At 39.0% G+C, this 60,948-nt stretch overlaps 4 protein-coding genes across 8 annotated transcripts in view; 1 reads left to right on the top strand and 3 right to left on the bottom strand.

Moving 5' to 3' along the window:
* Positions 1-8,034, bottom strand: part of LOC133539920 (zinc finger protein 776-like) — an 11,213-nt gene extending 3,179 nt beyond the window's left edge. The window contains exons 1-3 of one of the 3 annotated variants that reach the window (XM_061882264.1): positions 7,792-8,034; positions 4,794-4,886; positions 1-162 (exon numbers count right to left, since the gene is read on the bottom strand). The exon at positions 1-162 is cut by the window's left edge and continues 3,179 nt beyond it. In XM_061882264.1, coding sequence (XP_061738248.1) covers positions 1-162; positions 4,794-4,800 — 169 coding nt within the window. In that variant the 5' untranslated portion in view covers positions 4,801-4,886; positions 7,792-8,034. The remainder of the gene's footprint in view (positions 163-4,793; positions 4,887-7,791) is intronic. The other 2 variants (XM_061882263.1, XM_061882261.1) reach the window with 2 other exon arrangements.
* A 9,047-nt stretch (positions 8,035-17,081) lies between these two features.
* LOC133539915 (zinc finger protein OZF-like) lies at positions 17,082-25,624 on the bottom strand. 2 transcript variants are annotated; one of them, XM_061882249.1, is made up of 2 exons: positions 25,526-25,624; positions 17,082-19,094 (listed from the first exon to the last, which is right to left on the bottom strand). In XM_061882249.1, the coding sequence occupies exon 2, from the start codon at positions 19,045-19,047 to the stop codon at positions 17,662-17,664; it is 1,386 nt and encodes a 461-aa protein (XP_061738233.1). In that variant the 5' UTR covers positions 19,048-19,094; positions 25,526-25,624; the 3' UTR covers positions 17,082-17,661. The 2 variants fall into 2 exon arrangements, with proteins under 2 accessions (XP_061738233.1, XP_061738232.1); XM_061882248.1 differs by having other exon boundaries at positions 25,483-25,615.
* A 5,162-nt stretch (positions 25,625-30,786) lies between these two features.
* On the bottom strand, positions 30,787-39,704 carry LOC133539921 (zinc finger protein 239-like). The gene is made up of 2 exons (XM_061882265.1): positions 39,248-39,704; positions 30,787-33,453 (listed from the first exon to the last, which is right to left on the bottom strand). Exons 1-2 carry the CDS (start codon positions 39,369-39,371, stop codon positions 32,645-32,647), a joined length of 933 nt encoding a protein of 310 aa, XP_061738249.1. The 5' UTR covers positions 39,372-39,704; the 3' UTR covers positions 30,787-32,644.
* Positions 39,705-39,722: 18 nt separating this feature from the next.
* On the top strand, positions 39,723-51,378 carry LOC133539908 (zinc finger protein 391-like). 2 transcript variants are annotated; one of them, XM_061882236.1, is made up of 4 exons: positions 39,724-39,843; positions 41,341-41,444; positions 43,799-44,042; positions 48,523-51,378. In XM_061882236.1, exons 2-4 carry the CDS (start codon positions 41,343-41,345, stop codon positions 49,770-49,772), a joined length of 1,596 nt encoding a protein of 531 aa, XP_061738220.1. In that variant the 5' UTR covers positions 39,724-39,843; positions 41,341-41,342; the 3' UTR covers positions 49,773-51,378. The 2 variants fall into 2 exon arrangements, with proteins under 2 accessions (XP_061738221.1, XP_061738220.1); XM_061882237.1 differs by lacking the exon at positions 41,341-41,444 and having other exon boundaries at positions 39,723-39,843.
* The last annotated feature ends 9,570 nt before the right edge of the window (positions 51,379-60,948 follow it).

Below are 60,948 nucleotides of genomic sequence, written 5' to 3' on the forward strand. Positions count from 1 at the left end.
CCTCATCTTCCTTTTTAAAGTAGAGGTTCAATGGGTCCCCCACTTCCTTTTTAAGGTGAGGAGTCTGGTCTTCTTCTTTGATGTCGTAGGGTTGTGGCTCTTCCTGCTCCATCCTAAAGCGCCACTTCTGTTGTTTAGGGAGAAGATGTTCTTCACAGACGTCTGCAGACCACAAGAAGACAAACATGTTTTAGAAAAGTCAGATTTGCTCAGTCAAATTAGACATTGCCCTGCACCAGCGGAGGTTCCGATATTCAAGATGTCATAACCATACTATTGTCACGCCCATTGGATCGGTTTTGTTTTTGTCATGTTTGGTTTTATTTTTTGGACGCTCGGTTCCTGTTCCTGCACTTCCTTGTTTTCTTTGTTACCATGCCAACTCATTGATTTTCACCTTGCCCTCATGTCACGCCCCTGTCCTCAGTTCTCACACCTGCTTGTAATTATCACTAGTATTATTTAAACATGTAGTTGCCATGTGTTCAGCCTAGCAACTTTTTATATTGCACACCTCCATTCATGCCTAACCATGCTGTTTCCCTCATGCTCATGCCAAGCAAGTTTTTGGTTTTGTTATGTCACAGTTGTTTAGTTTTGTTTTTGTCTATAGTCATGCCATTGTGCTGGTTTTGTTTTCAGTAGTCAAGTTTGTTCTCTGCCCTCGTGCGCGCCTTTTGTTTGCTTCCTTTGTTTGTAATTTGTTAGTTTAAATAAATATGTACTCACATTCGCATCTCGCTCGTGACAATTTTCCTTTGCGTTAGAAAAACAAACTATCCCATAGTCCAAGTCCTGACAACTATACATGAGGGAATAACAGAAGCAAGGTTTTATTTACCATACGTCACATCGGCTCGTTAACTATGCAAGCTTCGTAGTGTTGGGTCAGCGAGCGTCTTTTGTCATTGGCTGTATTTTGCCTTTCTTGAAAGAAAAATGCCTTATGCTTGTGTAGTTTTAGGCTGTTGGATCCGTTCAAAACACAAAAGAGATAAACATTTCTTCAGAGTTTCTTGAGAGGTAACCAAGAAGGGTGAAAGAGTGTGATATTTGACGAAAATACAAGGAAAACGGCACGCACACCAGTCGAAGAAGGCAGAGTCAAAGAATGCACAAGTTTGCAGTGATCACTTTACTAAAGGTTTTGTTTGATACAGTTGTGCTTACAAGTTTAGATACCTTGGGAGAATGTAAAAAATGTATACCTTGGGAAAAAATGTAAACTTACTTTTCAAAATCCAGAATCCTGGCTAGCATGTGTTTGTAATAGTGATATATAGTAACTTAATAAGGGTAGTAACTTATGAAAATGACTCAGCAGGCAGTTTCTAGTTTTGTTTTCTCATTCTTTTCTTCTCTGCATGTTTGCAAATACACATCTTGCACATCTTTGTGTATTTGTGGCTGCTTTTCCTTTTTCAAAATACATATTTGGTATATTGTGTATATCTATATTTTATCTTCATTCTATCCTTTTATATTTTGAATATAACTTTTAGAAAAAAACATGTTTTACAGTTAGCTTACACCGTGATTTAGAGAGGGACATTTTTTATTTCCCTGCATGTTCAGCGCATGTTGAAAATGAAAAATAAAGATGACTTTGACTCAAACTAGAGTAACTATTAGAGTTTCTTTTGAGCAGCGAGAGATGTTGAAGAAGGAAAGGATTTAAAATCAGATGTTTTGTTGGTTAGCATGATTCTTGCATGTATGTGAACTTCATCTGGGTTGGTTCTTCATGTGTTGCCTACTTGTAGTACTAGCAATTACAGTACTGTCCAAACCTTTACTTCGGACATGTGCTTGAAAAGTCTTTATGGAAAGCTGTGTCCCAACTGAGCAAGTTTTGGGTGATTGTGTCTGGCAGCCTGGATCAGTTAATGTCTGCTGACTTGTTGTATCTCTCTGTGGAAATATTCAACTATGCACTTTGTGAGTAATACTGTGCTCCAATATCATTCACACACAAGCATTACTGCAACTGTTGGCTTACTAAATCAATGGCAAATAGAATGGAACAATGACATTTGGTAGCTAATCACTGAGCAGAAAAGTGTAAATGCACATTAGGTCTATGCCGTTATTCGATAAGTCAATTAACCGACAATAAATGAAAATGACGCAAAGTTTCCCACGTGCATGCATGTTAATGGGGTTCAAGAGAAGGATTTGGGTTTCAGCAGCTGCGCGCGATTGGGCATGGAGCTCTTTAAAAAATGTGTGGAAATGGTAAAAAAGAGGTGAAAAATGTTTTTTGTTGTAATATAGTTTGTGTAGGAGGACAAACACGACACACACTTTCCAAATTGTTAGAAAATCCCACTGTTTATATTAAACATGCTTCACTTATGAGAGTATTTGTTGAGCGCCATTTTGTCCCACTGGCCGTTGAACTCACCATTGTGTGAACTGTGACTCAACCGTTTGTTTTCATGTATACACAGAAAGACGTGTTTTATGCTACTCCTTTGTCTCATTTTGTCCATCAAACGTTTTATGCTGTGCGTGAATGCACAAAAGTGAGCTTTGTTGATGTCATTAATTTGTTGGAGTGCTAATCAGGCATATTTGGTCACTGCAAGATAATTGATACTATGTATGTCTATATTGCATCATTATGCCTCGTTTGTTGGTATATTTGAGCTCATTTAATTTCCTTTACTTATGTCCTCTTTGTATTTAATTTGCATGACACATTATCTGTATGTAATATTGGCTGCATTTCAGATAGTTGTTTGTGTGCCATGTTGTTCCAGACCACAGCAAACATTACCTAGCTTGCTGAAGATTGTAATAAAACTATTAAAAGAAGACAGCCGGCCGTGTCCTTTTAACGTGGACACACACATCTATACTGGCTTTTAACGGCCAAAGGTAATTTCCAGGAGTTATGTCGCCTTCTGAGTAGCCTCCGATTTACTAATGGTTTCTAATGTTGTAAAAATGTGTGTGTGGGATGTTTTTGATGAGCACGCTATGGCGTAAACTTTAAGAATTGAGCAAACACGCCTTGTCTGCATCTTCTATAACTAGACAAGACAACACATATATTTGCAACGCCATTTTCAAGAAGGATATTTAAAGACAAACTCCATCTTGTGAGACAATGTCGGCAAACCCCGGAAGCTCGAATGGGTTCTACTAATTGTGAGTTCAGGTATTTTATTTTATTAATATGTTTTTTTCAGTTTTAATTTTGACAGTACCACATAAGATATGTTTTAATTGCTGATGTGGGTTTAGTGATTTTTAAATGCCCCAGAAAAAAACCCGTCATGTACACTGTTGGTCGTGATTCAATGCCCAGTAGTGCGTAAATGGGTTCCTGTGTAGTATTTTTCCAGCAATGGTCATAAGGTGACATTAATTGTGGTATTTTGAGAGGTAACCATTGAAGTGGACATCTCTGAAGGCCTAGGTGGGAAATGCATGGCCCGCCACTGAAAGAACCAATTACCACAGCATTAGTGTGGGAAAATATTTCAGTTCAAACCTTTGGAACAAGGTGATATTATCAAGACCAAGGAGCCAGTTTGCAGGATGCGCTCGAATACGACAAACCAACACGCCTACAAGGAGAGTCCAAACAAAACAGCGCAAATTATTACATTCCGAGTCAGCAGTCTAAACTCCTGGTCTATCCTGGGTCCTGTAAAGATAAGATTTTGGTCCATACACAAATGTAATCGAGGACTCCTGGCTCAGTAAAGTATGATGATGGGAGAACAAAACACCATCAACCAGAGTGGGATTTGAATCCAGTACCTCTCATTCCGAGTTAGCAGTCTTAACCGCTGGTCTATCCTGGGCATATGGAACCAATTGTGTTCCATACACAAATGTAATCGAGAACTCCTGGCTCAGTAAAGTATGTTAGAGATGGAGCAAATTACAAATTACTGTCAGGATAGTGAGCCTAAGAGACACAGGATAGCTCAATGGTTAAGACTGCTGTCTCTTGTGCGGTACTACTGGGATCAAATCCATAACTTAGAAGGGCTTGTTTTTTGTTTTGGCATGATCATAGTTCACTGATTACATTTGTATACGAGCAAAAAAACAACCTTAACGGGACCCAGGATAGCTCAATGGTCAACACTGTGGGCTCTTAATTCAGGGGTACTGAGTTCAAATCCCGTATAAGGAATCAGTAATTTGGCTTTATGGCATCAAAACGACATACATTGTGGGGTGTTTCTTCTCCCCCACACAGAGTAATGCTATGTGCTAGTTGTATGACTAACATATAGTTGAAAAATTAAGTAAATACTAAAAATAATGATAATCAAAAATAAATTGTCAAATAGTCAATGATGACACCTCAGGGGTTACCTGTGAGTGAGTGAGTGAGTGTGTGTGTGAGAATGATTGAGTGTGTGCGAGTGAGTGTAATTCCTGAGGTGGGTGGGAATATGAGTATAAAGTTAAGAATAAAGAGCGTTGTCCAATGAGCTCTCCTGGGTACAATTAAAATAAAATAGGTTAATTGCAATTGGATTTAAAAAAATCATTAAATAATTATTTTAACTTTAGATGAGAGAGGTGACACTGTCACAATATATGTTAACATGATGTCTCCAGATAGTGTAAATTACATGTCAACCCAACCAGGATTCAAACCCAGCACCCTTCAACCTGAGTCAACAGCCTTAACCACTGGGCTATCCTGGGTCTTGTGCAGAGAATTTTTTTTTTCATACATAAATGTAATCGAGGACTCCTAGCTCAGTAAAGTATAATGAGGTAGAAAAAAATACCCCAACCACAGTAAGGTTTGAACCCAGTACCTCTCATTCCGAGTCAGCAGTCTTAACCGCTGGTCGATCCTGGTTCTTGAGCAGCCTTGATTTTGTTCCATACACAAATGTAATCGAGGACTCCTGGCTCAGTTAAGTAAGATGAGAAGGAAGAAAATACTAACAGTTAGAGCTGGGTTTGAACCCAGTAACATTAATCACAAGGTAGCAGTCTTAACCCCTGGTCTATCCTGGAATTTGTGAAGCCAAGATTGTGTTCCATACGCAATTATAGGGGACTCCCGGTTCATAAAAGTATGAAGAGTTTGAACAATTTACTGTCAAAACCTAATTGCAACAAGACACAGGATAGCTCATCGGTTAAGACTGCTGCCTCTCACCCAGTACTACTAGGTTCAAATCCATAACTACATTGATCTTGTTTTTTGTTTCTCCTTGATTATAGTTATAAATAAATAAATGGGTTGTACTTGTATAGCGCTTTTCTACCTTCAAGGTACTCAAAGCGCTTTGACACTACTTCCACATTTACCCATTCACACACACATTCACAGACTGATGGAGGGAGCTGCCATGCAAGGCGCCAACCAGCACCCATCAGGAGCAAGGGTGAAGTGTCTTGCTCAGGACACAACGGACGTGACGAGGTTGGTTCTAGGTGGGATTTGAACCAGTGACCCTCGGGTTGCGCACGGCCACTCTCCCACTGCGCCACGCCGTCCCTGATTACATTTGTATATGAGTGAAAAACCAATCTGGATGGGACCCAGGATAGCTCAATGGTGAACACTGTGGGCTCTTAAATCAGCGGTACTGAGTTCAAATCCCATAAATGGAATAAGTATTGTGGCTGTATGGCGTCAAAACGACATACATTGTGGGGTGTTTCTTCTCCCCCACACAGAGTAATGTTATGTGCTAGTTGTATGACTAACATATAGTTGAAAAATTAAGTAAATAATAAAAAAATAAAGATAATCAAAAATAAATTGTCAAATAGTCAATGATAACACCTCAGGGGTTACCTGTGTGTGTGTGTGAATGATTGAGTGTGTGCGAGTGAGTGTAATTCCTGAGGTGGGTGGGAATAGGAGTATAAAGTTAAGAATAAAGAGCGTTGTCCAATGAGCTCTCCTGGGTACAATTAAAATAAAATAGGTTAATTGCAATTGGAATAAAAAAAATCATTAAATAATTATTTTAACTTTAGATGACGGACGTGACACTGTCACAATATATGTCCGCTTGATGCCTCCAGACAGTGTAAATTACATGTCAACCCAAACAGGATTCGAACCCAGCACCCTTCAACCTGAGTCAACAGCCTTAACCACTGGGCTATCCTGGGTCTTATGCAGAAATATTTTTTTTCATACATAAATGTAATTGAGGACTCCTAGCTCAGTAAAGTATAATGAGGTAGAAGAAAATACCCCAAACACAGCAAGGTTTGAACCCAGTACCTCTCATTCCGGATCAGCAGTCTTAACCCCTGGTCTATCCTGGTTCTTGCACAACTTTGATTTTGTTCCATACACAAATGTAATCGAGGACTACTGGCTCAGTTAAGTAAGATGAGAAGGAAGAAAATACTATCAGTTAGAGCTGGGTTTGAACCCAGTACCATTAATCTCAAGGTAGCAGTCTTAACCACTGGACTATCCTCTGTCTTGTGTTGAGATAATTTATTTCCATACACAAATACAGTCGCCTTCCCCTGGCTCAATAAAGTATGATGAGGTGGAACAAGATTCTGTCAACTAGATTGGGATTCTAACCCAAGACCTCTCATTCCAAGTCAGCAGTCATAACCACTGGGTTATCCTTGTTTTTGTGAAGAGAATATATCTTTCCATACACAAATGTTATGTACTACCCCTGGCTCTCTAAAGTATGATGAGCTACAACAAAAAACTGCCAGCCGGAGTGGGATTCGAACCCAGTACCTTTCATTGTAATACAACAGCCTTAACCACTGGGCTATCCTCAGTATTGTGGAGCTCAGACTTTAGTCCATACACGAATGTAATTGAGTACTGCTGGCTCAATCAAGTAAGATGAGAAGGAAGAAATACTATCAGTTAGAGCTGGGTATGAACCCAGTACCATTAATCACAAGGGAGTAGTCTTAACCCCTGGTCTATCCTGGAATTTGTGAAGCAAAGATTGTGTTCCATACACAATTATAGGGGACTCCTGGTTCATAAAAGTATGAAGAGGTTGAACAATTTACTGTCCAAACCTAAATGCAACAAGACACAGGATAGCTCATTGGTTAAGACTGCTGCCTCTCACCCAGTACTACTAGGTTCAAATCCATGTCTACATTGCACTTGTTTTTTGTTTCGCCTTGATTATAGTTCACTGATTACATTTGTATATGAGTGAAAAACCAATCTGGATGGGACCCAGGGTAGCCCAATGGTCAACACTGTGGGCCCTTAAATCAAGGGTACTGAGTTCAAATCCCATACATGGAAACAGAAATGTGGCTGTATGGCGTCAAAACGACATACATTGTGGGGTGTTTCTTCTCCCCCACACAGAGTAATGTTATGTGCTAGTTGTATGACTAACATATAGTTGAAAAATTAAGTAAATACTAAAAATAATGTTAATCAAAAATAAATTGTTAAACAGTCAATGATGACACCTCAGGGGTTACCTGTGAGTGTAATTCCTGAGGTGGGTGGGAATAGGAGTATAAAGTTAATAATATAGAGTGTTGACCAATGACCTCTCCTGGGTACAATTAAATAAAAATACTTTAATTGTAGTTGCATAAAAAAAGTTTATTGAATAATTATTTTGACATCACATGGGAGAAGTGACACAGTCACAATATATGTCATCTTGCAACCTCCAGACAAGTTTTGTAAATTACATGTCAAACCAACCAGGATTCAAACCCAGCGATCTGAGCTGCCACTTATATTTCTAGAACATCAACGGGCTCATAGTGATGTTACTCGTAGCTGACTGGGAGGTGTTTATTATAATTTGGGAGAGTCGGCTGCATTATGCTTACCTGCTAAACCCCTTTCTGCTAACCCCCATAGTCTCTCCTCTCTGTCTGCCTCTGCCTTGAGCGCTGACTCCATGTGCCGTGAATACGCACTGCTGATTGGCTGTTACATGCGCTCTGAAAACGCACTGCTGATTGGCTGTTACATGCGCTCTGAATACACACTGCTGATTGGCTGTTACCGCTCTGCGTGTCACCAATCAGATGGCTCCGTGGGTGGGACAATGCTGGGTGCTGGAGAGACATACTGACAGAGATCGAGGCAGCACGAGGCATAGCAGCTTGTTAAGACTTTAGATTAGCACCAAATGATAATATAAATACATATAATAAAGTCAAATACAAATAAGGCAACAGGAGAAGTATCCCATACTTCTCTTTTGTAAAGTAAATCTGAGCAGCCAATATTGGGCATCTTCATCAACTATATGATTTGCCTGAGAAGTTGCACAGGACAAAAAAAAAAAAGACTTTAGGCAGTGGCTCTTTGTTGTTAAGGCGGCCGCCTAAACAACAAAGCGCTGCAGGAAACCCTGCATTTGATTATTTACAATCCGGGGAGGTGGGATGTGGTGCAGGGAGGGTGTTAAGTCTTGGGTTGTAGTTGCCTGGAGGTGTTCTTTTAGTGCGGTTTTGAAGGAGGATAGAGATGCACTTTCTTTTACACCTGTTGGGAGTGCATTCCACATTGATGTGGCATAGAAGGAGAATGACTCAAGACCTTTGTTAGATCGTAATGTAGGTTTAAGGTGGTTTGTGGAGCTACCCCTGATGTTGTGTTTATGGCGGTCATATATGTTATTTTATAGACTAAGGCAGTGGTTCTCAAACTTTTTTCAGTGATGTACCCCCTGTGAACATTTTTTTTATTCAAGTACCCCCTAATCAGAGCAAAGCATTTTTGGTTGAAATAATGAGATAAATGAGTAAAATACAGCACTATGTCATCAGTTTATGATTTATTAAATGGTACAACAGTGCAAAATATTGCTCATTTGTAGTGGCCTTTCTTGAACTATTTCCCTAAAAAAATAGGGAAAAAATAAGCAAGTGATTTAAATAAATATTTCTACACATAGAAGTAATCATCAACTTAAAGTGCCCTCTTTGGGGATTGTAGTAGAGATCCATCTGCATTCATGAACTTCGTTCCAAACATTTCTTCACAAAAAAAAGAAATCTTTAACATCAATATTTATGGAACATGTCCACAAAAAAAATCTAGCTGTCAACACTGAATATTGCATTGTTGCATTTATTTTCCCAGTTAATGAACTTACATTCATATTTTGTTGAAGTAGTATTCAATAAATATATTTATAAAGGATTTTTGAATTGTTGCTATTTTTAGAATATTAAAAAAAAATCTCACGTACCCCTTGGCATACCTTCAAGTACCCCCAGGGGTACACGTACCCCCATTTGAGAACCACTGGACTAAGGCTCAGTGCAAGTGGTTTTACTCTGTCCTCCACCCTGAGCCAGACCACTTTGGAGAAGTGGGTCGGAGTGAGGTGTGATCTGGGGTGGATGTGTAGAAGTAACCTGACGGGCTTGTTTTGGGATGTTTGGAGTCTAGATTCGAGGGTTTTGGAAGTGCTGGGGTACCAGGAGGTGCATGCATAATCGAAAAAGGGTTGGTTAGAATCTTCATGGTGCTTTTGTTGACCAGAGAGGAGATTCTACACTACAAATCGTGCAAACATTGCTAAGATATCATTCACACATTTCTAACCTACTGGTGTTACTTGCCGTTTCATTGTCTCCTCCATTGCCAAAAAATAGGTACCGACCCAAAGTAGTTGTTCGGAAAATCCATCTTTATATTGGCGCAGGTTTGAGAAGCAGGAATCTTCGACGTGGTTTTGCACAAAGCAGGATCAGATACTTCTTCGCGGTTGAAAGCACGTCGCCACAAAAGCTAGCCAGGCACTTCTTACTTTTTCAGATGAGGCTGAAATGTGGTGACTTGTTCTGGTTAAAGCAGCCGACAACGGAACGTTTTCGCCCATTTCGGCTTCATCGTCGACATCACAGAGCTAGCAAGCTAAGCTAACTAGCAACCGAAGCTAGCCCGGGAAGCTTCAAAGATCCCTTAAGACAACCAAGCGTCGATTTTTACACGATATAATAATTATTACTAAAATGAAAATGAAGGCATTAATGCCGATTAAAATAGCACACTGCCGTGTGACGTCACTGGGAGTGTCCAAACACGGGCCATACTATGCAGCTGACCTCTTCTTCTTCTTCTTCTTCTTTGTGTTTTACGGCGGTTGACATCTACTTTAATAGTGCACTACCGCCACCTTCTGTTCCGGAGTGTGAGTCAGACAGTTGTTGTCAATCTAAATCAGGGGTCACCAACGCGGTGCCCACGGGCACCAGGTCACCCGTAAGGACTAGATGAGTCGCCCGCTGGCCTGTTCTAAAAATGGCTCAAATAGGAGCACTTACCAGTGAGCTGCCTCTATTTTTTCTCAATTGTATTTATTTACTAGCAAGCTGGTCTCGCTTTGCTCGACATTTTTAATTCTAAGAGAGACAAAACTCATATAGAATTTGAAAATCCAAGAAAATATTTTAAAGACTTAGTGTTCACTTGTTTAAATAAATTCTTTTTTTTTTTTAACTTTGCTTCTTATAACTTTCAGAAAGACGATTTTAGAGAAAAAATACAACCTTAAAAAAGATTTTAGGATTTTTAAACACATATGCCTTTTTACCTTTTAAATTCCTTCCTCTTCTTTCATGACAATTTAAATCAATGTTCAAGTATTGTTTTTTTTTTTATTGTAAAGAATAATAAATACGTTTTAATTTAATTCTTCATTTTAGCTTCTGTTTTTTCGACGAAGAATGTTTGTGAAATATTTCTTCAAACTTATGATTAAAACTCCAAAAAAATATATTCTAGAAAATCTAGAAAATCTGTAGAATCAAATTTAAATATTATTTCAAAGTGGATTTTGACCCACTTAATCTCAATCAGGAAAAATTCTTAATGATGTTCCATAAATTATTTTTTTAATTTTTTCAAAAAGATTCGAATTAGCAAGTTTTTCTCTTCCTTTTTTTCGGTAGAATTTAGAATTTTAAAGAGTCGAAATTGAAGATAAGCTATGTTTCAAAATTTAATTTTCATTTATTTTTTTCGTGTTTTCTCCTCTTTTAAACCATTCAATTAAGTGTTTTTTTTTTCATAATTTATTTTCTACAAAAAACCTTCCGTAAAAGAAAAAAAAAATGTACGACGGAATGACAGACAGAAATACCCATTTATATATACATATATACATATATATATATATATATATATATATATATATATATATATATATTAAAGGTAAATTGAGCACATTGGCTATTTCTGGCAATTTATTTAAGTGTGTATCAAACTGGTAGCCCTTTGCATTAAACAGGACCCAAGAAGTAGCTCTTGGTTTCAAAAAGGTTGGTGACCCCTGATCTAAATCCTCATTTCACAAAAAAAACTTGAAACAAACAAAAAATAAATTAAATACCTATTCAATGGCTACAGCTACATGACATGGGATCTCAACCGATGATGTCGTTGTGGCTTGTGCAGCCCTTTGAGACACTCGTGATTTAGGGCTATACAAATAAACATGTATTAATTGATTGATGATTGGCATTTAAAGGCCTACTGAAACCCACTACTACCAACCACGCAGTCTGATAGTTTATATATCAATGATGAAATATTAACATTGCAACACATGCCATTACGGCCTTTTTAGTTTACTAAACTGCAATTTTTAAATTTTCCTGTTGAAAACGTCGCGGAATGATGACGCGTATGATGATGCGTGCGTTTGACGTCTCGGGTTGTAGCGGACATTTTTTTCCAGCCCGATCCAAGCTATAAGTAGTCTGCTTTAATCGCATAATTACACAGTATTCTGGACATCTGTGTTGCTGAATCTTTTGCAATTTGTTCAATTAATAATGGAGACGTCAAAGTAGAAAGATGGAGGTGGGAAGCGGTGTATTGCAGCTGCCTTTAGCCACACAAACACAGCCGGTGTTTCCTTGTTTAAAATTCCCGAAGGTGAAGCTTTACTATTGAACAGAGCGGTCAAGCGAACATGGTTCCCGACCACATGTCAATCGGCAGGTTTCTGTGAGAAAATTGTGGTAGTAAGTCAGCTCTTACTGTAGTTATGAGCGGAGCTTGCGTCCTCCTGCAGATGCTGCGGACTATTACCTCCTCCCACCGGAGACACTGGCTGTCAACACACCCGTGGCCACACCCCTCCGACTTTCAGGTACCATCTAATCTCACTAAAACACCAGTAACACAATAATCAGACAAGGGATTTTCCAGAATTATCCTAGTAAATGTGTCTAATAACATCTGAATCGCCTTTTTTTTTTTTTTTTTTTAGTCCTTCACTCTCAATATCCTCATCCACAAATTTTTCATCCTCGCTCAAATTAATGGGGAAATTGTCGCTTTCTCGGTCCGAATCGCTCTAGCTGCTGGTGGCTATGATTGTAAACAATGTGAGGATGTGAGGAGCCCTCACACCGGTGACGTCACGCGCACAGTGTCTGCTACTTCTGGTAAAGGTAAGGCTTTTTTAGTTGCAAACTTTATCGTCAATCAATCAATCAATCAATGTTTATTTATATAGCCCCAAATCACAAATGTCTCAAAGGACTGCACAAATCATTACGACTACAACATCCTCGGAAGAACCCACAAAAGGGCAAGGAAAACTCACACCCAGTGGGCAGGGAGAATTCACATCCAGTGGGACGCCAGTGACAATGCTGACTATGAGAAACCTTGGAGAGGACCTAGGGGACCGAAAGCAATGGATGTCGAGCAGGTCTAACATGATACTGTGAAAGTTCAATCCATAGTGGCTCCAACACAGCCGCGAGAGTTCAGTTCAAGCGGATCCAAGACAGCAGCGAGAGTCCCGTCCACAGGAAACCATCTCAAGCGGAGGCGGATCAGCAGCGTAGAGATGTCCCCAACCGATACACAGGCGAGCGGTCCATCCTGGGTCCCGACGAGCGGTCCATCCTGGGTCTCGACTCTGGACAGCCAGTACTTCATCCATGGTCATCGGACCGGACCCCCTCCACAAGGGGGTCCGGTCGATGTTCTCTACTAAATCCAAATATATAGCAATATCGCAAAATGATCAAGTATGACACATAGAATGGACCTGTTATCCCCGTTTGAATAAGAAAATCTAATTTCAGGAGGCCTTTAAGTATGTCATTGCTACATGTACATTTAAGTCTGTCATTGGCTACATATTTTGTAATATCCATCCATCCATTTTCTACCGCTTATTCCCTTTCGGGGTCGCGGGGGGCGCTGGCGCCTATCTCAGCTACAATCGGGCGGAAGGCGGGGTACACCCTGGACAAGTCGCCACCTCATCGCAGGGCCAACACAGATAGACAGACAACATTCACACTCACATTCACACACTAGGGCCAATTTAGTGTTGCCAATCAACCTATCCCCAGGTGCATGTCTTTGGAAGTGGGAGGAAGCCGGAGTACCCGGAGGGATCCCACGCATTCACGGGGAGAACATGCAAACTCCACACTGCAGGACCTTCATATTGTAAGGCAGACGCACTAACCCCTCTTCCACCGTGAAGCCTATTTTGTAATATATTACATTTAATTATTTTGATGGTGGTCCGTGCGGTCGAACTAGACATTTTAGCAGGGTTTACGCCTACAATCTGTCCCTCCCGCCACCTGAACAGTTTTCTCCCCTCGGCCATTAGACACATGAACAAGAACAAGACCTGATAGCTAACTTACAGCTCATCTTATTACCTATTCTGTCTTATATGTCTTTTATGTTGCACGATTGCACCAAGAAAAATTCCTAGTTTGTGAACCCGTTCTCAAACAATGGCAATAAAAACTATTTTGATTCTATTTTTTCCTACTCTGATTCTGATGAAAATATTGTTGCGTAACATTAGAAATACATTTGGCTAATCAACATTAGTAAAAGGTGGCATAAAGACTTAGTAAACCGTCTTGCAAGATGCATAAAGAGCAGAAACCTACGGCGTAGGACAATTGTCAATTGCCATTTGAAGCTGCTTGGAGTAGGATTCGGATTTGGCTACGTATCTGGCAATCTCAGTCATATTACACATGGCACCTTTAAGTGGAGGTGTTCAAGTACCTAGGGGTTTTGTTCACATGTGAGTGAAGAGTGGATCATGAGCTCGACAGGCGTATCGTTGCAGTAACTGGATTGATGCGGACCCTGCATCAATCTGTCGTGGTGAGAAAGGAGCTGAGCTGGAAGGCAAAGCTCTCAATGTACAGGTCGATCTACGTCCCTATCATCACCTATGGTGATGAGCTTTGGGTTAGGACCGAAAGGACAAGATCATGGGTACCAGCGGACGAAATTACTTTCCTCCGTCGGCTGGCGGGGCTCTCCCTTAGAGATAGGGTGAGAAACTCAGAATAAAGCCGCTTCTCCTCTTCATCGACAGGAGCCAGATGAAGTGGTTCGGGTATCAGTCAGGATGCCCCCCCCCCAGACGTCCCCCCTGGGGAGGTGTTTAGGGGAAGACCCAGGACACAGTGGAGAGTCTATGGAAAGAGCTGGATGGAGAAGTACCGAGACCCTACTGAGTAACATCTCACAGCTAGACATGAGTACAACCAAGAAAGTATAGATGAAAAAGACTCCTGCAGCAAGACCCTCTGTAAATAGTACCATGAATGAAGAAGACATTCAGGTTAATAGGAAGAGGTCTAATGAAACTAGAGGTCCTTAGCTGATGTGACTCATCTGAAAGCCAGAAGGAAATCTTAAAGATTGCAACTTGGAATGTGAGATCATTGTATAAACCAGGAAAAGTGGAAAATCAAGTCAACAAATAGGCAAGATTAAATATTGACATACCGGGAATAAGTGAATCAAGATGGACAGAGAACGGAATTCACAAATTTGGCAAGACAAGACAAATGGTCGCCCACCTCAGAAAGGATCGGGACCCGACTGAGTAATTTCCCACAGCTAGTCATGAGTACAACCAAGAAAGTACAGAGAAAAAAAGAGCCTTGCTGGAACCCCTGCAGCAAGACCCTCAGCAAATATTGCCAGGAAAGAAGAAGCCATTCAGGTTAATAGGAATAGGTCTAATGAAACTTGAGGCCCTTAGCTGATGTGACTCATCTGAAAACCAAAAGAAAAATCTTAAAAGATTGGAACTTGGAATGTGAGAACATTGTATAAACTAGGAAGAGTGGAAAATTTTGCCAACAAATTGGCAAGATCAAATATTGACATACTGGGAATAAGTGAATGAAGATGGACAAAAAACGGAATTCACACATTTGATGAGCATATGCTGTTCTACTTAGGAGGTAATCAACATGCAAATGTTACTGGAATTATGAAGAAAAGACATCTGGCAAAATCTGTAACTGGATTTTGGCCTCAATCAGAAAGAACCCTGATGATCAAAATGAAGAAAAACCTAAGAATCTCAACATTGTACAGGTTTTACATGCCAACTACTGACTATAGTGATAATGACAAAGAGCAAATCTACGAAGACATAAACGAATGTCTACGACATGCAAAATCAGAGAAAATTATTATAGTTCCAGTAAATTTCAATGCAACGATTGGAAAGGCTCACAGAACACTACAGGAAAGTTTAGCACGGGGATACCAATGAAAGAGAACAAAGACTGAGTTTTCCAAACAGCAAAACTTAATAACCTGTAACACTTGGTTTCAACACCTAAAACAACAAATCTATACATGAAGTCATGGTGACATTTACAGAAATCAAATAAACTACATCATGCTGGATGAACGTTTTAGAAATATTATCAAGGATGTTAGATCGCATCCAGGGGCACACATTGGATCAGACCACTACCCAGTAATCTGTAAAATTCAAATGAAATGAAACAGGTTCAGTAATGAAGACTACAAACAAAGATAGACGTTCAAAGTAGATAGCACCTTAGCTCTCTAAGTGTTGAAAATCCCTAACAAACCGAAGAAGAAGAAATTGTGCAAAAATGGAATCAAATAAAAAAAATCAATAACCAGAGCACCAGTAAATATTCTTCCCTAAAAAGGATAAGCGAGCCAAATAGGACTGTAATACAGCAGAGATTCGAAGTCGCTTGAAAAGAGGAATGGTAAAGAATACAGAGCCAGGAAAATATCAACAAAACAATGGCATTTTTAAATCTAGTTGAAAAAAAAAATAAAAATTGTGGGACAACAAATGTGACAAAATTGAGAAACTGGATAGAGAACATTGTAGCAAAGAATTGCACAAGGAAGTTAAAGCTATGATGGTTACATTAAAAAAGAAAATTGGTAGCAAGTGCATTGAAAAAAAAATGTAAAAATGCTTCTTAAAAATGGAAACATGGCAGAATAATGGGAGTAATACATCCGAAAACTGTAAAATGTTCGAAGAGGATTGCCATCAAGAGTGGAAAGACTAAACAATGAAGAATATCTGGAGTTCTTAAAAGGAAGAACTTGAATGGGAGGGAAGATGGAATTAGATGATTGTTTAGCATGTTTCACATTCCTCATTTATTTTTGTTTTGCGTTGCTCAAATGAACTGGATGAAATTGGTCTTTAATTGTTGCTACTGGGTGTAATTATACAATAATGTATATAATAACTTTTTATTCTTCATCTTCATTACTGTTCGATTTAGCGCTCATCTTATTTTATCAACGGAGAACTTGATGGCTGGAACTTCAACAAACTGACACTAAACTTCAGTAAAACACAATACATCATTTTTGAATGTTGTAAAATGTAAAACACAAATGACAAATACTATTGAGAGAAAGGGTAAAGGTAATTACAATTTGAGGAGCTATTATGGACAATAAACTAAACTGAAAACTACATATAAATGTATAAGAAGAAAATGTCGAAAAAGACAGAACAGAATACATTGTCATCAAATATTAACTGCATTTATTGTACACAAACTTTGTTCGAGCATACACTGCTTATTGCATGAAGGTGTGGACACACACACACACACACATTATATATATATATATATATATAGATTTATACATATACGTGTATATATATATATATATATAAATACATATACATATATGTGTGTGTATATATATATATATATATATATATATATATATATATATATATATATATATATATACACACACATATATATATATACAAAAATATATAAATATACACACACATAATATATATATATATATATATATATATATATATATGTAGACATATAACATTCAAAAAACAATATTCATATTACAAAAGATACTCATAAAGCTAATATAATCATGTATCTAAACCTTACAAATGATTCATAAAGCCTGACACCTTAAATGTAAATTATCTCGTATAAAACACAACTACTCAAATGACGTGGCCAAGATGTTTCGGATGTGAATCAGTAAATATGAACTAAGAAGGATTTAAATGTACTCAAAAGCAAAGGTATGAACAAATGTAAAACAAATATGTATACCATTTAAAGGAGTTCATTTACAGTGATAAATGAAAAATAGAACACACACCATACATTAAAGAACACTATTATGAATAATTATAAAAGTGAATAATGAATACATATACGCCCATTTTTGTTTTGTGCTATTTACTCTAACTTTTACAAATTGTTCTGTTCATTTTGAAACAAAAGTACACAATGTTGTATATCAATGCATGTGCTTAGCTGAACATAATCACTCATCTGAAATATGAATGGAACAAACATATTAACAAGTTTGTGTTACACACACACAAATGATGACGTTATGTGCTGATGTTAAAAAATTCAAAAAGTTAATGTTTTGACAGTTTATTTGCTTTTGCTGTTTTCACCAGCGCACTTGTGTTTCTTACACTGGTACTCATAAGAGAATCTTTCATCACACACACTGCAACTAAACACTTTCTCTCCTGTGTGTGTTCTCAGGTGTGCTTTCAAATACTGACTTTGTATAAAACCTTTACCACAGATTGAACAAGAAAAAGGTTTTTCTCCAGTGTGTGTATTCATGTGTTCTTTCAACGCTATTTTTTGTGCAAAACCTCTACCGCATACAGAGCAGGAAAAAGGTTTTTCTCCGGTGTGTGTTCTCATGTGTATTTTTAAATAATGCCTTCGTACAAAATATTTACCGCAGGTCGAACAAGAAAAAGGTTTTTCTCCACTGTGTATTTTCATGTGTTCATTTAGCACATTTTTTTGGCCAAAAACTCTACCACATACTGAGCAGGAAAAAGGCTTTTCTCCAGTGTGTATTCTCATGTGTTGTTTCAAACTACTTTTTCTTGCCGAACCTTTACCACACACTGAGCACAAAAAAGGTTCATCTCCAGTATGAATTCTCATGTGTTCTTTTAAATTCTGTCTTTGTCCGTACTCTTTACCGCAGACTGAACAGGAAAAAGGTTTTTCTCCAGTGTGTATTCTCATGTGTACCTTCAAATTGTGACTTTGTACAAAACTTTTAGCACATACTGAGCAAGAAAAAGGTTTTTCTCCTGTGTGTATCTTCATGTGTTCTTTCAGCACATTTTTTTGTCCAAAACCTTTACCACATTCTGAGCAGGAAAACGGTTTTTCTCCTGTGTGATTTCTCATGTGTCTTTTCAAACTACCACGGTGATTAAAAGTTTTGTCACAGTGAGAACATCTAAAGCGTGTGTTGTCAGTGTGACATGTCTTATCAGCTTTAGAGTCTTCATCATCAGTGTCAGGAGAGTGTGACGTTGTGTCCTCACTATCTGATAGTGGAGCCAAAAGCTTGTCTGCTTGTGATCCTCCACAGTGGTCTCCATCAGCTTCTGTTATGTGTTGAGTTGAGCTGCTGCTTGGAGGCTCCGGCTCGCTCTTCTCCTCATTTTCATCTTTGACCTCATCATCTTCACTCTTCATAATCACACCAGTCAATGGCATCTTGGTGATATCAACCTCCTCTATTTCTTTAATATGCTCTCCCTCCTGACTGATGATGTGTTCCTCCTCTTCCTCTTTAATGTGAACAAAGTTATGACTCCTCTTCTTCTGTAAAGTGACGGAGGGCTGTGACTCATTTTCTTCCTTAATTTCAGGGGTCTGTGACTCCTCCTCCATAATGTAAGAAGTATGTGGCTCCTCCTCTTTAATGTGGGGTTGCTTTTGATCCCGCTCTTTTCCTTTAATGTGGGTGTACTGCAGGTTCTCCTCTGCCTGCTCCATCCGTGAGGTTCACTTGTGCTGCTCAGGAAGATGTTCTTCAAGGACGTCTACAGAACACAAAAATACAGACACATTCTTTAGAAAAGTCCAGGTTTCCTCAGTTACATGAGAAATTGTCCTGTACTAGCATATCTTCTGGTAATGACTCTGACAACGGTTGACATTCAAGATGTCGTAACCAACAGGGTGTAAAAGTAACAATAGAACAGGTCATGAAAAAACACAAAATAATGACAACAGTGATAAAACATTACATACAAACAAGACAGCTACTCGTACACCCGGTGGAGAACAGAATAGGACAAAAAAAATTAAAACGACTTTTCTAAATCGTGAAACCTGGCAAGCAAATATTTGTAATAATGGCTCAAGTAGTAGTAGTGTGTAAAAACAAGTTGACTTTATATGATTATTTGTGTTTTATTGTATCCATTAAACTGTATTCAATTGTACTTACAATCTAAATGTCACAAATTCAAGCAGTTATTATGAATACTAAACTCAGAATACCTTCAGTAATTTCCGGAGATTGAGATCACAATCGGAATGCTTCTGCACTCTGACCCTGTTATCAGATCAGTCATACTGAAAATATAGCAACATTGGAAATACATGTGGTGTTTATCATTCACAATCCTTTCGGAAGTTAAGAGCACATATTCTTGCTTTTTTATGCATTAAAAATTGTAAATACATTTTCTAAAAAATCCTGTATTTCAGGTGAAGTTATTTGTGTATTTTTTTTTTGCATATTAAACATTTTTGCTGGCAGCTGTTGCTGAAACCTTTGCTGGTCTACCTGACCGTGGTTTTCCCTAATTTTCCGTTTTTTAGTAAACATTTCAACACTGCTGATTGGTATTCTCAATTCTTTGGATATCTGTTGTTTCCCCCTTTCCTGTTTCATGCAGTTCAATGACCTTATCACGCAGATCCTTTGACAACTATTTTTCTTTCCCCATGACTCAAAATCCAAAGTCATTTGTGTTGCACTGGATGTAAGATGCAATGGTCTGTCAGAAGCCCAGTTACTTACTGACCTATTATACACACACTAATTACAGACAAACAGGTCACAGGTTGAAAAATCCTAGATTGTGATTGCTGGATTTGTCTTTTTAGGTTCTCTCTCATACAGTGGACATGCACCTACCGTGAAAATTTCAGACCCCTCCATGATTTTTAAGTGGGAGAACTTGCAAAATAGCAGGGTGTTGAAATACTTATTTTCTTGACTGTATATGTGTATATATATATATATATATATATATATATATATATATATATATATATATACATATATATATATATATATATATATACACAGTATATATATATATATATATACATATATTTATACACAGTATATATATATATATACATACATATATATATATATATATATATATATATATATATATATATATATATATATATATATATGTGTGTGTATATGTGCGTGTATATATATATATATATATATATCTCACACATATATGTACACACACACTTGTGTGTGTACATACATACATATGGATACATACATATATACATATGGATACATACATATATATATACATATTCATATATATATGCATATACAAACACACATATGTATGTGTGTGTATATGTGCGTAAAAAAAATAAAAAAAATAATATATATATATATATATATATATATATATATATCCATATGTATGTATGTATGTATGTATGTACACACACACACAGGTTTGCTCATAAGTTTACATACCCTGGGAAACTTGATGATGTTTATGCCTTTCTTCAGATAATATGAATGATAACGCAAAAGCCTTTATTCCACTCAAGGTAATGGTTGGGTGAAACTATTTATTGGCAACCAACTGTTTACTTTTTTTTTTTTTTAAATCAAAATGACAAAAAAAGTACCCAAATGACACTAAATAAAAGTTTTTGCACCCCATTGACTTTGACCTAATAACACGCACAACACTTGATACAAAGAGGTTTGTATCAAGTGTTGGCCACTGCTGCTCGCTTGGTGTGTCAAATATTTAGCCCTTGCAGACTAAGCTACTGTAGTGTAGCAGCTGGGTGTTTAAATTTCATTGCAGTGAGCAAGTAGAAGCTCCATCCATCCTCGTGCACAAGCACAAAGCTATAAATCTAACATTGATGAACAAAATTAAGGAAAACTGCTTTGGCATAGCAACGGCTAACAAATTACTTAATAAGAATAAACAAACCGTTACAATACTTACAACAACAAAAAAACAGTTGGTACTCTCAACACTGGTTATCTTGCCGTAAAACACTTAGGCAACCTTAAAAGTTAAATGCACTGCACTTTTAGAATGTTGCCTATTGTTCAAAATCATAATGAAAGACATGACGGATGGATTTTTTTAATGCGTTCTAATTATCAAATAAATACGATCAAAAGTATCCCAACTTGTCGGATTACCCACTCAGATGTCTCATGTCCAGGTGAGATGCATGATATATGATCTACAATAAACGTACACGGAGCAGGGAAGTAAGGAAACAACAAAACACTCAATGAAGTAAACATATGGACAAACAGAAGTGATCACGTGGCCACTATAAACATTGAATCTGCTTTAGAGCTTTTAATAACATCACTAATCCTTGTTTAATATTCAAGTCACAAAATGTAAATTGAGTATAGGTGGCACTTTTTCAATGGTTATTTATCGGATTTTATGGGCGAAATAATGGAGCTCCCATTTGCTCTGCTGTAAGCGGACTTTTATTTACATGTAATATTAAGAATGCATTTTTAAAAATCCATACGTCGTCATGTCTTTCATAAAAAAAGTGAACGATAAGCAATATTTCAAAAAAAGTTCAGTTCCCCCTTAGTACTTTGCACGTTTTTTAAGATAATGGCATATACTGTATACCACCATTCAGATTAAATATACAGCGGTATCAGCTTTGATCTGAATAGCTCAGCACTAGGATAAATAAAAATTATCCTATCCTACAACACTTCCACACGCAGTCTCTTACATATGCATGTATGTAACATGTGTGAACATACACAAACAACAATTTGCATTGTAAGGTTATCCAACAGAACATGAAGTTATTTACCTCCAGGTGTTGCTTTCATTTTGTCCAGCAGCAGACATGCGTCTGTGAGTCTTAAATATAATGTACACATGATTGTACAATATATCACTGTATTGAGGTTAAATATATATTACACATGATTGTATAATGTTATATATCACTATATTGATGTTAAATATGAAGTAAACATGTCTATCTGTGTTGGCCCTGCGATGAGGTGGCGACTTGTCCAGGGTGTACCCCGCCTTCCGCCCAATTGTAGCTGAGATAGGCGCCAGCACCCCCCGCAAGCCCGAAAGGGAATACGCGGTAGGAAATGGATGGATGGATGGATTGTAGATACATCACTATACTGATGTTAAATATAAGTACACATGATTGTACATGTAATATATCACTGTATTGATGTTAAATATAAAGTAGACATGATTGTACATGTAATATATATCACGATTATATTTGTCAACAATAGTCGTGATGTCATCACTTATGTTTTTCAAGGCGGAAGCGGCCACTCGCAAAAAACATAGCAAACAACATTTGCCGCATCACTGCTCCGCAAGGTTAGACTTTCTTTAGGCCTATTCATGCTACTCAAAAATATTTGGAGGGAGAAGACTGAGTTCCACTTAATGCAGCAGCAAAAACAAGTTGTAGATAGAATGGAGCAAAAGTACAGAACCATGGAAATATGTACCTCGTAAGAGAGAGACATGGAATAAAAGGAGATGTGTGACAACTTTAACTACTACGGGGGAAAATTGAACAACCATTCAATGAAGCGATAATCATGAAATCCCTCAATTTCTTGTATTACAACAATGGACTTCTTCCCCGAAGTGGAAAGCAGTGGTGGTCAACCAAGCTAAGGTGGCTGTTGTATATCAAGCAGCACGCAAACAATCTGAGCACACAAGGGGCGTAGAGCCTGGAGCCTATCTCAGCTACATTCGGGTGGAAGGCGGGGTACACCCTGGTTAAGTAGCCACCTCAGATAGAAACAACATTCACACACTAGGGCCAATTTAGTGTTGCCAATCAACCTATCCCCAGCTGCATGATTTCGAAGGTGGGAGGAAGCCAAAGTACCCGGAAGGAACTGACGAGGTCACGGGGAGAACATGCAAACTCCACACAGAAATATCCCGAGCCCGGGATTGAACTCAGGACATTTGTATTGTGAGGCACATGTACTAACCCCTGTTTCACCATGCTGCCCCTGATTTGTTGTTCGAAGTAATTTACCTAACACTGGTGACAACACAAAATATCATTAAACAAAAAATCCAGCTTAGCTGGATTTTGACTAATTGTCAGGTGTAAGTTTTTACCCATGAGGAGAAATATAGGGCTAAAAACAGTAACATAACATGCGAAATACAGAGGAATAGAACAACGCAACCTGACAATATGTTAAAGTAAACTGTTTATGTAGCATTAAATTCAATACAGTCATCAAATACAGGCTTTGTAGCTCCAAGTGGGTTTTGATTGAAATGGGCCCAAATGGCTGTTTTGATGCACAAGGTTGCCAACCCCTGGTCTAAACTATCCACTACTACCGACCGCGCAGTCTGATAGTTTATACATCAATGATGAAATCTTAACATTGCAACACATGCCAATACGGCCGCTTTAGTTTATTAAATTACAATTTTAAATTTCCCGCGGAGTTTCCTGTTGAAAACGTCACAGAATGATGACGCGTATGATGACACGTGTTTGTGACGTTATTGGTTGGAGGGGACATATTAGCTCAGCACCACTTACCACTAAAAGTGGTCTCTTTTCATCGCATAATTACACAGTTTTTTGGACATCTGTGTTGCTGAATCTTTTGCAATTTGTTCAATTAATAATGAAGACTATAAAGAACAATGCTGTTGGTGGAAAGCGGTGGATTGCAGCTGTCTTTAGCACCGAGACACAGCCGGTGTTTCTTTGTTTGATGTGAAGCTTTAACACAGAGCGGTCAAGCGAACATGACCGCGGGGACGGTATAGCACGGTTGGTAGAGCGGCCGTGTCAGCAACTTGAGAGTTGCAGGTTCGATCCCTGCTTCCGCCATCCTAGTCAATACCGTTGTGTCCTTGGGCAAGACACTTTATCTACCTGCTCCCAGTGCCACCCACACTGGTTTAATTGTAACTTAGAGATTGGGTTTCACTATGTAAAGCGCTTTGAGTCACTTGAGGAAAAAGTGCTATATAAATATAATTCACTTCACTTCTCTACATAAACCAGCATGTTTTTGGATGGGAAAATTGTGTTATATCTTACCGGAGACATCAGTGGATTATTCGTCCTCCTGCAGTAGCTGTCAAAAAAGGCAGCTGTCAGCTGGCTCCTCGGCTTCTCTCTGAGATACTGCCGTGTTTACCGCAGCCATCCGACGTTGATGTATGTCTTTACAATCTCACTAAAACACTATTAAAACAATGAGCAGATAAGGGATCTTCCAGAATTATCCTAGTAAATGTGTCTAAATACATCTGAAACGCTCACACTTCCGCCGCCTGGAGCTGTCGCTTTTTATTTTCTTTGTATTTTTTTTCTAGTCCTTCACTATTAATATCCTCATCCACGAATCTTTACATCCTCGCTCAAATTAATGGGGAAATTGTCGCTTTCTCGGTCCTAATTGCTCTTACTGCTGGTGGCTCACATTATAAACAATGTGAGGATGTGAGGTGCCCTCACACCCGTGACGTCATCGTCTGCTACTTCCGGTAAAGGCAAGGCTTTTTTACTAGGGACCAAAAGTTGCGAACTTTATCGTAGATGTTTTCTACTAAATCCTTTCAGCAAAAATATGGCAATATCGCGAAATGATCAAGTATGACACATAGAATGGACCTGCTCATTTCAGTAGGCCTTTAAATAACTCTGTCAATCTTCAAGTCACATCAAAAAAAGGTTCGTACATGTAGATCAGAACCACATAAAATTTAATCATTATCTCTGTATGCCGCCTTTCGCCCGAATGCAGCTGAGATAGGCCCCATGCGACCCCGAATGGGACAAGCAGTAGGAAATGGATGGATCTCTATGCTGTGTTTCCAAAATATGTTTTGTGAACGTCCGCGGCCGTTTGCCGCGATATCGCAAACAAAGGACTTGTCAAAGAAAGTTATTTATTAACGTATTTATTTTTTCTATGCTGTGTGTGTTTACAAAATAAAATGTTTTGCGGCCATTTCAAACAGAGGCCGCGGCATCGCAAACAATGGACTTGTGAAGCAAAGTTATTAACTCGACATTTCACATCTACAATCCGAGACGTAGCTCGTCAAACTTGTCATAAAACGTTTCGTTTCGTGAAAATAAACATTCGTGTGATTTTGACCGTGTACCAACCTGAAAAGCAGGGAAATATTAACACAGGAATGATGCACCGTACCTCTTCGTTCTTCGTTCAGTATCAGTCTTGCTAGAAGGCGGAAGTGTCCTCCAAAATAAGAGTCCGGCGCGCGCAGCGGTTGCTAACACTTTGGTCCCGTAACAATCTATGAAAAATAAAATACCCCACAGTTTAAATAAATGACCATCAGTTATCCACATAAATTCTCAAAATTGAAATGGTGGTTTAGTTTTCAGCGTACCACATTAATGTATCATTCACACATTTCTAACTTACTGTTATTACTTACAGTGGCATTGTCTCCTCCATTGTCATAAATAGTGGACTGATTGATTCATTGAAACTTTTATTAGTAGATTGCACATTACAGTACATATTCCGTACAATTGACCTCTAAATGGTAACACCCGAATAAGTTTAAGTCGGGGTCCATGTTAATCAATTGGTAAGACACTGACCGAACCCGCCATTAAAAGTAATTGTTCGGAAACTCCATCTTTTTATTGCCGCAGGTTGGAGAAACAAGAATCTTCGAAGTGGTTTGAGAAGGTTATTATTCGCAGTTGAAGGCACATTGCCGTAAAACAAACAAAAAAAAGATTTTGCCAGGCACACCCTGTGATGAGGTGGAGACTTGTCCAGGGTGTACACTGCCTTCCGCCCGAATGCAGCTGAGTTAGGCTCCAGCGACCCCCCGCGTCCCCAAGGGGGACAAGCGGTAGAAAATGGAATGGATGGACTTCTTTTTTCAGACGAGATTGAACGTTGTGTACTAACCTGTTCTGGTTATAGCAAAGTTCCATGCATTGGGTTTCATCTTGAACATGTTGTCTTTTGGACTACGAGCTAACAAACTAAACTAACGCGTATACTAAGGTAGGTAGGTAGGTCTTTATTGCCATTGCAACAAGTACAACGAAACTTTGTTTTCAGCACAAACCTGTTCAAGATTAGACAAACAAACAGTGTAGAGGGTTACAGAACAAGAACGCTGATGGTTCGCCATAAGGCGCCCTGTAAAAGATGGGAAAAAGGTAAACACTGGGGAAGGATGTGTAAAAAAATACAATCCAGAGGGCTCCTAAGGGGGCCTAGTTCGGAGTGAGAAAAATCCTCCATAACAAAGCACATATACATATTGCAACATACATCTCGAGATATCTAGCAACAGAGGGAAGGTAGTTCAAGGTCATGGTGGTAGGTCGCAGCTCTCAGGCGCTGACCATCCATTCATCACCCCTACGGGATTTGTGTCAAGGGCGTTGGATTAGGGGGACGGAGGGGCGTGTATGTGTGGCGTATATTTTTTTGTGGACGTGTGTGTGTGTATATAAGCCCATAGTGTGTCTCTGTTCCGCGGCCTTGATGTATTTGCCGTCGCTAGTCCCAAGTTCACAACAACAAGCAACATCCCTCAGATTGTTTTAGGTAAGACCACTTTTTGTATCTTTCAATATTTATTTATTTTCATTTACTTAATTTATTTTGTCTTATATATTTGTCATTTACCTTTCTGGCTTCAACATTTTTGTTTAAATATAAATATTGTTTGCCCAACCTTGTGAATATTTGGAATAATGTAAAGCACGGGTGTCAAAGTCAAGGCCCGATTGAATGAATTATCCTTGGCCCCCAGGTTGACATTTGACTAGTATTGGAACCGGCCCGCAGGCCAAAGCCGCCTGCTGCGGTTTTGCATGCGCCAATACTCCAACAGTGTTGGCGCTAGGAATTTTCAAAATGGGATCTCAGGGACCCATCAAGTCATTAAAATTGGGTCCCACAGTCAATTTTTGGGGTCCCACTTTTTGGTAACCGTTTTGAAAACAAATGATAAATGTATGCATTATCCTGTTATATCCATCCATCCATTCTCTACTGCTTGTCACAGATAAACAGACAACATTCAGTTATATCTCACATTCAATATTGTGTTTTAGAAAAAGGTTGTCATAAACGTTAATTAATTCATTAAAAAAAAAGTTACTCTAACTGAACGCCATGACATTTCCCCTTGCTACGGAGGGTCAAAAAGGACACGTGCGCTTAAAAAAATGGTGCTATTAAAGGAACTCCTAGTTAACGCGTTACCAGCCCTAATATAAATATATCCAACTTCCTTCTTTATTTTCCGATTTGTCTGCACCTCCTAGATCAGGGGTGGGCATTACGTCGATCGCGAGCTACCGGTCGATCGCAGAGGGTGTGTCAGTCGATCACAAGCCAGGCATTAAAAAAATAGACATAAAAATGAGCAGTCGTCAATTTTCACCAAGACTTCACTTTCGTCAGTTGTTTGATCATTTTCGGCACCCGAGGATCTTGTGAGATGACGCTGGCTGCTGCGAGCTCATTATCAAGAAAAAATCACTGACACGACGGACAGAGAGAAACACTTTTTATTTCAACAGACTCTTGGGCCGTACCTGCTGTCAAAACTCTAAAGGCCGACTGCACAGTTCCTGTCTTCACCATAAAAGACCTGCTTCATCCTGCCTGTGCTAACAAAATAAGAGTCTCAGAAAGCTGGCGTGCACAAGCTATCAAGCTACGGAGTTTGATGCCAATGTATTTCTCCCCCGCCCTCAGCGACCGCTCCCTCTCCTCTCTTGCCCACACACTCACTGACGTCACTCACCTGCTGCCAGACATTAAAGGGCCACACACATATATGCTACTCTCATAACAAAGTGTTTAAAAACGAGTATGCAAGTTGGACAAATGAGATGCCAAATCCAACCACTTTCATGTGGTATTGGACAGAAAGGAGGACTTTTTTTCTCCTCCATTTGAAAATGCGGACGTTATCAGCACCACTGTCTGATTCCAATCAATGCAAGTCATCAGAATCAGGTAATACACCAACTTATATTCTTGTCTTCGTGAAAGAAAGGAATCTATATGTGTTAAGCATGCTTGTATTAACATTAAAAACCATTAACTTGTTAACAAAAATGTCTCTTTCATAAATAAACAAATATAAATTAAAAATATGAATGAGGTAGATCTCCTCGACTTGGTCAATTGAAAAGTAGCTCGCCTGCAGAAAAAGTGTGAGCACCCCTGTCCTAGACCCTTTATATTCATTCTCTCTCCTCTGCAGCTGTCCTGGGTCTCTCTCTCCACTACTGTTCACAAGTGGTTCACTTCTGATCTCTCAGACAGAACAATCTTGCTAAGCGTGGATACAAGCTCCTCAAAGACCCATACAATCACATGTGGTGTCCCTCACGGATCTATTTTAGGTCCTCTTCTTTTCAATATTTATATGTTCCACATGGCAGTGTCAGCAGGAGACACATCCTTTCCTGTACACACCTCACTTGTTAAAAGTGGATAATCCCAGTCCCTTCTATCTTTTTAATCCTCCCCCATACCTTCCCAACAGTTGTTGTTCTTCCTATTTGTTTTCAAAAATGTCTCCAATTTGTGTCCTGTTCTTCTTACTGCATTAAAGTCAAAAAAAGTGCTGAATGTTGAGTTTTTTTAAACTGAAAAATTATTTTTTTGCTCTTTTCTGCCTGACGACACTCCTCCGTCCACCATGTTACTAACTTTTTATAGACTTTGATTGGTACTGACTCATCTGCTGCTCCATATATCACTTCTGTCATTTGCTTATTATCATAATGTATACCCCCTTAATAACATTAGTCACAGTTACTACTGCAATCAAACATTTTTCAAGTCTGCTTTACCAAAGCCACTTTGGTACTTTTTCATTTGACCTCAATGACACTTTCCCCCACTGAACATAACGTGATGATCACTGCCCACTAAAATTTATTCAGCCAATCAATTACACACCAATTAGTATCCAAAACGGAATCATTTCATCCATCTTCTTCCGCTTATCCGAGGTCGGGTCGCGGGGGCAACAGCCTAAGCAGGAAAACCCAGACTTCCCTCTCCCCAGCCACTTTATTTAGCTCCTCCCGGGGGATCCAGAGGCGTTCCCAGGTCAGTCGGGAGACATAGTCTTCCCAAAGTGTCCTGGGTCTTCCCCGTGGCCTCCTACTAGTTGGACGTGCCCTAAACACCTCCCTAGGGAGGCGTTCGGGTGGCATCCTGACCAGATGCCCGAACCACCTCATCTGGCTCCTCTCGATGTGAAGGACCAGCGGCTTTACTTTGAGTTCCTCCCGGATGACAGAGCTTCTCACCCTATCTCTAAGGGAGAGCCCCGCCACACGGTGGAGGAAAATCATTTCGGCCGCTTGTACCCGTGATCTTATCCTTTCGGTCATGACCCAAAGCTCATGACCAGAGGTGAGGATGGGAACGTAGATCGACCGGTAAATTGAGAGCTTTGCCTTCCGGCTCAGCTCCTTCTTCACCACAACGGATCGGTACAACGTGAGCATTACTGAAGACGCCGCACCGATCCACCTGTCGATCTCACGATCCACTCTTCCCTCACTCGTGAACAAGACTCCTAGGTACTTGAACTCCTCCACTTGGAGCAGGGTCTCCTCCCCAATCCGGAGATGGCACTCCACCCTTTTCCGGGCGAGAACCATGGACTCGGACTCGGAGGTGCTGATTCTCATTCCGGTTGCTTCACACTCGGCTGCGAACCGATCCAGTGAGAGCTGAAGATCCCGGCCAGATGAAGCCATCAGGACTACATCATCTGCAAAAAGCAGAGACCTAATCCCGTGGCCATCAAACCGGATCCCCTCAACGCCTTGACTGCGCCTAGAAATTCTCTCCATAAAAGTTATGAACAGAATCGGTGACAAAGGACAGCCTTGGTGGAGTCCAACCCTCACTAGAAATGTGTTCGACTTACTGCCGGCAATGCGGACCAAGCTCTGGCACTGATCATACAGGGAGCGGACCACCACAATAAGACAGTCCGATACCCCATACTCTCTGAGCACTCCCCACACGGTCGAATGCCTTCTCCAAGTCCACAAAGCACATGTAGACTGGTTGGGCAAACTCCCATGAACCCTCAAGAACCCTGCCGAGAGTATAGAGCTGGTCCACAGTTCCACGACCAGGACAAAAACCACACTGTTCCTCCTGAATTCGAGGTTTGACTATCCGGCGTAGCCTCCTCTCCAGTACACCTGAATAAACCTTACCGGGAAGGCTCATTTCTGTGACACATTATTGTTCCTGTACTCAAACAAATTACCTTTCTTTCATCAATTATTCAACAATACCTTATTTTGAATTATAAAGGTAAGCAATTTAGGAGGACTCATAAATGTATTAATAAACTACATATAAATCATATAAAGAATATATCACAATTATTTGCGACACTAAAAATAAAATACATACTCAAATACTAATTTATAATGTTTTTATTTTGAAAATGAATGACAACATGTAGACACAAGAGACTGAAGCTTTAGCTAACACCTTTTACAGGTAACGGTTTTAAGTATATGTACACAATGTTGTATATTAATACACATACTTGACTAAAATAACCCTACTAATTGAAAAAAACTAATCTATAAAAGGTAGAAGCATATTAACAAGTATGCGTTACAGACACAACACTGATGTCACACATGTTATATGTAATGATGTTGTTAGAGATTCAAAGTGATCAAAGTTTTTGACAATTGATTTCAAATCCTGCAGCTTCATTTGCTGCTGCTGTTCTCACCAGCACAATTGTGTTTCTTACACTAGTACTTATAAGAGGATCTTTTACCACCTGGGATGGGAATCAAAAAACGTGTTCTTGTTCAGAACCGATTCCCAGTGTATCAATTCCACGGAATCGCTTGCCAGTTTGTCTCGTGATTCTCTTAACGGTTCATCTGGGTGGGAGATGTCATTACACAACGTGCGTAGTGACAACAACAACATGGCTGTGGCCGGGCGGAAAAAGTTTTGTCGATATTAGACTAAAAAAGACAGCAACGGCGCTACTTGTAATATTTATAAGGCTGCTAGTTAATCAGGAGGAGAACATACGAGCAATATACTGAAGCATTTGAACACACAGCATGCAATGAATGTCGCGTTTCTGACGTAAATACAACAGGTACTAATACCGCCGATAATATTAGCGCTATAACCTGAAATAAATGCCGTATTCTTAAGTGAAACATACTCCAAATGATTTTGAGGCGGGCAGTAATAGCTCAGGTTTACATCTGCTGCTAGCTTTCACCGCGGCAGGGAAGAGTACCACTCGGCTAGGAACGACCAATGTCACAGAGAAGTGACTAAGTTTGTGGTCAAAAGCTTGCAGGTATTTTCCACATAGATGCTGGTCCTTTGGTAGGTGAACGTTCAAGTGTAGTCGAAGAAATTTGCCTGTTTTCCTCCCACCACATTTTCATCATAGAGGTGGAACTTATGAAATTAGAATATGGTGTATAAGTCCATTCATGTCAGAAATTAACTCCAAATGTGAAACTAATGTCATATTAACTCATTACTTGCAAAGTGACGTATAACAAGTTCAGTTCAGTTCAGTTTCAGTTAATTTCGAACATGCATCACACAATTCCAGTTGTTTCATTACAGCATGTCCGAAAAGGAGTAGTAAGAAGCAGAGCTTATTTAATCCTACCCCTTTTCATACCATAGCAAATCTATCCAATTTCCTTGTTCTCTGTAACAGAACAGTGAACAAATAAATAATATACCATAGTAAGAAGTGTTTATTTAATATAACTTTGACAATTATGGCTTAAAGTTTTAAAAAACCCACCACATTTTCTGATATTTTTAAATTCAACGTTTTCATAAGCTGTGAGCAATAAACAAAATATCAAAATATTTGAAATACCTCATGTTGTATGTTATGTGTCATATTAGTTTCACCTTGTAAGTCTAAACAAACCTTGGCACGGTATATTTTCTAGGTAGATGACAGAAGATTCTTGAAAGTATTTTTTTTTTATATAACATGTTACATTCTTCTGTATTTCCACACATTTTTGAAATGTTATTTTTAAAAGTTTTGTTTTTCTATGCTACGTACCTACTCAGACCTCGCTGTTGGCTTTCTAAGGTCATGTTAGCTCTAAACACATTTCATGCTAATCCATCCATTTGTTATCCTTTTTCTAAAAAAATAATTGATAAGAGAACCGAATCGTTAAGCAGAATCGAAAGTGGAATCGGAAAAATCTTATCGATTCCCAACCTTTTTCACAACACACACTACAACTGTATAGTTTCTCACTTGTGTGTCTTTGTGTGTCGTTTCAAGTGTTGACTTTGTGTAAAACCTTTGAAGCATATTGGACAAATATAGGGTTTTTCACCAGTGTGTATTCTTGTGTGCATTATCAGATTTGCCTTCTGAGAAAATTGTTTACAACAAAATAAGCACATGAATGGTTTGTCTCCGGTGTGTATTCTCATGTGTACTTCCAAATCGGTATTTTGTATAAAACCTTTGCCACAGCTTGAACATGAAAAAGGTTTATCTCCAGTGTGTATTCTCATGTGCACTTTCAAACGTCCATTCTGTGTAAAACACACCCCGCAGATTGAACAGGAAAAAGGTTTTTCTCCAGTGTGTGTTCTCATGTGTATTTCCAAACTACTACGGTGATTAAAAGTTTTGTCACAGTGAGGACAAGTCCAGCGTGTGTTGTCAGTGTGACATGTCTTATCGGCTTTAGAGTCTTCTTCATCAGTGTCAGGAGAGTGTGACGTTAATAGTGGACCAAAGATCTCGTCTGCTTGTGATCCTCCACAGTGGTCTCCATCAGTTTCTGTTGCCATGTGTTGGATTGAGCTGCTGCTTTCACCTTTGAGCTTATCATCTTCACTCTTCACAATCACACCAATCACTGGGAACTCCTCCAACCATTCAATATGCTCTCCCTCCTGACTGATGCTGTGTTCCTCCTCTTCCTCTTTAATGTGAGGAGAGTGTGGCTCCCCCCTTTCCTCTTCAACATGAGGGGAATGTGGCTCCTCCGGCTCCATCCTGGCGGACCACTCCTGCTGTTCACGGAGAAGATGTTCTTCACGGACGTCTGCAGGACACAAAAAGACAAACATGCTTTAGAAAAGTCCACCTTTGCTCAGTCACATGAGACATTGTCCTGCACCAGCACATGTTCTGATATTGTGTCTGAGGATGTCATCAGTCACCACGTTGAAATTCCATACGTCATCAGGGAATAAGAGAGGAAACGAAACGAATCATGCAAAAACACAAAATTATCACAGCAATTAAATCTTACATTCAAACAACATAGCTGCTCGTACACCGAAACAAAAACATGTAAACCTAATTTACAAAAAACATGCAAATCATGTAAAAAATATAAGATAAAATAAATCAACCACAAAAAAACTCACAAGAAACCAAAAACAATAAGCAAATCAAAAAACATTAAAACAGTGACATATCTTATATATGTAGCTGTGGAAGTGGCTTCCTAGCAGCTCCACTGTCACACACGGCACAGGAGTCAAGCCTGCAGGTTTTAACAAGGTTTTAATAAACATAGCTTTTTAACAAAAGTTTTCTCCAGCAGAACCCAATCTTTCAGTCGTGTCCATATCCTCTCTCTTCTTCTGCTCCCGGCCGCTTACTGCCAGCTGTGTCTCGCCGTCAGCACTGCCAAGTCCCCGTGTGATGGTGCTCTGTCCTCAGCACCATGAACAGAGGCGATGACCTTTGCTCCGGCAGGCAGCGCTGATATCTGCCTCCACAGTAACATCAGAAACTTCCCCTAAATTGTTTTTAAAAAAGGTTCTACATTATGTGGAAGTGTAATATCATAAGGTTTTAACTGGTTGTGTGACCAGTGACATGCGGTCCGGGTAGACTGGTGAGACAGAGCCACACTTGTTTCGATAGAGCAAAAAAACCCTAAATTAATGATTTATCATTAAACTTTGTTATATTTTCTGGAAGTTTACAATCGTTCTTTAACATTTCTTTCATTAAAAATCTCTATTTTTTTATGATACCTTATCGTTAAAAGTGCAGGAAGCTGATATTGGGCTAAATCCAGTGGCGGTACGTGCGGTTCCCACTTAGGCCTTCAGTGACATCCGACTTAATATTCAGTGACATCCGACTTATTGATTAGCAATTGCCGAATCATGTAACTTTAGCTTAATGCTAAAAAGCCAGGTTATTATCACATACTGTCATAGACAAATAATTTCACGTTGGCTAACATTATCTACCTCTGTCTTTTTCTCCTTTCTCCTCCTGTTCTTTTCTCTTTTTTCTTCCCTGGGGACCTGACAGTTTTGGCCCTTTTGACATCTTGTGTTGATTTTTTGATGTGGTGACGTCCAAAAAGAGTCATGATACAGGAAGGGACGTAATGTTGTAACAAATAATATTTCTATTAAATAGCCTTTACTTTGCATTTTAATTAACATGGGATTATTTTTTGTATTTAGAAATAATAGTACCAACTTTTTTTTTTTTTTCTCCAACACTTGGAGAAAGTGTTGGAGAAGTGTTGGCGTGGCGCCCCCTGATGGACGGCGCCCTTAGCATTTGCCTATACGGCCTATGCCATGGGCCGGCCCTGGTTGTGTCCTTGGGCAAGACACTTCACCCTTGCTTCTAAAGGGTCGTGATTAGGGCATTGCATGGCACCTCCCGCCATCAGTGTTTGTGAATGTGGAAATAGTGTCAAAGCGCTTTGAGTACCTTGAAGGTAGAAAAGCGCTATACAAGTATAACCCATTTACCATTTACTAACTGAGGTCACACAAACACTAATTGGGGCTGTTGGAGTGCTCGATTTGTTCATTCTAACCCACCTAAAGCACAGTATGGGTAATTTCTCCTCATTTAAGTGTATTTTCTTCATTTGAGCTACTTATTAATGCTATCAGATTTACCTGTGTGACGTCACAGCCCGATAACACCCATCCTGTGAACGTTTGTACATATGATATGTATTTTATTTGACTTGTTTATTCTTGCTGCTGGGGTTAAGGGGAGGTGACGATAAGGGTTTAACTTTAGCGTCTACTTAACCCAGTGCTTTGTATAGTGCATATTATTGTTGTTATTTTTGTGAACAAATACAAAATCTACTTAATTTCCATAGTCAACTATTTTACTTTCACAATTTGACGATGCTCCTCTACTCAGTTTAGTGATTACAAGTGTTCTTACATGTTAATAATCAAATATAAAGTAAGTAAATGAATGTTTGTACATATAATATGTATTTTATTTGACTTGTTTATTCTTGCTGCTGGGGTTAAGGGGAGGTGACGATAAGGGTTTAACTTTAGGGTCTACTTAACCCAGTGCTTTGTATAGTGCATATTATTGTTGTTATTTTTGTGGACAAATACAAAATCAACTTAATTTCCATAGCCAACTATTTTACTTTCACAATTTGACAATGCTCCTATACTCAGTAAAGTAATTACACGTGTTCTTACATGTTAATTATCAAATATAAAGTTGGTAAATTAACGTTTGTACATGTAATATGTATTTTATTTGAGTTGTTTATTCTTGCTGCTGGGGTTAAGGGGAGGTGGCGATAAGGATTTAACTTTAGGGTCTACTTAACCCAGTGTTTTTTATAGTGCATATTATTGTTGATATTTTTGTGAGCAAATACAAAATGTACTTAATTTCCGTAGCCAACTATTTTACTTTCACAATTTGAGGATGCTCCTCCACCAGTAAAGTAATTACAAGTGTGCTTACATGTTAATAATCAAATATGAAGTTAGTAAATGAACGTTTGTACATGTAATATGTATTTTATTTGACTTGTTTATTCTTGCTGCTGGGGTTTAGGGGAGGTGGCGATAAGGATTTAACTTTAGGGTCTACTTAACCCAGTGCTTTTTATAGTGCATATTATTGTTGTTATTTTTGTGGACAAATACAAAATCTACTTAATTTCTATAGCCAACTATTTTACTTACACAATTTGACGATGCTCTTCCACTCAGTAAAGTAATTTCAAGTGTTCCCTCATTTTAATAATTGAATATAAAGTTAGTAAATGAGCGTTTGTACGTATAATATGTGTATTTTATTTGACTTGTTTATTCTTGCTGCTGGGGTTAGAGGGAGGTGACGATGAGGGTTTAACTTTAGGGTCTACTTAACCCAGTGCTTTTTATAGTGCGTATTATTGTTATTTTCGTGAACAAATACAAAATCTACTTAATTTCCATAGCCAACTTTTTTACTTTCACAATTTGACGATGCTCCTCTACTCAGTTTAGTGATTACAAGTGTTCTTACATGTTAATAATCAAATATAAAGTTAGTAAATGAATGTTTGTACATATAATATGTATTTTATTTGACTTGCTTATTCTTGCTGCTGGGGTTAGGGGGAGATGATGATAAGGGTTTAACTTTAGGGTCTACTTAACCCAGTGCTTTATAGTGCAGATTATTGTTTTTTTTTTGTAAACAAATACAAAATGTACTTAATTTCCATAGCCAACTATTGTACTTTCACAATTTGACGATGCTCCTCTACTCAGTTTAGTGATTACAAGTGTTCTTTCATGTTAATAATCAAATGTAAAGTTAGTAAATGAATGTTTGTACATATATCTATTTTATTTGACTTGTTTATTCTTGCTGCTGGGGTTAGGTGGAGATGACGATAAGGGTTTAACTTTAGGGTCTACTTAACCCAGTGCTTTTTATAGTGCATATTATTGTTGTTATTTTTATGAACAAATACAAAATCGATTTAATTTCCATAGCCAACGATTTTACTTTCACAATTTGACGATGCTCCTCTACTCAGTTTAGTGATTACAAGTGTTCTTACATGTTAATAATCAAATATAAAGTTAGTAAATTAATGTTTGTACATATAATATGTATTTTATTTGACTTGCTTATTCTTGCTGCTGGGGTTAGGGGGAGATGGCGATAAGGATTTAACTTTAGGGTCTACTTAACCCAGTGCTTTTTATAGTGCATGTTATTGTTGTTATTCTTGTGAGCAAATACAAAATATACTTAATTTCCATAGCCAACTATTTTACTTTCACAATTTGACGATGCTCCTCTACTCAGTTAAGTAATTACAAGTGTTCTTACATGTTAATAATCATATATAAAGTTAGTAAATGAACGTTTGTACATATACTATGTATTTTATTTGACTTGTTTATTCTTGCTGCTGGGGTTAGGTGGAGATGACGATAAGGGTTTAACTTTAGGGTCTACTTAACCCAGTACTTTTTATAGTGCATATTATTGTTGTTATTTTTGAGAACAAATACACAATCGATTTAATTTCCATAGCCAACTATTTTACTCTCACAATTTGACGATGCTCCTCCACTCAGTAAAGTAGTTACAAGTGTTCTTACATGTTAATAATCAAATATAAAGTTAGTAAATGAACGTTGGTACATATAAATATGTATTTGATTTGATTTGTTCATTCTTGCTGCTGGGGTTAGGGGGAGAGGGCGATAAGGATTTAACTTTAGGGTCTACGTAACCCAGTGCTTCTTATAGTGCATATTATTGTTGATATTTTTGTGAGCAAATACAAAATGTACTTAATTTTCATAGTCAACTATTTTACGTTCACAATTTGATAATGCTCCTCTACTCCACCCATCTCATCCATTTTCTACCGCTTGTTCCCTTTGGGGTCGCGGGGGGCGCTGGTGCCTATCTCAGCTACAATCGGGCGGAAGGTACGGTACACTCTCGACAAGTCGCCACCTCATCGCAGGGCCAACACAGATAGACAGACAACATTCACACTCACATTCACACACTAGGGCCAATTTAGTGTTGCCAATCTATCCCCTGGTGCATGTCTTTGGAGGTGGGAGGAAGCCGGAGTACCCGGAGGGAACCCACACAGTCACGTGGAGAACATGGATCGATCCCAACAGAATGATCCCAAGCACAGAATGGAACCCAGGACTAATCAGGACCCTCGTATTGTGAGGCACATACACTAACCCCTGTACCACCGTGCTACCCTGTTTGTACATATAATATGTATTTTATTTGACTTGTTTATTGTTGCTGCTGGGGTTGAGGGAGGTGATGATAAGGGTTTAACTTTAGGGTTTACTTTAACCCAGTGCTTTTTTATAGTGCATGTGATTGTTATTTTTCTGAGCAAATATAAAATGTACTTAATTTCCATAGTCAACCATTTTACTTTCACAATTTGACGATGCTCCTCCACTCAGTAAAGCCAATACAAGTGTTATTTCATGTTAATAATCAAATATAAAGTTAGTAAATGCATATTTGTACATTTATTATGTATTTTATTTGACTTGTTTATTCTTGCTGCTGGGGTTGGGGGGGTGCCGATAAGGGTTTAAGTTTAGGGTCTACTTAACCCAGTGCTTTTTATAGTGCATATTATTGTTGTTATTTTTGAGAACAAATAAAAAATCTATTTAATTTCCATAGCCAACTATTTTACTCTCACAATTTGACGATGCTCCTCCACTCAGTAAAGCCAATACAAGTGTTCTTTAATGTTAATAATCAAATATAAAGTTAGTAAATGCACGTTTGTACATTTAATATGTATTTTATTTGACTTGTTTATTCTTGCTGCTGAGGTTGGGGGGGGGGGGGGGGGTGACGATAAGGGTTTAAGTTTAGGGTCTACTTAACCCAGTGCTTTTTATAGTGCATACTATTGTTGTTATTTTCGAGAACATATACAAAATCTATTTAATTTCCATAGCCAACTATTTTACTCTCACAATTTGACGATGCTCCTCCACTCAGTAAAGCCATTACAAGTGTTCTTACATGTTAATAATCAAACATAAAGTTAGTAAACACGTGAGAGTAAGAAGTAAACAAACCTCTTCTGTGTAACACAACTTGATGTTTCTTAAAAACAGCGTCCAGTAGTTGACGTTGTCGCTCCTTCTCCTCTTTTGTAGGACAAAGTTCCTCCTCGTACTCGGCGATCGTTCTTTCGCACATTTTCACACAATCACAACACTTAACACTCACACTTGATCTCTGCTTCGCGGTGTGTTGATAACGTCCACGTCTCTTTGTTAGCAGCTAACAAGCTAAGCTAACTAGCAACCTAAGCTAGCACAAGGAGCTTCAAAGTGCCCTTAGACTAATGTATCCGAAAATAAAACGGCGCGTACTCTATTAAACGACATACATGTGTATATGTACGCACAGATTAAGATCGTTAATAACCACAATAACGTATTCTCTATCAAACGCCATCTTGTTTTTTTTCTCCCTCCTGTTTTGACGTCTTTGAGGGGCTCTCAAACCTGGAACAAATGTTCGCCAGTGTGTGTTTCGCTGGGACATTAATGATTGGTGCACAACTACTTCGTCAAGCCACATAACAAAAAGTCACATTTAGGAGTTGCTTGTTATAAAATAAAAATAAAAGATATTTGACTCCTCTCTACTAAAAGGGTCCAATGAGGTAATTGAAATTATATATTTTTACATTATTTATGTCATTTAACTGAGATATTGTTCGAAGCTAACGTGCTATCGTTAGCACGCAAGCAGGCCTATGTAGAAAATTAAAACGTTATTTTAACAGTTCTGAATGATTATATTTTATTATTTAATAATTTAAAACTGTGTTTTCTTTATTGTACAGTCATGCATAAAATTATTAGATATCTGTTGCGAGAAAGGAACATTTTGTTTTCGTAATTTTAGACTGAAGTGCTAACATTGTGTTACACATACATACTGTGGTTACTTTATTAACATTGAAAATAAATTATACAATTTCCAAAGACATGCACCTGGGGATAGGTTGATTGGCAACATTAAATTGGCCCTAGTGTGTGAATGTGAGTGTGAATGTTGTTTGTCTATCTGTGTTGGCCCTGCTATGAGGTGGCGACTTGTCCAGGGTGTGCGCCGCCTTCCGCCCAATTGTAGCTGAGACAGGCACCAGCGACCCCAAAGGGAATAAGCGGTAAAAAAAAAATGGATGGATGGATGGCATTTCTAATTGGCCAACTTTACATTATACCTTTCTCACAATAAACTATGAATACATTTGAACTATTTCGTTTTAATTACACTTTGCTAAAAATGGCTATATTTGCCTTGGCCTACTTCCAAAATATACAGTATTTATCATACATTTGGTTTGGCAGTAAAAACACAAAGGCTTTGTTATGTTTCAGCATTAGTCAGCCCCCTTGTTGTGGCTTCCTTTGCAGAACTGTGAGATTTTTTTTAACGCTGAAGTGAAGGAAATGTGAATTTCTTAGAAGTTTTAACATTCCCTACAGCTTGTAGTTAGGATGAGCAGAAAGGCTGTTTTTTTAACATTATATTGATTGCTGTATTGCACACAGTTGGTTATTTTTTCCCAAAATGTGTATCAAGACACTTTTTTTATTAATTCAATATACTTATTACTTAAAGGCCTACTGAAACCCACTACTACCGACCACGCAGTCTGATGGTTTATATATCAATGATGAAATATTAACGTTGCAACACATGCCAATACGGCCGATTTAGTTTACTAAATTGCAATTTTAAACTTCCCGCGAAGTATCCTGTTGAAAACGTCGCGGAATGATGATGCATATGATGACGCGTGCGCGTGACATCACTGGTTGTAGCGGACATGTTCTTCCAGGCCGATCCAAGCTATAAGTAGTCTGCTTTAATTGCATAATTACACAGTATTCTGGACATCTGTGTTGCTGAATCGTTTGCAATTTGTTCAACTAATAATGGAGAAGTCAAATAAGAAAGATGTAGGTGGGAAGCGGTGTGTTGCAGCTGCCTTTAGCAACACAAACACAGCCGGTGTTTCCTTGTTTACATCCCCGAAGTTGAAGCTTTACTATGGAACAGAGCGGTCAAGCGAACATGGTTCCTGACCACATGTCAACCGGCAGGTTTCGGTGAGAAAATTGTGCTAATAAGTCGGCTCTTACTGTAGACATGAGCGGAGCTTGCGTCCTCCTGCAGCTGCGGACTATTACCTCCTCCCACCGGAGACACTGGCGGTCACCACACCCGTGGTCACACCCCTCCGACTTTCAGGTACCATATAATCTCACTAAAACACTATTAACACAATAAGCAGATAAGGGATTTTCCAGAAGTATCCTAGTAAATGTGTCTAATAACATCTGAATCGCTCCCACTGCCCTTGGTTTTTTTTTTTTCTAGTCCTACACTCTCACCGAATCGCTCTCGCTGCTGGTGGCTATGATTGTAAACAATATGAGGCTGTGAGGAGTTCTAAAAACCAATGACGTCACGTGCACATCCTCTGCTACTTCCGGTACAGGCATGGCTTTTTTATTAGCGACCAAAAGTTTCAAACTTTATCGTCGATGTTCTCTACTAAATCCTTTCAACAAAAATATGGCAATATCGCGAAATGATCAAGTATGACACATAGAATTAAACTGCTATCCTCGTTTGAATAAGAAAATATAATTTCAGTAGGCCTTAAGGTTATATACTAAAAAGTAACTGTCATGTTTGCACATTTTCTTTACTTTGATCACATATAATGGACATTTTGTTGCGATCTGCTGTTTAGATCTTCACATGTTTTTTCCATCTTTGTTTCATTCTCAGTCCGACCCGTTTATTTCCTGTTTTTGTCCATCCCTATGGTCACTCATCAGTCCACCTGCTAGTCTCGCCCCGCACACCTGCTACTAATTTTCACCCTCCTATTTAAGCTCGCCTTTTCTGTTCACTCATTCTCGGATCCTAATTTGCCCACGCGCATCAGTGACGACTCTCATCCTTCGTATGTATTTTCTCGCTAGCTCTCACGCTAAGCCACTTTATATTCCAGCTTTCATGCTGGATGTTTTTGTTTACTCATTTGTGTCCTCGTACCAAGTTTTAGTTTTCCTTGTGTTTTATCCTAGCTTTCACGCTAGCGTCTTTTGTTTACTTTTTCTCTTTACACTAGTATTTTTGTTCATAGACTTTTGTTATTAAATAAATACCCTTTATCTTACCTATGCTGTGTTCTGCTTCGACGCATCCACGGGAAAACCACACCGGCATTACCATGCCGAAGAAGAGTCCTCACACATTTGATAGCAAGTGATCGATCCTTATTCAATGAGACAAAAACTGTAGTTAAATAAATGTTAAATATGAAAAAAGTGCTTCAATATACTGAACACAAATTGAATATGCATCTATAGTTGTCGTGTAATAAAATCATGAGGTGCCCAAAGATTCTTAGCACAGCATATTTCTTCATGTGTGAGTGAGGTTTAACCAACATACTATTGCACAGCCACACTAGCTGTCACACTGCTCACGCTGCACATCTGTTTGTTTTCTGTTGATTTAAACATGTTGCTTTCGGAAACAGGAACGGAAAAGCCAATTAATCTCAACTGTGCCGTCCTTGCCACCATTGACACAAGTTTGGATGTTTTGTTTTTAGAGGTTCTTATCAAGCTCGACTGTAAGGTTGGGAGTGGGAGAATCGAGCTGGCGTCAATTCCACCGACGCTGCAGCACAATGCAACTTTTATACGTGCAGACTGACTGGATGGAGTCATAAAGATATTAAAGTTCCAGCAGAATGTTTTCTAAATATTTTAAAAAGGTGGTCTGTGCGGCCACTGCTCATCTTGTATCAATAATTACTATAGTTGTAGAAAACAGGATGAATTACACAATCCATAATAATGACTAAATTATGTTAATTTCATGTGTAGAAGAACATTATAACTTCTGTCAGTTCATTTGTAAAATATTATATTTGCATACATGCTAACCTTCCCGATTTTCTCGGGAGACTCCCGAATTTTAGTGCCCCTCCCGAAAATCTCCCGGGGCAACCTTTCTCCCGATTTCCACCCAGACAACAACATTGGCGGCGTGCCTTAAAGGCACTGCCTTTAGCGTCCTCTCTCACCTGAAAACGAAACTATATGTGTCTCCGTTATCCATAGGTTTATCTATAACCCATAAAGTAGACATTCACAGAGCTATTTCTCAGCGTGTGTTTATTCCAGACGGCACGTTAATACATTGACACGAAACATCCGGATTCCCGTCATACATTGCTTCAAAGCAGAAGAAGAGACATGGCAAAGACGAGTAAGAAAAAGAAGTACGCTTGCAAGTTCCGAAATGATTGGAAAAAACTATTTCAGTTCATCCAGGACAGCTTGAAGGGAAAGGGATATGCTGCCTGCAAATTTTGTAGATCAGATTTCTCCATTGAACACGGTGGCCCGAACGGATATACTCATTACATATACTCAGATTATATATATATATATATATACACCCCCATCTCCCGAATTCGGAGGTCTCATGATTGACAAGTATGTATATTTGATGGACTAAATTATATTCGACATGTCTGAGCTAAACTTTGTTTGTGTTGTCTTGCAAATGTCTAACAGATGAACGGTTGTGAAAAAGAAGGTCCCCTTCAGCAGAGAGTGAGCTCCTCTTTGAAGCAGAAGGAGCCACACCCCCCTCATGTTAAGGAGGAAGAGGAAGAAGTGTGGATCAGTCAGGAGGGAGAGTGTTTTCTCGGGCAGGAGGAGGCTGGTCTCACCAAGTTTCCACTGACTGTTGTCTCTGTGAAGACTGAAGACCATGAAGACAAACCACCGGAGTCCTCACATCTTCATCACAGTCCAAGTAAGAACAACATCCACATATCATCTAATACAATGTTTCTTAAGCACAACAGGGGCTGCGTGCGCCCTATGGAAGACCGCCAAAAATGTCTGTGTCGAACTCAGTTGTACTATAATTTTCCACCACTTGTGGCAGTAATGACAATAGAACAGAGGAAGTCTGGCGCCGACGCGCAAAAATTATGACTAAAGTGGTGGAGCTGTATTTTCATTTGCACCCACATTTTATTGAGAGTTTATTCAAAAAAACATATATTGTTATTTAGTCAGAATGTATTTTAGTACTACATAATTGTATGCACTTGTATTTTTCATCGGTTTGTATGAGTCTCTTCTTTTGCAGTAAATGTGATTATATTTGTTTTTGTTAGGCCTAAGCCTTGAAAATACTCTGTGATGAACAAATGCTTTCATATCATTTATCCTGTTTAACTGTAAGTAGTTATAGTTATTAAATATAAATAAAATCGGGTAAGATGACTAATTCAGCGGTAATATTTGAGTTGGCTGCGGGGCCCTGTGTAGTGAAAAAGATGACCCTGAAATCAAAAAAGTTAAGAAACCCTGATGTAGATAAAAATGTTTGTAACACATTTTAAGCAAGGGTTTAACATTCTCTGTCAGGATGAAGATGGATACATGCTTTCCCCCCAAAAATATACATTCTGTATTAAAAAGGAACTGCACTTTTTTTTTACATTGTTTTGCATATTTTCTTACAATTTTTATGTGAGACAAGAACATGTCATTCTCTTTTATATGCATTCTGAATAGTAAAAAAACTGCTTGTAGAAGGCGTCTAACATTACAGGTATTAAGAGTTCTCTATTGCGTCCACAAAGCCCTCTAAAAAACACCCCAAATTCACCAATGTTACTTGAGTTGCGTTTTAGTTTATTTGGAACATGCAAACATACAACATGATACATCACAATTTCCAGTTTCTCTTTTCAACATGTTCGAAAAGGAGTAGGAAGAAGCAGAGCTTATTTAATCCTACCCCTTTTTCTCTTGCATAACAGTTGCTAAAACTTGGGTTCACTTCCTGTTTGCAATTTATTCACAATATACTCCATAAGTAATCACAATGAAAATAAATAAATAAATAATAATTGGTGAAGTGAGTTATATTTCATATGATGAGATGAGTAAGATTATTTTGAGAATGAATGAACTTGGTAAGAGTCTGTGCTGGATTATAAATCATGCCTCACACTTGTATAGTAAAAGGTTGTGGTTATAAACCGACATGTTTGTTAAATTCAATTTTAACCCAAAGACATTGCTAGTAAGAAATGGCAAGATGCTCGTTTCATCCCAGCATTTTTTTTTTTTTTTTTTACCAAAGGAGTGAAAATTAAACTGAATTATCCATCTAAACTGAGTTTTGTGCTGAAGCGAGAGAGGTGCATTGTCACTTCCTGGTCAGAAATGTAGGGGTGTGGCTAAAATCTAGAATCAGCCATGCCTCTTAAACTCCTGTGTTTTGGTCGTGACATTATAACTAGTGACATTGTCTTTTTTTAGCATAGATTTTCAATTTAAAACTTAAACCCATAATACGTTTGTCTTTCAACCTCTGTTCAAACTTAATCATAACGATCTTTTAAATTACACCATTAAAGCAAATGTAAAAAGTGATTTAAGTGGTATTTTCATAAATTGAAATTTAGAGGTCAGGATTGGGGACAGCTACGTCTCAATAGAAAATAGTCTATAAAAATCTGATTTAGTATTCATTTATCTTATCACTAGCTCAAATAATGCCCTGGGTTTAAACAAATCATAACATGATCTCAGTAAAATCCGTGTCTGAATTTTTAGTTGTTTTGCTAAACCATTTTCTTTTTAGTAATAGGATAGCACTTGGAATTAATTTGACAGAATGCTCCAAATACTGTACATATACTGTATACTGTATAAAATCTTAATGGAGGCGTTTGGATGTTTTTTTTAAGCGCTTTAAAGAACGACTCTCATAGGCTCCATTGTAAGCGGACTTTTGTTTACAAGTTAGAATGCTTAAATAATAAATATATATGTGTGCTTGTCTTTCATAAGGATTGTGAATGATAGGCAAAAATCCCCCAAAAAGTGCATTTCTTACCAGTTCAAGACCAACCCTCCAATTCCATACTGTTCTAATTCATTGATTAAGGTGTTATGATTAATTGTGTCAAATGATTTTGTTAGATCAATAAACACTGCAGCTGCATATTGTTTACCACTAATTGTGATGATGAATGCCATTGATGTTGAAATGTTGGCTCTGTGATTATTGGTTGTCCGCAAGTGTTCCACTTTTATAAATTAATACGTTAGAGATGCGCGGTTCGCGGTGAGAACCGCGGAGTCCGCGGATAAACCGCGGGTCGGATGGGTGACATGACGAAAAAATAGATTTTAAATAGATTCGGGCGGGTGGCGGTTGAACCAATTCGGAAATATATATTGTAATAATCCCAGGAATGTAGGCTCATAAAACTTCTTCGTTTGTCTTGTCTTTATTGCACAAGATGTAATACAACCACACAACATCTCTCATGTCTCTAACGCTTTTCCCGGGACAACTCGAACTCTCACTTCCTGTCGACAACGTCACTTCCCTATCTCTCCCGAAAGTCCCGCCCTCCAGCCAAAGTCATTGGCTAACACCCCGTAGCCAGCCGCTACATTATACATAATTAAATGTTATGTTGAAGAGGTTCATTTAGCCTACTGATGTGTATTTATAAATGGTTAATTTATACAGGCTAGTAGGTAAAGTGTTGTACCTGACAACTCTTGGAGGGAGTTACACTTTCTAACCTCACTAATGCCTTGCATCATCTATATTACATATATAACAACGGGCGAGTGGCGGGAGGGTGTGGCTTTGATGAAATGTTGGTTCGGGTGGATTGCGGGTGGATGACAACTTTAGTGATGTGGTTGCAGATGATAAAATTGCCTATCCGCGCATCTCTAGAATACGTCTAATCTGTTGTCCAACAATTTTTCAATAATTTCCGAAAATTATTGAAGTAAAAAAATAGGTACAGGTATAAATAGGTACAACATTTGCTATTTTCATTTTGTTTGGCAATTTGCCTGTTTTAAAAGATAAGTTACTGATGTATACTCTATATTGCCAAAAGTATTTGGCCACCCGTCCAAATAATGAGAATCAGGTGTCATAATCACTTGTGTATAAAATCAAGCACTTAGGCATGGAGACTGTTTCTACAAACATTTGTGAAAGAATGGGCCACTCAGTGATTTCCAGCGTGGAACTGTCGTAGGATGCCACCTGTGCAACAAATCCAGTCGTGAAATTTCCTCGCTCCTAAATATTCCAAAGTCGACTTTATTATAAGAAAATGAAGAGTTTGGGAACATCAGCAACTCAGCCATCAAGCGGTAAGCCATGTAAACTGACCGAGAGGAGTCAGCAGATGCTGAAGCGCATAGTGCAAAGAATTTCTGCACGGTTTGTTGCTACAGAGCTCCAAACTTCATGTGGCCTTCCAATTAGCCCACGTACAGTACGCAGAGAGCTTCATGGAATGGGTTTCTATGGCCAAGCAGCTGCATCAAAGCCATACATCACCAAGTCCAATGCAAAGCGTCGGATGCAGTGGTGTAAAGCACATCGCCACTGGACTCTAGTATCGTGGAGACGCGTTTTCTGGAGTGTTGAATCACGCTTTTACATCTGGCAATCTGATGGACCAATCTGGGTTTGGAAGTTGCAAAGAGAAAGGTACATTTCGGACTGAATTGTACCAAGTGTGAAATTAAGTGGAGGAGGAATTATGGTGTGGGGTTGCTTTTTCAGGAGTTGGGCTTGGCCCCTTAGTTCCTGTGAAAAAAAGCTTTGAATGCTCCAGGATACCAAAACATTTTGGACGATTCCATGGGATGGCATTTTGAGTTCATATGTAAGTAAAGCCAGGTGGCCAAATACTAGTGTATGTCAAAGGTTCTGAAATGTCTTCAATAACCGTTTTAATTGTTTCCATATCAAATCCGTTACCATCAGTTGAGTTCTTCGAAAAAGTGTAAACTGGATTTAATTTACAGCTACATAAACACTGTCTAGTGTTTCGGAGGCATACAGCGTACGGCTAACAATTGAATTACAGCATAGTTCATCCTAAAAAAGGACTTCAAAATGGAAGATTCCTTTTTATTGGTGGCATCCAACTAAGTTAGTGCATGCAAACATAGTGTTTGTCTCAGAACAAAGCCTTGACACCTTGAACTCACCAAATACTCGCTCGTGGTACTCAGACCACCCTCTGCATGGAAGTTATTTTATTTACACTCAGTGAATGTGTTAAAATACAGGAATGAAACCCTGCAAACATTTTAAAAATGTGTGTGACTTACAAAATTACATGATTTATACATTACCATTATGCTGTCCCCTGTTTGTATTACATGCACTACATGATAGTTGACATGTCAGAGTTAAAATGTGTTGTTTTGTTTGTGTTCAGACATCCAACGGCTGATTGGACGTCAGGAAGAACGTGTCCCTCAACCGCAGAAGGAGAGCTTCACTTTAAAGCAGAAGGAGCCACAGCCCCGCCATTTGAAAGAGGAAGAGCCACAACTCCCTCATATTAAAGAGGATAACAGCAAACAGTCCCCTCCTTTAAAAGGGGGGGAGCCAAAGCCTCATCATGTTAAAAAGGAAGAGTTGGAGCCAAAGCCCCCATATGTTAAAGAGGAAGAGGAGGAAGTATGGATCAGTCAGGAGGAAGAGTGTCTTCTAGGGCAGGTGGGGGCTGATCTCACTAAGTTTCCACTGACTGTTGTCTCTGTGAAGACTGAAGAGCATGAAGACAAACCACCTGAGTGCTCACAGCTTCATCACAGTCCAAGTGATGAGAACATAGAGGTGGAACCTTCAAGCAGCAGCTCACCAAAACACATGACAACAGAAGCTGATGGAGACCACTGTGGAGGACCACAAGCAGACAAGATCTTAGCTCCACTATCAGATAGTGACGACATAACATCAGACGTTGATGTAAACATGGAATCACACCTGAGAACACACACAGAAGAAAAACATTTCAGTTGTTCATTTTGCGGTAAAGGATTCATGAGCAAATGTCATATAGAAGCACACATGAGAACACACACAGGAGAAAAACCCTTTGGTTGTTCAGTTTGTGCAAAAGGCTTTGTTGTAAAATCTAATTTGACTAGACATATGAAAATACACACAGGAGAAAAACCTTTCAGTTGTTCAGTTTGCTGTAAACAATTCTCGCTCAAAGGTCGTATGCAAACACACATGAGTACACACACAGGTGAAAATAATTTCGGTTGTTCAGTGTGTGGTAAACAATTTGTTTACAAATCTAATATGCTAATACACGCAAGTAAACACGCAGGAGAAAAACTTTTCGCATGTTCTGTGTGCGGTAAAAGATTCTTTACCAAACATCATATGGAAAGACACAAGACAACACACACAGGTGAAAAGCCTTTCAGTTGTTCAGAGTGTGGTAAAAGATTCTCTCACAGGAGTAATATTCAAAGACACAAGAGAAAACACACAGAAGAACAAGCTTTTAGTTGTTCAGTGTGCACCAAACGATTCTCTCACAAAAGTAGCATGCAAAGACACATGGGAACGCACACAGGAGAAAAACCTTTCAATTGCTCAGTGTGCGCTAAACGATTCTCTCACAAAAGTAGCATGCAAAGACACATGGGCGCACACACAGGACAATAACTGTTCCTTTTTGAAAGTCAAAGTCTGTTGCAGGGCTTCTCTAAAGTCCAGATTTCGGTCCAAAATTGCCAATCCGCACCAAGCCAGCCCATCTGTTCAAACTATGTGTATTGTCACAGTGCCCAGAAATATTAAATACGTGTGTTAAATAAAACCTCTGCCATGTTTTTAATTACATATATTAAAGCCTACTCTAGGCTACTGTATTTTAAAATTGGCCATTATGGTGGTAATTGGAGAGACAAGGGATTTCTGAGGTGGTACTTGGTGAAAAAAGTTTGAGAACCACTGCATTAGTAAGTTAGCGCTCTCTAAGCATCTGCGTAAAGTTTGCAGACTTCCCTTTTAAAGAGAACTGTTAGAATACATTGGGTTGTCAAATAGAGTGCACCTGCTGGTTCACCCGCCATGGACCTGATCAGACTTCAGAGAAACAGGAGACCATTAGCACATTTCAAAAGACTTTGTCATATAATGATGTTTAAGAAGCATTTAAGTCCCATCTTAAAACTCATTTGTATACACTAGCCTTTACATAGATCCCCCTTTTAGACTAGTTGATCTGCGGTCTCTTTTCTGCTCTGCCCCCTCTCCTCCGTGGAGAGGTTATAAGGTGATCACTGAGGAAGCGCTAGCTTTTCAAAGTTGGGACCCGGGTGGACCACTCATCTTTGCATCAGTTGATGATGTCTCTGCGCTGCTGACTTGTCTCCACTCAAGATGATCCCCTGCTGGGCCCAAATCGCTCTTGCTTCTGGTGGCTATGATTATAAACAATGTGAGGAGTCCAACCCGTGATGTCACGCGCACATCGTCTGCTACTTCCGGTACAGGCAAGGCTTTTTGCTCTTACTGCTGGTGGCTCACATTATAAACAATGTGAGGATGTGAGGAGCCCTCACACCGGTGACGTCACGCGCACATACTTCCAGAAAAGGCAAGGCTTTTTTATTAGCGACCAAAAGTTGCAAACTTTATCGTCGATGTTCTCTACTAAATCCATTCAGCAAAAATATGGAAATATCGCAAAATGATCAAGTATGACACTCAGAATGGACCTGATATCCCCGTTTGAATAAGAAAATCTAATTTCAGTAGGCCTTTAAGCGAATGTTTACTAGTGTTGTGTCACACCTATGGATCATGTTTTGTTTTGTCATGTTATGTTTTTGATTTTGGACAATCAGTCACGTTTTGCACTTCCTGGTTTTGTTTGTTTCCATGCCAACCTCATTAGTTTTATCCTAGTCATGCCCCTGCCCTCAGTCCCGCACCTGTTCCTAATTATCACAGCCACTACTTAAATCATTTTCTTTCTGTCCATCATTCTGGGATTTTTGCATTCTGCTTCATGCCACATTTCTATCACAAACCTCCACGCCTTGCCACGCTGCTAAACATTTGGACCACGCCACGCAAGATCCTTGTATTCTTTCGCCTAAGTGCTGGTTTTTTTTGGTTTATTGTTAGCATCGTTTGTTCATTTATAGATAGCCATGCCATTGTGCTGTTTTTGTTAACGTTTTAACATATATTATTACCCGCCATCGAGCGTGCTTTTTGTTTTGCCTTTTGTATTTAAGTAACAAATAAAAATGTACTTACATTCATGCCTGATTCGTCCCACATCATCCTTGCATCGAGGAAGCACAAACACCCACAGCTCAAGCTTGACATGTTGTTTAACTTGAAAAGAAAATGTCAAGAAAAGTGTGTGAAATTACAAATTCTATGTGGTGTATGACTGGAAAGTGTGTTAATTGAATCCATCCATCCATCCATTTTCTACCGCTTGTCCCTTTTGGGGCGCGGGGGGTGCTGGAGCCTATCTCAGCTGCATTCGGGCGGAAGGCTGCGTACTCCCTGGACAAATCGCCACCACATCACAGGGCCAACACAGAAAGACAGACAACATTCACACTCATATTCACACAATGCCTGTTGTGTTAAATACTGTGTAAACAAAGGTGGTTTAGCACAGTGGTTCTCAAAGGGGGGTACGCGTACCCCTGGGGGTACTTGAAGGTATGCCAAGGGGTACGTGAGATTTAAAAAAAAATATTCTAAAAATAGCAACCACTCAAAAATCCTTTATAAATATATTTATTGAATAATACTTGAACAAAATATGAATGTAAGTTCATAAACTGTGAAAAGAAATGCAACAATGCAATATTCAGTGTTGACTGCTAGATTTTTTGTGGACATGTTCCATAAATCCTAAAGATTTCTTTTTTTGTGAAGACATTTTTAGAATTAAGTTCATGAATCCAGATGGAGCTCTAATACAATCCCCAAAGAGGGCACTTTAAGTTGATGATTACTTCTATGTGTAGAAATATTTATTCATATTTGAATCACTTGTTTATTTTTCCACAATTTTTTAGTTATTTTTATATCTTTTTTTCCAAATAGTTCAAGAAAGACTAGAACAAATGAGCAATATTTTGCACTGTTATACAATTTAATACATCAGAAACTGATGACATAGTGCTGTATTCTACTTCTTTATCTCTTTTTCAACCAAAAATGCTTTGCTTTGATTAGGGGGTACTTGAATTAAAAACATATTACAGGGGGTACATCACTGAAAAAAGGTTGAGAACCACTGGTTTAGCGCACATCTTAAAGGCCTACTGAAATGAGATTTTCTTATTTAAACAGGGATAGCAGGTCCATTCTATGTGTCATACTTGATCCTTTCACGATATTGCCATATTTTTGCTGAAAGGATTTAGTAGAGAACATCCACGATAAAGTTCGCAACTTTCTGTGTTAAGAGAAATGCTCTGCCTCTACCGGAAGTCGCAGACGATGACGTCACACGTGTAGGGGCTCCTTACATACTCACATTGTTTTTAATGGGAGCCTCCCACAAAAAGAGCTATTCGGACCGAGAAAAGGACAATTTCCCCATTAATTTGAGCGAGGATGAAAGATTCGTGTTTGAGGATATTGATAGCGACGGACTAGAAAAAAAAAAGATAAATAAAAACGCGATTGCATTGGGACGGATTCCGATGTTTTTAAACACATTTACTAGGTTAATTCTGGGGAATCCCTTATCTTTCTATTGTGTTGCTAGTGTTTTAGTGAGTTTAATAGTACCCGATAGTCGGAAGGGTGTCTCCACGGGTGTCTTGACGCGCAGTGTCTCAGGGGAGTCCACGGCAGCTATTGACGGCACAAGCTCAGCTTTTCTCCGGTAAGAACTGTCTTTTTAACCACAATTTTCTCACCGAAACCTGCTGGTTGACATTTAGTAGGATCCATGTTGGCTTGACCGCGCTCTGATCCATAGGAAAATTTCACCTCCAGGAATTTTAAACAAGGAATCACCGTGTGTTTGTGTAGCTAAAGGCTAAAGCTTCCCAACTCCATCTTTCTACTGTGAATTCTCCAATATGAATTGAACAAATTGCAAAAGATTCAGCAACACAGATCTCCAAAATACTGTGTAATTATGCGGTTAAAGCAGACGACTTTTAGCAGTGTGTGTGTGCAGCGCTCATATTTCCTTAAAACCCGTGACGTCTTGCGTACACGTCACCATTACACGATGTTTTCAAGACGAAACTCCCGGGAAATTTAAAATTGTAATTTAGTAAACTAAAAAGGCTGTATTGGCATGTGTTGCAATGTTAATATTTCATCATTGATACATAAACTATCAGACTGCGTGGTGGATAGTAGTGGGTTTCAGTAGGCCTTTAAATAGATGAATGTTTTTTTCTAACATGGAAGAGTTAATTGGAGTAAAGTACACCTTCAATTAGTGTCAGTAATGCACCCTAAGTTGGTTTGCCAACCGCCAATAAAACACAAAAAACAAGAATGCAAATAAAGTTCTGGGGGAAAAAAATAATGGAGAGGAACTGTTCTTGCGCATGCGCGGAGCGTGTGTCTGCCAGTGCCAATCGTGTTGTGAAACGCAACATAGCAGCGTTTTCTTTAAGTCTGCTTCGATTCCTTCATTTTTACTTTTTTACTTATTCGAAAAAAAACAACCCTGAACTTTATTAATTGTTCGTGTCAGGCGTAGCTCAACTCGTCTCCGTGCACTTTGAAGCTTCTCAGGCTTAGCTGTTGTCTGGCTTAACTCGCTATAGATGTCGTAGCTCTATAGCTGCTAACACAGAAAAGTGGAAGTTATCAACACATCGCTTAGCAGAGATCAAATGTGAGTATAAAGTGTTGTGATTGTGTGAAAATGTCTAAAATAGTATTGATGAATCAGTTGGTGAATGAGCGAGAAGGGCCTATAAGCTGCAGCCGCAAACACTCACAATTTGCGCCCACAAGCGTGACGACAACTGAAGTTAAATTGGAGAGACGATAAGTAGTTCGGGCTTCGCGGTGGGAGAGGGGTTAGTGCGTCTGCCTCACAATACGAAGTTCCTGCAGTCCTGGGTTCAAATCCAGGCTCGGGATCTTTCTGTGTGGAGTTTGCATGTTCTCCCCGTGAATGCGTGGGTTCCCTCCGGGTACTCCGGCTTCCTCCCACTTCCAAAGACATGCACCTGGGGATAGGTTGATTGGCAACACTAAATTGGCCCTAGTGTGTGAATGTGAGTGTGAATGTTGTCTGTCTATCTGTGTTGGCCCTGCGATTGTAGCTGAGATAGGTGCCAGCGCCCCCGCGACCCCGAAAGGGAATAAGCGGTAGAAAAATGGATGGATGGATGGATATGTAATTCGGAAAACAGAAAATTGCTTAAAAGAAGTTAAGATTGCGGTGAGGTTTGGGTTAGTGTGAATATAATCAGCTGTAAAAGCAACACATTCAACAACCGAAATAACAACAACGTTGCAATAGCCAAGTGTCCACTGTCGCCTTGTCATGTCTTTTTTGTATTCAACATGCAAACAAGACATATTGAACATCTACAGACACATTGAGGCACTTCAAACAAAAAGGTTAAAACCAGGGGTAGGGAACCTATGGCTCTAGAGCCAGATGTGGCTCTTTTGATGACTGCATTTGGCTCTCAGATAAATCTTAGCTGACATTGCTTAACACAATAAGTAATGAATAATTCCGCTGGTAATTACAATGTTAAAAATAACGTTCAAAATATAAAACATTCTAATGTATCTTAATCCATCCATCCATTTTTTACCGCACCTGTTCAAGAAATAATGTTATTAAAAAAATTTTGACTTATTATATTCTAAAAATGTTGGTTTTACTTAAAAAATGCACGCATTTAGTTGTATTCGTTGTTAAAAAATATGAAATACATTTTTTAAATATTTGGCTTTCATGGCTCTCTCAGCCAAAAAGGTTCCCGACCCGTTAACATGATAAGTAATGAATAATTCCGCTGGTAATTACGATGTTAAAAATAACGTTCAAAATATGAAACATTCTCATGCATTTTAATCCATCCATCCGTTTTTTACCGCACCTGTTCAAGAAATAATGTTATTAAAAATAATTACTCATTTTACTCTAAAAATTTTGGTTTTACTTAAAAAATGCACGCGTTTAGTTGTATTCAGTGTTAAAAAATATGATATGGGTCTTCACGGAAGTACATTTTAAAATATTTGGCTTTCATGGCTCTCTCAGCCAAAAAGGTTCCCGACCCCTGGGTTAAACAATTGCACTGTGGCCATGTTGTTTTTCTTCTTCCCCCCAAAACTTTATTTCAATAACAATATAATACAAACATTTAACAATCAAAGGCCTACTGAAATGACATTTTCTTATTTAAACGGAGATAGCAGGTCCATTCTGTGTGTCATACTTGATCATTTCGCCATATTTTTGCTGAAAGGATTTAGTAGAGAACATCGACGATAAAGTTCACAACTTTTGGTCGCTAATAAAAAAGCTTTGCCTTTACCGGAAGTATGTGCGTGTGACGTCACCGGTCTGAGGGCTCCTCACATCCTCACATTGTTTATAATGTGAGCCATCAGCAGTAAGAGCAATTCGGACTGAGAAAGCAACAATTGCTCCATTAATTTGAGCGAGGATGAAAGATTTGTGGATGAGGATATTGATAGTGAAGGACAAGAAAAAGAAGAAAAAATAAATAAATAAAAAGCGACGGCTCCGGGCGGCGACAGTGTGAGCGTTTCAGATGTAATTAGACACATATACTAAGATAAATCTGGAAGTTCCCTTATCTGCTTATTGTTTTAAATGTGTTTTAGTGAGATTGTAAAGACATACCTCAAAGTCGGATGGCTGCGGTGAACACGCCAGTATATCAGAGAGAAGCCGAGGAGCCAAGCTCACAGCTGCCTTTTTTGACAGCTTGTCCAGGGTGTACCCCGCCTTCCGCCCGATTGTAGCTGAGATAGGCGCCAGCGCCCCCCGCGACCCCAAAAGGGAATAAGCGGTAGGAAATGGACGGATGGATGGACGTACTGTACAATCTACTAATACAAGTTTCAATCAGTCAATCAATCAATCATGCCTGTGTACAATATCACAACAAATGTCAGTCGTATGGTTATTGTCAGTACTATCAGAAAACAAAGACTAAAACTAACTACAACCAACGCGAGCAATGTTTTGCTGGTGAAAAGAAGTAGAGCACGCTTAGCAGCCAAATGTAGACCCAAATCTAAAGAGGAGACATTTTACCAAGGTATGTCTATAAGCTACGGTTTGAAAAGTTTCAGATTGCCATATACAATGGGGCAAAAAAGTATTTAGTCAGCCACCGATTATGCAAGTTCTCCCACTTAAAATGATGACAGAGGTCTGTAATTTTCATCATAGGTACACTTCAACTGTAAGAGACAGAATGTGGAAAAAAACAATCCAGGAATTCACATTGTTGGAATTTTAAATAATTTATTTGTAAATTATGGTGAAAAATAAGTATTTGGTCAACCATTCAAAGCTCTCACTGATGGAGGGAGGTTTTGGCTCAAAATCTCACGATACATGGCCCCATTCATTCTTTCCTTAACACGGATAAATCGTCCTGTCTCCTTAGCAGAAAAACAGCCCCAAAGCATGATGTTTCCACCCCCATGCTTCACAGGTGGTGTGGTGTTCTTGGGATGCAACTCAGTATTCTTCTTCCTCCAAACACGACGAGTTGAGTTTATACCAAAATGGATACATGGATGATACAGCAGAGGATTGGGAGAATGTCATGTGGTCAGATGAAACCAAAATAAAACTTTTTGGTATAAACTCATATAATTAGTCGAGAATCGTAACGACACATTTTAGGTTTACTAAAGGTCTGACATGTTTAGTAACTTTACCAGTGGCAGTAGTTAGGAGACGATGCCGGTGCATAACTGGCAACCTGGATGTGACACACTCCCAGACTTTCTAATTGGTCAAACGGTAGAGGGCATGACATCGAAATAAAAGCAATGACAATATTTCGAGGCTGTAAATCTAATTTTGAAATGAGCATATTCCGGCTGAACTACTGTTTTCAGTTATAGAGGTATTTGAAAAGAACATGATTCATTAATGCCTTTTGATGACTTAAAGGGAAATTAAAACACATGGTTCTTTTAACAAGAAGTGACCCACGAACATAAAGGAGAAACAAATAACAGAAAAAAGACCCTGAACAAAAACAAAACAAGAAACAATCATGTGCGAGTGATAGCACTAGAATAATATACAAGGAAATAAAAGTATCTGGCTAGCCTTCTCCTCAGTAGCGCTGACTGTCACTACCACATACATCTTATATATATATATATATATATATATATATATATATATATTGTGTGGTGTGTTTGTCTCCCACATAGATTTGAAGCCAACTTATACAATAACTTAGTTTTATTTAGTGCATTCAAAAGCATTGAATTTCCCATGTGACTTGGCAATATCTTGTGTCCGCAGACATCAGTGAAGAACATTTTCTCCCTGAGCAGCACAATTGGAGCTTCAGGATGGAGCAGGAGGAGCCACAAACCTTCCATGTTAAAGAGGAAGAGGAGGAACCACAGCCCTGCAATATTAAAGCGGAAGAAGAGGACCACAACATCGGGCAGGAGGAGTTTGAAGGACTAGAGGATAACCAAGTAATCCGTGTTGTCGTGAAAAGTGAAGATGATGTGGTCAAAGATGAGAGTGAAGAGAAGAGAGTGGTGGAGCCTCCAAGCAGCAGCTCAACTCAACACATGACAACAGAAGCTGATGGAGACCACTGTGGAGGATCACAAGCAGACAAGCTCTTAGCCCCACTATCAAATAGTGACAATGTAAATATGGCCTCACACTTGAGAACACACACAGGAGAAAAATCCTTTGCTTGTTCAGTTTGTGCAAAAGTGTTTCTTAAAAGCTCTCATTTGAATCGACACATGAGGACACACACAGGAGAAAAACCTTTCAGTTGTTCAGTTTGTTGTCAAAGATTCTCCAACAAAAGTAACATGCAATCACACATGAGAACGCACACAGGAGAAAAACCTTTCATTTGTGCAAACTGTGGCAAAATGTTTTCCCAAAGTGGAGCGATGCTGTCACACATGAGACGACACACAGGAGAAAAACCCTTCAGTTGTTCAGTTTGCGAAAAAACATTCTCTGACAGAAGTAATATGCAAACGCACATGAGAACACACACAGGAGAAAGACATTTCAATTGTTCAGTTTGTGCAAAAGGATTTGTTAGAAACTGTGATTTGACTCAACACATGCGGACGCACACAGGTGAAAAACCTTTTATTTGCTCAAACTGTGGCAAAAGTTTTTCCCGCAAATGTCATATGCAAACCCACATGAGAACACACACAAGAAAATAACCTTGCAGATGTTCAGTTTGTGGTAAACAAAAAAAATAAATCAACATAAGTCATATGGAAACATGAAAATACACTGATGGAAGAAACATTCCGGTTGATCGTTTTTGTGCAAAAAAACTTTGGTAGAAATTGTAATTTGACTTGACACTTGGGTTGCCTAAAGATGTAGTGACAGAAGATGGGCCTCAATTAATTTCCAGTGAATTTGAGACGTACAGATGAAAGCTATCAAGCACAAAAAAACGTATTACTTATCATCCTGTCTAATAGTCTGGCTGAAAGATTAGTCTAGAACTTCCAAAAGTTCCTGCAGTGGGTGGCATGATTTTGCAAATTTCTGGTTTAGTCACTGAATCATGCCAATACCAAGAAAACTTCAACAGAGTTGTTTTTGACAAAGACCGGCCTGTGGTAAAGCCACTAAACACTTCACTTGTCCAACCAAATAGTTGGCCAACTAGTCACAAACCAAAAAAAAAAATATCAGATTTTTCCGGACTGGTCAGTCAGTGCTGATAAAAAAAACTACAGGAGAGAAGTGTTTAAATTGGGTCCTGTAACCGTCCATCTGTCATCTTCGGCTTATCAGGGGTCGTGTAGCGGGGGCAGCAGCCTAAGTATAGAAGCTAAGACTTCCCTTTACCCAGGTACTTAGTATAAATATTCAAGGCGTAGTCACTCTGTGTCCTGGGTGACCACCTACTGGTTGGACGTGCCCTGAATACCTCCACAGGAAGGCATCCCGTGGGCATTCTGACCATATGCCCAACCCACTGTATTATGCTTCACTTGATGTGGAGGAGCAGCGACTTTACTCCAAGCTCCTCCCACATGACAGAGCTTCTCACCCTATCTCTAAGGGAGAGCCCCGTCACCCAACGAACGAACCTCATTTCGGTCACTTGTACTCGTGGTCTTGTCCTTGTGGTCATAACCCAAAGCGCATTACCATAGGTGGGGATAGGAACGTAGATTGACCGATAAATTGAGGGTTTTGCCTTCCGGCTCAGCTCCTCCCTCGCCAAAACAGACTGATCGATACAGGGTCCGCATCACTGCAGACGCCACACCGATCCTCCTGTCGATCTCAAAACACACTCTTCCTTCATTCGTAAACAAGACCCAAGAACTCTTCCACTTGGGGCAGGATCTTGTGCCCAACACGGATTTAGCACCATATTCTTTTCTGACTTGGAAGTGCTGAGTTTCATAAGCCAGCCAAAATCTTCTGGATGAGGAAAAGGGGTATGTGGAAACCTGGTTGTGCTGACGGAACGTTCGCTGCTGGGTGCATGAAGGACTCGTGGGAGAAATGGAGAGTCCTGGCACTGAGTCTCAGTGCTTTCCGTTGTGGACTTACAAACCCTGTTTCCATATGAGTTGGGAAATTGTGTTACATGTAAATATAAACGGAATACAATGATTTGCAAATCCTATTCAACCCATATTAAGTTGAATACACTACAAAGACAAGATATTTGATGTTAAAACTCGTAGTTTACTTTGTTTTGCAATAATAATTAACTTAGAATTTCATTGCTGCAACACGTGCCAAAGTAGTTGGGAAAGGGCATGTTCACCACTGTGTTACATCACCTTTTCTTTTAACAACACTCAAACTTTTGGGAACTGAGGAAACTCATTGTTCAAGCTTCGAAAGTGGAATTCTTTCCCATTCTTGTTTTATGTAGAGCTTTATTCGTTCAACAGTCCAGGGTCTCCGCTGTCGTACTTTACGCTTAATAATGCGCCACACATTTTCGATGGGAGACAGATCTGGACTGCAGGCGGGCCAGGAAAGTACCCGCACACTTTTTTTTACAAAGCCAGGCTGTTACACATTCTGAATGTGGCTTGGCGTTGTCTTGCTTAAATAAGCAGGGGTGTCCATGAAAAAGACGTCGTTTAGATGGAAGTATATGTTGTTCCAAAACCTGTATGTACCTTTCAGCATTAATGGTGCCTTCACAGAAGTGTAAGTTACCCATGCCTTGGGCACTAATGCACCCCCATACAATCACAGATGCTGGCTTTTGAACTTTGCGTCAATAACAGTCTGGATGGTTCGCTTCCCCTTTTGTCCGGATGACACGATGTCGAATATTTCCAAAAACAATTTGAAATGTGGACTCGTCAGACCACAGAACACTTTTCCACTTTGCATCCGTCCATCTTAGATGATCTCGGACCCAGAGAAGCCGGCGGCGTTTCTGGATGTTGTTGATAACGGCTTTCGCTTTGCATAGTAGAGCTTTAACTTGCACTTACAGATGTAGCAATGAACTGTATTTAGTGACAGTGGTTTTCTGAAGTGTTCCTGAGCCCATGTGTTGATATCCTGTAGAGATTGATGTCGGTTTTTGATGAGGGATCGAAGGTCACGGTCATTAAATGCTGGTTTCCGGCCATGCCGCTTACGTGGAGTGATTTCTCC

This window comes from Nerophis ophidion, linkage group LG21, assembly GCF_033978795.1.
Source record: "Nerophis ophidion isolate RoL-2023_Sa linkage group LG21, RoL_Noph_v1.0, whole genome shotgun sequence".
Classification (NCBI taxonomy): Eukaryota; Metazoa; Chordata; class Actinopteri; order Syngnathiformes; family Syngnathidae; genus Nerophis; species Nerophis ophidion.

Coding starts and splice junctions, on each gene's coding strand:
- LOC133539915 (XM_061882249.1), bottom strand. CDS start 19,047: ATGGAGCAGGCAGAGGAGAACCTGCAGTACACCCACATTAAAGGAAAA.
- LOC133539921 (XM_061882265.1), bottom strand. CDS start 39,371: ATGTGCGAAAGAACGATCGCCGAGTACGAGGAGGAACTTTGTCCTACA. Junction 33,454..39,247: donor AGTTGTGTTACACAGAAGAG/GTTTGTTTACTT, acceptor TGTGTCCTGCAG/ACGTCCGTGAAGAACATCTT.
- LOC133539908 (XM_061882236.1), top strand. CDS start 41,343: ATGAGCGGAGCTTGCGTCCTCCTGCAGCTGCGGACTATTACCTCCTCC. Junction 41,445..43,798: donor CACACCCCTCCGACTTTCAG/GTACCATATAAT, acceptor AATGTCTAACAG/ATGAACGGTTGTGAAAAAGA. Junction 44,043..48,522: donor ACATCTTCATCACAGTCCAA/GTAAGAACAACA, acceptor GTTTGTGTTCAG/ACATCCAACGGCTGATTGGA.